Below are 72,089 nucleotides of genomic sequence, written 5' to 3'. Positions count from 1 at the left end.
CAAAGTGAAGTTCCCACTTTTTTGCGGGAGCATTTTCAAGTTTTATTATATTGCCGTTGGCAATCTTGAACTGATGCATCATCAGCAGGCTCCGGGGAGAGTAAACCGATAAAATAAACCGAAGACGGGCGAATAAAATAACAAAAAGACCAAAGGGTATTTCAATTTGCCTAGACCTCCTTTCCAAAAATATAAGCAGAAAACGGCTAATCAGCCAAAACAGGTGCGAGACTGGTAATGGGTGGACGTACGTACCATACACCGTTTTTACCATGACAAATCGTACAAATCCTTCTTTTACTGGCAAAGTTTTCCAAAACTAGTTGCAAAGACCGTATCTCACGCTGTGTTAGGTCTTTTAGTATCCATACCAGGTCATTGATTTTCTATGAATACCCCGTTCTGACCATTTACTTCGCTTTGGCAAGGTGAGAAGGTACTCTTTAACTTGGCTTCTCCAATCGTGGTTCATATGCTGCTGTACATTTTTCCGCAATTTTTAGGATGCTGGCAAGGTTGACGAAAAGTTTCCTGATGGCAGTGAATTGTAAGGTCTTTCTACCAAAAAATGGTTTGGGGTAATGGGTTCCTTACCAGATGCCCAAATCGAAATGCTCAAAGTTCAAAAATTTTTGCTGAAGTATTAGAAATCTTTGCAGGTTTCTCTGAAACATTTTGTTGACTTCAATAACAGCATTACTGATGTCTTTATACAAAAATTTTGACTGTTATGCATTTTCACGAAGAATGACTAGGAAAAACATTTATTGAATATTAATCGATACGTATTTTCTCTAATTTGGCCCTTCGGTGTATTTTGCGTTAAAAACAAATGTGCTATCATTGAAAAGCTCTTGAATAACGATTCAAGTGTTAAAGAAATTTTTTCAGCATTTTAAGAAAAATGGGGCTCAAAATTTTTACTATTGGCTTTTCACAATCAATACTCTTGAACTTGATGCCATGCTAATTAAATTTGTTTAATCTGCCGCTATTTTTGTGAAAGCGATAGCTCGCGGAGCTGTTAGTGTCCTTTGTTTTTTTTGAGACTCAGAGATGGAATTGCATTGAGGCGCTGATATTTCTTTAAGATCTGTTTACAGGTTCTCCGACTTTTTCTTGTCAGTGAGAAGTCAAAATAGAGTGGTGGTTATAGTAACTCTGGAGTAAAGAGGCAAAAATAGTTGGATTCTATTGGGGCGCTTTTTTGGAAAGATCTGTTGGTTCTTTTCTGAAGTCGAAGTGGAGTGATCAAAGTCTAACAGAATTGGCGATTCTAATCAAGCCGAAGTATTGAAGAAAGTGGGAAGGAGAGTAGTTTTACAGGCGTGATTTTCTTATCGGAGTCCAGAAAGTGTATTAGAGTTTTTTGGTTTTCAAGAGGTGGTTTCAATGAAACTGACTTTTTTTTCATTGGTTGTTAGAGAATTTTCAAATTTTGCCCGTTTTTGTTTTTTTTTAAATTGCTCTCAAAGTTTGTAGCAATTGTATTCGTCTTGTGGTCTTTTGTGTGCAAATTTTTTGCGTGAACCATTTGACTTTCCGTCCTCCTAAACGGGATAAACAGGTAGCGCCTAGTGGGCATTACGGTCTCTTAGAGCCTTTGAGCTCACTAGTCTCCAAGTATGCGATTCACAGAAATTATTTTGGAGACGTAAACTCATGGTGTGAAGAGGGGTTGTTAGATTTTGGCCCCCTGCTACTTCACCACTGCACATCGTTCAGGTCGTAAGGACGTGGCTGCGTGCAGCCAAATACCCCTCAGCGTTGAAATCAATCCCGGGGTGAATCTATGTTTTCGTAAAATATTGGTTGATTTTTCGAGTTTTGAGCATGTTTCTTCTGTTTGTTGTGTTAAGCATCTTCCACGACAGGTTAATGTAGTGCTCTAACCAGGCGTAAACCAAAATAATTAAATTTTTGACTAAACAGATTAAAGTTATTACTTTTTCACTATTTTCGTAAGTTGTCGGTTCGTTTTAGAGTTTTTTGTATTGTGGCTCTTCTTGCTGTCTTATTTCTTTGTGTCATTAATGATAGGCCCTGTTGGCTTTCGGTTGAGGAACCTATAACTCAAGTCCTAATTTCAAATAATAGTTGATGGTTTTCTATTTAATTTTTTGTTCTCGAAAGGATTTTAATGTTTGTTGGGGTTTTCTCAATTTTTTGCTAACTTGTCATTTGCTCTTATTAGTCACTGGTGCTTTCAGCGTTTTGATGAAATGTAAATGAACATGTTCTGTGGTTTCAAGCTTTATCGTTGATTCTGTGTCTCCGACACTATTTGCTTCCAAAAAATATCAGCTGTTATTTGAGTTCTACTGTATGTTTTGTTGTGCTGTATCCTAATCTCAATAGTAATACGACTCATCGGCCATCAAGTGAGGCGTCATAATATCTGTTCCATAGTTTCAGCTGGTAGCTAATTTGTTTTGCCAGCAATACTTTTTGAACAGTTTTAGTGAGCTTTTGAATCATGTTCGTTGTTAATTTTGTCACTTTTTTCCCTTAGTGGTTTCATTAATCGATGTTATCTAATTTTTTCATTTTTTAATGGAATGGTTTGATATATTAAAATCTTAACGTTTAATTACATGTTTTTTTGCCTGCCTTTGACGCAATTTTTGTTTCACTATAGATTACTATTCTATGAGTTAGTGATGTGATGCTCTAGGTGCTACAATCTGGCTACTTTGGCAATCTGGAGTCCCTTAGTCTGGCATTCACCAACATTACCTCCCAGAGTGGCCACCTCATCTCGAAGCTGCGCAGTCTGAAATACCTCAACCTCTGGGGAACCCATTTCGGAGACCAGGGACTACAACTAGTTGCTGACAACTTGCTCAACCTGCAGGTAATAAAGGCTAAAGGTGTTATTAATCAAAGGGCATTATTATGTTTTCATTCATTATACCGCGTAGCTGCGTATTTAAATCAGCAATCAACTGGGAACCTGCGATATTAATTTTCTTTTAGGGTTACTATTTTTCTACTTTTAGGATTTACTAATTTTCCTTGCGATTGTTATGACAAACTTTTAAATACGTCTTGGAACGCTAGATAAAGGGTGATCTACTTGTGGAAACTAAAACTGCTATCCTCAAAATTTATTTTTTTTAAAAATGACTTCAATTTTTTAGTCGTGTACTCTATGCAATATAATTTTGTTGCCTGATATCAGTAATACTATAGCCCCTCAGGTGTTCAATAAGTATTTTCGCTTTTATTAATTGCCCTCAAACGAAGTTTGTAGGAATTATATTAGTCCTCTCGGTCTTTTAGCGATTTTTATGCGCTTGACCGGTTTTCGTCTGACCTATTTGACTTTTCATCCTCAAAAACGGGATAAACAGGTAGCGCCCAGTGGACATTAAGTCCTCTTAGAGCCTTTCAGTTCACTAGTCTCCAAGTATGCGATTCACAGAAAGCCTTTTAGGAGACTTATACTTATCGTGTGAAGAGCGGTTCTTACAGGTTGAACCCCTTCAATTCACGCCCCTTCGATTAAGCTAAAGCTAGCCTCACTAAACCGTGGCTAGCTACTGGCGAAGCCAACCGCTCGCCGTTCGTTAGTCGGTTATGATATTTTCCTAACTTAAAAGTTATTAAACATCTTGAATTTTTATGTTCTCAGGGTGATGCAGTTTTCTGATTTACCCCATTGAGGAATAATTACAAAGCTCAGGCAACAATTGTTAGCAATGATAACAACTGTGTTCTTACTTCAGTAAGATCAGTGTTCCTTTTATTGAACAGGTTCTGAACTTGTGTGAGACTCCAGTGAGTGACAAAGGACTGGCCAGTCTAGTCCACATCAAGTCACTCCGTAGACTGAACCTGAACAGCACCAAACTCACTGCCCACACATTCGAGATACTTAAGAAGGAACTCCCACTGTTACAGGAAGTCGATATTCGATACACGGACGCCTGGTGAACACCTCTGATGTTATACAACTTCCATTGCACCCATGATTCCTATGTTTTTGTGTCTGTGTGAAATTTAGTTTAGAATAGTACAACTAAAACCCCACATTTTTGTTCGCGTGGTTCAGCAATGCCGAATATTGAAATGCCTAGATACCCACTAGATATAATTCAAGAAAACTCACAATATTGAAAGTTTGTTTTCTATCAATTGGACTACTTTTAACCGAACTCTTTTTACCCGTCTATAAAATTGACAAGGGAAAGAAAACTTGAACTTAGTCGAGTAGATGCTTTTGAGGTATTAAGTTTTGTGCAGTATATTCATGCGTGCAGTTTTGCATCAGCAAACAGTTTTTAACAAAATGTCAATTGTCATTGTGTGAGATTCTCAAATAGACCGCCACCCCCCCCCCCCATCCCCTCCTCCGCTTAAGTTAACCACAATAGTCTGGTTGGTGTCTCGAACCTTCCATACGAAAGAAAATTTGTGTAAATACGTTCAATGAAGACAAAAGAATAGCTGTTTGTAGAGGTTAGAAGTAACACATGAATGATGAATATCATTATTAGCGTTGTGTAGTGAAAACAGAATAAGCGATATAGAAATTTTTGACTAAACATTTTTACCGCTTCCGTTTCTCTGTGTTTAACAGATAATTGAATGAGGCTAATAAGTACACAAATTGTACTTCCATATCGTGTGGGGGTAGAAATATGGGACAGTATAGGGGATTGTGGTGGGCTTTTGACGGTCGCTATAAAGAAAAATATAGGTGAAAATCACCTACACGCAATTTTTATCCTTCAATTTTCCGTTTATCTTTCCATTTGGTTGCTTCATAGTTTATTTCCGATCATTTTTCAATTAGCTATGCATATTTATATTACTGTTGTGTTTTAAATTAGGCAGCGTAATTGTTTGAGTCTTTTCTATCCAATGTGCTAAATTGTTTTCGAAGCATCATAATTTTTATGCTTCCTTGATGTAAAATGTGACAAATTCTTTCTAAAACGAAAAGATGACAGTTGAACATTCTTTCAAGTAGTTTAGTTTTGTTTAAAACATTTTGTGTTCAATTCAATACAGGAATTTTTGGTGATAGCTTGTTGAAAACTCAGGTTCGGTTAAACATCCTTCAATCCGGAGGCCTGAAATCGACTCTGAGTAAACCTTCTCAGCTTTATCCGTAGTGTCTGTAATATTTCACTGAATGGCACAGTGCTCAGAAACATAATTATGGAACATAAATGTCATCAAAGGTTTCGCTTTTTTTAATGATTTTGAGGGTTTCCCAATAAAAAAACTGCATTGAAAACAATGGTACTCTATATGATTGGTTTTAGCAACAATAACAAGCTGTTTAGTTCAGTGTTACAAAACTGCAGCTAAGAAATACAGATAATCTTATGGTTGTTTTTAATTGAATTATGGAGGCCGATCAAAACTTTTCACAATTAGCCGTACCTAACATTGCCATAGACTCCAATAACTACCAAATTTGCCTCAGAGTGGTGCTAGTGATAGTTCCAGCCCAATTCACCCCAATTTATTGAATCCCTTTTAATTAAACACCGTATGTGTTTACCCCTCAGCCATTTTGAGCGAAGTTTGAAGCAATTTTTGAAAACGCGTATGTCTTTTTTAAGCAAAACTTTTGCTTGATCGTTTTCGCGCTTCTCTTCTAGAATATTCTGTGACTTCTTTAATGAATTTTTCACGCTTGCTCTTCATTTTTGAGTGATCCCAGTTGCTCTCATTCAGAAATTAAGTTTGTTGCTAATATAAAAGTGATTGTTAGCCCTTAAGTAACAACTGGATTGTAGCTTAGTTGTTAAGACGCTGACTGCTATCCTGGAGGTCGCCGTTTCAAACCACTATCGGGAGCGATATTTTTCACCCACATAAATGTCTTAGCTGCACTCATAAGTTATATGCCCCCACCTATACTTAGAGAGCGTTCGTCCGACGTTGGTCGGTTTGTGTATATCTATTTCGGCGTCGAAAGCTAAATTTGAAAGGACTTAGATAATACAAATACAAAACTACTGGCTTTCAATGTGGCCTCAAAACTGCTTGCTTTTCTTTGAAATGTCAATAATGATGAGACGGTTTTTCTTAACTTGATGCCTTTGATCCAAAAACAATATTTGACAAGTCTGACCTCTTTTATGTTGCTTTTTTTTCTGAATTGAAAAGGTTGAATGATCTCTTGGTCTTGAAGACGGAGAAACTGGTTGTTCCAAAATGAAACAATCTAAGCTAGTTTTAAGAAGCGACTTTACGTGTAAGCATAAATCGGCCGATCATAACTAAATTTGGCCATGTGTTTGACAGAAAATTTATTGAAATCCAGATTGAAGTGCTGCCAATTGGGATTAACGCTACGGAACGAATTTCTAAGAGTCGTGATAAAAGCTTCGACCTTCGGCAAGGAGGAGGGCACCTAGAAAGTAATGACAAACTAGCAACACCACTAAAATGAATATAAATTTCGTACTTGTAAACCTTCAACTTATGAACCCTTTCTATAAGGCTCTGATACAATTTGTTCTTGGGGTATTTTTGTTCAGCCGAAGCATTCAAGAGTTTCAATTTTTGTACGAAAAATTTTAGCAAATCTGTCAGAAGTTTTCAAACTCCGTGGTTGAGTTAACAAAGCTTGTATTCCGTAGCGCCATAGTGAGCAGCATTTGTTGTTCTGAAAATTCCTCTTTGGCTGCCTCTCTCTGTTTCCAGACACTCGGAAGTAATATAGGAGGATGGTTCAACAGCAGACATATGATTTGATTTAATTGATATTTTAGACAAAGCTCGTCTACTTTTTCAATAGAGCTATTTAATTGCTGCTGATCTTCTACATGAGTTCTCTTCGAATACAACATAAGATTTTTCTAGTTCCTCCGGTTTTTCGAAAGAGCTGCAATGTTTTAGGGGTCAGATCTTCACGGTTAACTTTGGTTACTGGTACGGCTACTGAATGCGCTAAATTTTCACTCAAATTTTTGATCTTCTTTGGCTTTTCGATTTGCAGGTTCTCTATTTAAAGCATGTGCTTGTGTTCACCAGTTACGCGGATAAGGTGGCTCATCTTTCAAAAATGCGGGTGCTTGTTACTTGTAGCTTTGAATTTTCGAGAATTTTCAGGCAGCAATGTTTTTATTAACTCTTGTTAATTTCATGACTCAGTCGGTTTTGATCATTGTGGTTTGCAGATGCAATAAAACAAGAATTGTTCTGGAATTCGTTTTCAGTTTTCAATTACCTTTGATTGACCTATTAAAGACAACATGAGACAGTTTATTCGCTAATGGTTTTAATGTTGGTTCAAGTAAATGAGTCATTTTCCTGAAAATAATGGGATAATTAGAATTGACCTAGACAGTTATCCTTAGTTATAGGAGGCTTAAAATGGGGATGAAACAATGTATAGGTTATCTTCTTGCTGGGTTAATTGATATAGGGGTTTAAAAATTGGGATTGTTACTGGGGATAATTAATTTAGTGAAAAGGGATGAAAAACGGGCCACCCTTGTAACTAGTGGTAGTTTCCTTTGGGACTCAATTTTTATCGCAATATACGCGGTATGAAGGAAGCAAGGCGGAATTTAGTTGAGAAACTTACGAAAGGAAAAATAGCACAATCTATTAAAGCCGTAGCTGAGAAAGGTTTAAAATCTTTATTATTAAAGCCATTGGGCTACAAAGGGCAGTTAAGAATAACTACAATTTTTGAACTATTGAACAATTATATCATTTATATTTCAACTAATAACAAGAGAAAATTAGCGGATGTTACACAAATAGTTGTCCATTGCAATAAAAAAGAGCTCCATAAAAGGTCTATTCATAGCCAAATAAGAAAAACATCATAATGAGTAAGTGGATGAATTATAGAGTCGTAGTTAGTGTTTTCGGGGTAGGCAAATCCTTCACTATTATACCTTGCATTAATTTTCTGCATTTTAAAATTTTTGGCATGTGGCCTGGATTTGGCAATCTCCACTAATGGCACATGCAGTGTATCAATTTTTGGTTGTTTTTAAAATTTTCTCGATTTTCCTGAAAGAGTAGAACATGAGGAATAGCTAATATCTGTCAATGAATCAGCTACAATTACTTATTTTGCAATGGTACTCTGGGATTTTGATCGCCAATTAGGACTGTGCGGACTGTGAATTTGTGATGAGCGACGATTCTTTAGACGGAAGTGTTTATGATTTCAGATTTTATTATTAAAGCCATTGGGCTACAAAGGGCAGTTAAGAATAACTACAATTTTTGAACTATTGAACAATTATATCATTTATATTTCAACTAATAACAAGAGAAAATTAGCGGATGTTACACAAATAGTTGTCCATTGCAATAAAAAAGAGCTCCATAAAAGGTCTATTCATAGCCAAATAAGAAAAACATCATAATGAGTAAGTGGATGAATTATAGAGTCGTAGTTAGTGTTTTCGGGGTAGGCAAATCCTTCACTATTATACCTTGCATTAATTTTCTGCATTTTAAAATTTTTGGCATGTGGCCTGGATTTGGCAATCTCCACTAATGGCACATGCAGTGTATCAATTTTTGGTTGTTTTTAAAATTTTCTCGATTTTCCTGAAAGAGTAGAACATGAGGAATAGCTAATATCTGTCAATGAATCAGCTACAAATACTTATTTTGCAATGGTACTCTTGGGATTGTGATCGCCAATTAGGACTGTGCGGACTGTGAATTTGTGATGAGCGACGATTCTTTAGACGGAACAGTGTTTATGATTTCAGATTTTAAAAGTTCTGTAAATTCATTGTTTTTTGTTTTTCCCCCAAGAAACTTTCTAGTCCAAGAGTGTAGGTGTCCCGTTCGTTGTTTAGGTCTGCTATGATAAAAACTGATAGGGCACGTTTAAATTTGTTTTTCGAACTCATTTCAATCTAGGATTTGTAGTACTGTATTTTTTAAACTTTTCCTTCAGTTGAATTCAGTACTGCAGTCCCCAATTATTATTCGGGCTTCCTCGATGCAGGTTGTTTGGGCGCTTTTTCCTGCGCAAATTTCTCGTCCAAAGCGTTGATTAATGGTTAAAGTTCTGACTTCAACTTGTTGGATCCTTGCTGTGTGCTCAAGATGTGTGGCTGTCGTTGAAGTTCTTTGGAGTAATTCACCTGGCGTTAGTCTGTTATGTTTTCTAGACTTGATATAAAAGGAACGTTCAGTGTATCAGTTATTGTTGCTTATAGAACTATAATATATAGTGCGTAATTATTGACAATTAGTTGGGCCTTCTTTTGATGCCTTTCATGCCTACTTTTTCTTTTATCATTTTACTATTTTCCTCAACACTCCACTGATTTAAAAAGAAAACGTCTGTCAGATTAAAAACATTCACTATTGTGCTGCGCGTAATTTGGTTTCAGTGGTTTACTTTGCTTCAAGTCGGAGACAACACTTCGGTATTATTTTTCTCCTTCTTTTTTAATCTTATCTGTTCTTTTTTTTCTCGTCAATCTTTTTTCAACATCGCAGCAGGATTATTTAAAAACAAAGCCAGCGATCTAAGCCCCAGCTACAATTGCATCAAACGGAGAGTTAATTTGAATGAAAGGCTGAATTTCTGAAGCATCGTATATGACACTTAGCGCGGTCCGCTAATACAACATCAGAACTGGGCGCTTCGGTTCGAAACCGTTCAAATCATTTTGTCGATCTCCATTTGAAATTAGCGACGACTTGAACATTGAAAGAAAAAAGCTGCAGCTACATAAGTCAACGTAGTGCAGTGAAGTATCACCTAGAAGAAAGTGAACATCAACACGAGTGTGTTCGAGTCCCACCCACGCCCATCAAACTTTTAATATTTTTCCATTCGATTTTTTTAAAAATTTTTTTATCGTACTTACCTGAAGGAATTATCACACGCCTGTCGCACAATTTCCACGACGCTAGCCAAGAAAACCATCCATTAGCATTTGCATGCGTCAAGTTCAGCCAGCAGAAGTCCTCCATGGTACTTGAAATGGCTGAGTACATCTGAGACAGAGGAAGTCTTTTATTAAAGTTAGAGGGAACATTTAGTCTTAACAAGAACTTCTCAAACTCAATTTTATAAACGCACTCTTCTTACTCTGTATATAACTTCTTTCACCTCTGGTTGTACATAAATTGTATTGTACATTTACGTAAACCTCCAGAGTGATAAAGTATATTATTTGCCGTATTATTGCTCCTGATTTATCGAAGTGCGCGTATAAGTCACAAGTTTTTTTTTCAGAAAATATGCTATGGACTAATTTGGTTTTAATAATATATTTAGTAATTGGTTTTAATTAAAACCTAAAACCAATTATCTTATACATAGGAAACCTCTTTCCTCAATGCATACTGGTTGTAGTAAATAGTAAGTATGAAGTACTGCATAAAAAGGCTCTTCGTTGTTAAAGCAACTGGGCTTACTGAAACTTGTGATCTGTGCACAATTTCACGAGTGGTAATCGGGACGAACGGAAAATGTATTAAAAAAATTTCAATAGTGACACTTCCAAGAAATTTTAATGGGTTTTTTGGTCTCACTGAATTTCAGCGTGATAAGTTTTAATTTTTCAACTCAGAGGGGTCTCTCCCTCCACTTCGTGTCGATAGATAAGCAGCTATGCCACTGTCAGGTTTGGGGTGCCTCATCTTTTGGTTACCGGAATGTGATGGTAGCGCGTGTAAAAATATCCGACGGATGCAGGATGAAACATTTGATCATTGAAATGTACATAGTGATTGGTGTTTCAGTATTTTTTCACCAAATTAAACAAATTAACAGTTGGTTCAGGACCCCTATGTTGTAAGATTCAAGGAACCAAATTTGTCAGCTATCAAACGTTTAACTCAACTCTTTGTGATCTTGAGATTTGTTAAGTGTTCCTAGAAAGTGAACTAGAAAGGTGTTCCTATGGTTACAATGTTCATATTCTTGGTCGCCTTATGGTACCTATCTTTTGTTTCGTGTTACTTTTGGCTTGTCTCCAAGATTATGGTTTTTTTGTTTTTCTAGGTGTTTAGGTTCGCAAGCGTCTGGCATTCTGAGAAGATGGGAAATTGTAAAGCTTCTGAAGACTTTGAATAGAACTAATTTGCCCAAAATTCAGTTTTACCATCAATGGATAATTCGTGCGATGCGTTTCATCTTCTTACTTTTTAATGTACATGGTTAACCAATCCTATTTGAGTTCATTCTAATAAGAGAGAGAGAGTGAGAGTATCTTTAAGTGGTTTTTCGTCTGAGTTTTCATGCTCGATCCTGAGCGAGCTATTTTTCCTATTTTTACTGTCTGGCCTTATTTTTATCAATCTACATCTCTGCTGTTTACCCTTACCCTATGTATTTGGCAATGGTTTAACAGAATTGTTTGTTAACTCTGGAATTAACAGCAATTAATTGAACGCTTCACGACTTTTTTCATCAACAGAGATCATCGGATCAGCCCGCAATGGGCAACGTAAAAACGCAAAATATGACTAGGTTGAAATATGAACGCAAAATGTGAATGAAAGTTACGAATACGTAAAATATAAGTTCAATGAAATGTTAAGTCATGTAATATAGCAACTGAACCTGAGGTTAGTTAAGTTACACCAATTTTTAGGCATTTTTATGTTCTTAATCGGCTTTAACTTTGCTACACCGTGAAGCATCTTTCAATATTTGGAACAACAAAATTGGAAATTATTTATTGACTCATGCACAAATCATTACTTAAATTCCCGATCGGGAACCAAGTGCAGAATATCTAATTGGTTTTAACAATAAAGTCGGTGCTAAATCGTCACAACAATTACAATTGAAAGCACAACATCGATCAATGTGTAATTTTTGTATATATTGCTGTACCTTGATTAATAGCAGATGTATTTTTGTGTACTGTATTTAGTCTATATATAGACACAGAATCTCTCCAGTTCACAAGGATTAACGCAGACAACGAACAGCTAATTCTCTATTTATAGAGGGGAAACTGTATTCCCGTGGGAACTGTATTATGTTGTTTGTTTGTTTGTTTGTCTTTTATCAGAATGCTCTTCTGCAACAGCCATACGACACTTTCCCCATTACCCACTTTTGCATGGACTTCAGGCAGGTTACTTCTGCAATTGGACGCGCTATATGCTTTTTCAGCCTGATTTCAGTGCAAACATTTAATGATGTTAATTTTTGTACAGAATTCGAATGTGTTTCAACAATATCGGCGTAAAAAGCATTGGAACCCAAAAAGGGCCTAGCAAATTCCGTTGTCAAGTTTAAATAAAACTAGTTCAATTTAGTTATGAGCGTTCATTCCTTTTAAATGGGTTGAGAAAATTTAAAGAGTGCAGTAAAGTTTAACTTGCCAAATAATAGAAGTGCAGCGTTTACTTTGTTTGTTTTGTGTTGATTTCATGCAGGAAAAGAACTGTCTACATTATAGTGGTTATTTTCCGTCTGGGAAGAAAAAACTGCTGCTAATTAAGCTGTCGCTTTGGTGTTTTTCATTGCGTCAAATCATGCAGCAATTTCAGCAATGATAATGGCTGATCAGTGCACATGCAATAATATGTAGAAAATTAGATGTCAAATAAGGTTCAATTGCGTAATGAGCTTACTTCAAAGTGTTTGTCGCCAAAATTTATAGAATGAATATTAAAAGATGTAAATTAATATAAATTAAATTCCGTTGCTTAGTTTAAATTGAATTTAAATTGTCATATCTCTTAAAGTTACATTTAATTTAAGTATTTTTCATACCCGTTTCTATTTAGGGATTTAGTCATTGCGGAGAGGGAGTATAAGTTGGGTGAGTGCACGTATCATATCTGCAATAAGGGCGTTGGATCTAGGTTTGTGAGGCGGTGGGCCAGGAAGGGGTAAAGTGAGCATATTTTTGGGCAAAGATTGCCTCATCGACACGAATGCAAATGAAAAGGAAAGAAAAGAAGAAGCGAAAGAGAGTCGTGCATCGAACGCATAAGTTGTTGTGCATCAGAACGATTAACCCTGCTTCAGTACAATAGCTCTCGTTTTTGTTATACAGTGGGTTCTTAATTGTTCTAAAACGAAGTTTGTAGCAATTATATTAGTCCTGTGGGCTTTTTTGCGATTTTTAGCTTGACCGATTTTTTGTCTGACCCATTTGACTTTTCGTCCTCAAAAACAGGATAAACTGTAAAGCCCGCAGGGCATCTTGTGACTGACCAGATCTTCTAGAGTCTTACGCCCTACTGGTCTCTAAGTATGCGATACAGCAGAACTGTTTTAAAGAGACAATTTCATGGTGTGTGAAGGGCGGTTCTTAATCTCAAAAGTTTGACCCCCTCAGTCAGCCCAACCCGCCTCGCCGCCATCAGACCCCCCACCCTCCCTCAACACTCGCATTGTCCACCCTCCTCCACCTATTGATTTGAACCCATCTCTCATCTAGCCTGCGCAACCCTGCCCACCATCGCTTGACCCCCCCCCCACACACACACACACACACACCTGTCACACTCCCCTAATTCTAGCACCCCTAGGCAATTTTGAGAGCAATTCGCGGGACGTTAGTCAATTGTTTTTCAAGTGCAATTGCAATTTTTTGTACTACCAACTTTTCGTCTGATCCTTTTTTTTCGACTGACCCTTTGAGTTATCGTTCGCAAAAATAATAAGCAGGTTTCTCTTGTAGTTTTTTGGTTTACTAGTCTGTAAGAACGCGATTCACCGAAACTGTTCATGAAACATAAATTCAGGGTATGAAGGGCGGTCCTTAATGTTTGATCGCTCCTCACTTCACCCCTCCCCACTTCATCCTCATTCCGCTCGTCTCCCCGCGCGCTCGGCCCACTCACTCCATCCCACGCACCTCAGTAAAGCTAAGGTAACCTCCTGAAGCCGCAGCCAGTTACCGACAAAGCCAACTGCTTCCAAGTTGTTTGAGAGAAATTCGCCCGAAGTTAGTCGGTTGTGTTTATTATCAGATCTAGTGGTAATATTCACGTTTTTTTTTGTTTTAGTACATAAAAGGTCTACGGAATTCTATCAGAGAAATAAATTAATAAATTTCCAACATAGCAATAGTGTTCGATGAAAATAGGTTGATTGAGTGGACGACTTTCAGCTAACATTCTGATTTGTCTAGTTTTTTAAGTATTACTGATTACTGGCTACAAATTGTTCTGCTAAAACTTTCTTTTAATTTTATAGAATCAAACATCCCAAATAACGACGCCGTATTCGTTCCTAGCAAATAAAAACTTTAAAATAAGAAAATTCAATTATAAAGCATTTTGTTGAAATTTTATTACAGTTCGGCCAGTTGCAAAATAAACATATATTTTATCAGTTAAAAGGCTGACAAAGATTATCTGAATGTAAATAGTGCCTAATTTTTCTGAGCTCTAGTTCTTCAACATGCACTAATCTATAGAGATGAAGACTTCGGGAAAAGAAAGAGATAATGTGTTGTCAATGACACCGAAATTCGAGAGCTTCAGACCAGGTGGTGTAATGGTTATTGCGCAAAGTTAAAATAGGTAGAAAGCGTTGAGTAATTCCTTGAATAGCAGGTCAGCCTCGGATAAATCTTGCTTGTGGAATGTAGGAAGCTAGCATTTAAGGAATGCGAACATGAAAGCTAGCAAAAGGAAGGAATGCGAACAGGAAGTATCGTTGAAACCGATGATGAAGCTCAGCTGCGAGGCATATGTGCTTTAATTTTTTTTCGCAAATTCGAGACCCTATTGAATTAAATTAGTTTTGTTTTTCCAGTTATGAAATTGATTTGTTAGCTTGTTGTAGTTTCATTGCTCCTGTAGACTGTTTTTTTAATTCCTAGGATCAAGTTTTCCATTGCATCATAGCATTTTTTTAGATTTACTCCTACTTTTTCGAACAGCTGATTGAATCTTAAAATTCTATAGCATGTTTTCGGTGGTCTTTGTTCAACTTCAGTGGATCGGAAGAAAAAGGTATAATCCTTAATTGATATAAATAATTTTGATGTTCTTGAACGAAGTTAACCAATTTTTGCATCCGTGTTTTTTATGCCAAATTGTTGCCTGACCGATTTGACCCTTTTTCGAACAGCTGATTGAATCTTAAAATTCTATAGCATGTTTTCGGTGGTCTTTGTTCAACTTCAGTGGATCGGAAGAAAAAGGTATAATCCTTAATTGATATAAATAATTTTGATGTTCTTGAACGAAGTTAACCAATTTTTGCATCCGTGTTTTTTATGCCAAATAGTTGCCTGACCGATTTGATTTTTGATGTTTTTTTTACTCTTGACTTTCTCTAGCTTTGCGAGATCTATATACCTCTGGCGCTCTCAATTTCAAAAAGCTGGTCTCGTTTGTGGGCAGTTTACTTGTAAAATTTAGATGAACAGTGTGCAGAATCTACTTTCGTTTTTAATTGCTCTCGATCGAATTTTGAAGCAATTATTGTAAACGAGTTTAATGCAAAATTTTCGCTTGGCCGTTTTTGCGCTTCTGTTATATAGGCTTTGGCTTTTCAAGTGTTCATTTTTTGAATGATCATAATTGATCTCACTCCGAAGTAACGTTTGTGGCTAAAATAAGAGCGATTGTTACATAGTTAATAACAAGGGCGTGAGCGACGAGCGGGTAATGATTCTGTCGATAAATCTTGATGTCGGGGTGTTGGAATCCCTCCCTAGTCAGATTTTGCGCCCATAAAGAAAATTTTTGCTAGGCTACAGCCCGTGAATTGAATTGCAACGCCTGTTGTCCTAGAGCAATTTGTCCGACGTTAGTTGCTTTGTTTTCATTTTAAATCATGTTGGAAACCCGACTTAAAACCCGGACCATTTTGGCCGTTTATGTCAGGCAATTGTTCCACATATAGTTAGTCACATAAAGGTATCTTTTCCGCTAGCGCCCCCATTCCTATATAGCCGAAATTTAGGCACCCCCCAAAAATATATTTGCTCCCTTCTGAAAAGGAATTTATTTTCATAATAAGGTAACGTTCCTGGTATAATACATCAACAAGAAAATTAGAGTAGTAGACCCCTTTACGAAGCTCGTACTTTGTAAAAATGTAATAAGAATACGTTTTTGATCGGTGTTTACATTATATGCAGTGACTTATTGCTATACACATTATTTTCAACCTCCGCTCTAGTATTTTTCTTCTAAATGCCTCTTCACACGTATGCATACGTTATGACTCAAATGCTTAAACATATTGAAATGGGGGAGTGCCTAATTTACTGGGCGAGTCAGATCCCCATAAATTACACCCCTATCGATCGTTTCAGAGGTCAAAGTTCAAAACCGTTGACTCAAAACAGTTCCAGTTGAGGAATAATTTATAATGTGGTGTCATTTTCAGACTGAGGGATGAAAGTATCGCGGGAACCAGTTGTGGTAATCCTGAACACACCCTCTCTCCTCCCGAACAATCTCTCGTGCAGATCTGGAAACAATACGACAGACGGCAAGGTGTTCTTTTCAGTAGTCCACAGCATCAAGGTTAGTCTTGTTCGTGGTAAAAGGTTGTTAAATGGAGTGTCAAATAGATTTGCATACGAAATGCAATATCAAGTTTGGTATAATTTATGCTCTTATTTAAGTGCAGTTATAACTTCAGTAGCTATAACTTGCTGTTCAGAAATCTGCCCAGAGTAGCAGAATTGTGCTATATAAGTCGGCCCAGAATATCGGTCAACCATTATTTATTAGACATGAATCATTACTTTATTAAAACTAATTCCAATCAGAAAATTTGGAAGCGATCGACCGGATATTTCAAACATGTAAAGCTGTCAAAGTAAAACTAGCACTTCAAACAATTTGAACAAGGTTTCATACAAATGAAGTCTTGAGCTGGACCTCGCGCAGACAGGCTTATTTGCTTGAATCAAATTATAGTGGTTCTCAAAGTACCTAAAAGGCTGTTTCTCGAAAATAAATTTTGTTAGTTCATAATTATTGAATAAATAGCTCTCCATTTTATGACAGAAATTGGGTAGCTCTTTTTAAAGCAGTCCTCTAATTGTGGCTTAATGGCTCCAATTGATTTGTTTTTGATGTAGGTTAGCACCTCAATATCTAATTGGCTTTTTTCAATCTTTTACTTAAAAGATTTTTAAATAATTTCAGATCAGAGCTTCTCTATGCCCTTACTTTTAGATGCTTTACGTTGCGCAAATATTTGCTCGACTTATAAAAACAGAAAATTGCCGAGCAGTTCAAAGAAACACAGTTTTCCAGCAACCGATTGAATGGTAAGTGTATAAACATATAAATTCAACGCATGCAAACTCAACGCATGTAATGACTTTTGATGATACTCGCTATGGCTGATTTTTGTTCAATTGTGTAAACACACGCAAAATTTCCCGCTTAAAGTTCACTCGCTTTGTTTAGCTACTAATTTCTCTCTATTCACAAGCCATTCAATTCAATATTTAATTCAATCCTTTATTTACATAGTAAACAGCCATCGCGAACGTACATTATTCTGGTCCGCCGACAAAATGAGCCAAGCAGCGTCTACATAGACAAGTTCCAGAAGGAGGCGTGCCAAATCACGACAGCTCAACAAGATCTTTGGTGAATTGGATAGACTTAGCCAGCCATTTAACGAAGACGAGCTCAGATTGGCCCTCTCCGAAGCTACTGAATGCTTCGAAATTCAACAGCAACTAGACGAATCCTATTTGAAAACAGTCCAGTATGATCAGTACGATACAGAATTCGATCTGGTTCAAGACAAGCACACACTAGTCCGCAAGAAGCTATTTCAAATGGGAAAAGCCATAGACAAAATTGAGCTGGAAAAGGTGGACGAAAACGTGACTAGGAATACGTCTTTCGGAGATGCAACACAGCACCAGCCGCATGTTGCAAAGCTACCACAGATACAACTACCCAAATTCGATGGCAAATTCACTGACTGGATGGCCTTTTTCGATCAATTCTATACAGCCGTGCACCTCAACACAAAATTGTCAAACAACCAGCGACTTGTCTATCTAAAAAGTTGCTTATCAGGTCCCCGTGAAAAACTAAAAAGCCTATCATCAACTGACAGCAACTACGAGACTGCAAGAAATCTCGAGCAGCGATACAAAAACGATCGCATAATTCTACGCACATTGCAAGCTAGGGCTGTTGATTTCAAGCCTGTGAGAGGAGAAAGCAAGTACCAACTCCGTCTGCTACAACTTTCAATGAAGTAACTCAGTCGATTCTCTCACTTGGCCGACAAGTTGATAACGACATTTAGCACTATCTTCTTTTCGTAAAATTGGATGTCGACTCTCAGAAAGCATGGGAACTCAAAAATGAAGGCCCTGAATGTCTTAAATTTGACGAAATGATGACATTTCTTGACAACAGAGTAAGATCGATGGAAATGCTAAACGATCCCATTCCCCCCAAACAACTGCACATCACTGGACGGGATGAGCGATCGAAGCAAGGTTTCAAACATCCGTGTGTCGTGACTCAATGCAAGGAATGCCATGCTCCGTGGGCTTGCTCAAAATTCAAGGACCTTTCAGCGAAAGATAAGCAGTCTGCAATAGCCGCCAGTAAGTGCTGTCAAAATTGCTTGAGATTCATCACGAAAGTGACCAATGTTCGTCACAATCTAGATGCCAGGCATGTCAGGGTAAGCATCATACATTTTTATATGAGGGTTTCATTGCTACGCCAGGCACACAAGCTTGTAATTTGACTCAAAACTCTTCCCAAATGACTATCTCACCAACTGCTCGTGTTCAAGTAATTGTTAGAAACAAACAAATACACAATCTAAGAGCATTGTTAGACACAGGAGCCCATATCAATGGAATTACAGCGAAAGCCTGCAAGACACTGGGATTAGAACCAAAACTTTCCAATGAAAGAATCATAGGGGTCAATCAGAAAGACTCAATGCCGGTTGACGGTTCTCTCAAACTTGAAATTATTCCCAAAACAGGGGAAAATATTACTCTCAACTGCGTAGTGCTGAAGACAATTGCAGCCAGTGAAAATCCAAATCAGCCCCTTTCATAGACTGACTACGCAGACTTGATCAATTACAATTTGGCTGATGATCAATTTTGGCAACCAGGCGAAATAGACATACTACTCGGTATTTCTGCATACACACTGATAATAAAAGGACGATTACTGAAACAAGGTTCCTTATGCCTCACAGAAACTACAAACACGCTAGGCTGGACAGTTTCAGGATTAGCTAACCTAGAATCAACAAATAAATCTAGTGTAAAGTCGAATGCAATATGCCTCCTTGACAACGAAATCAAGTCCTTTGGCAAATTTTGGGAAATCAAAGATGTTCCAGCACTTCCTCCAGCCATGTTCACTACCAAAGAAATGGCTTGCATTAATCACTATGACACGACAGCAACATATCGCCGAAATGGAAGGCCTCAAGTTTGACTACCAATTGACCAACATGAAGCCATTTTGGATCCAGATAGTAAGGAATGGTTGCCCGACATTGGAGAATCATCTCGAAAAGCCCTCAGACAATTTTTGGGAAACGAAAATAAGCTTTCACGAGACGCAGATGCCCAAACTCAATACACGGAATTCTTTCAAGAGATGATTGAGACAGGACATTCAGAACCAGTGCCTGAAAGCAACCCTAATCTGCCACCCGAGAAACACTTTGTGATGCCACATCACGCAGTATGGAAATCAAGCTCTACGACTACAAAATGTAGAGCAGTTTTCAACGCATCAGCAAAAACAAAGAACGGAGGAAGTCTCAACGATTGTCTCCTGGTTGGTACGAAACAGCAGCCCGACCTTTTGATATACCGATTCAATTTCTTCTCCATCGCATTGCTTTATCAGCTGATATCACAAAAATGTACCGCCAAATCGAACTAAACGAAAAGGACCGTAACTTTCATCAGATGTATTGGCGAAGTAGTCAAAAGCAACCAATAAAGAAGTCCCGTATGACACGAGTCATATACGGCGTTTCTTCTAGTTCATACCACGCCATCAGGGATACAGCAAAAGATGCTCCATCAATTCATTGCAAAAATTCATTACTCAACTCGTTTTATGTTGTTGACCTTCTTGGTGGCGGTGACACACAGGAGCAAGTCATTGATCTCTTCAAAGACATTACAACTACTCTAGATTTCATTGGGATGTCTATTCGCAAGTGGGCAAGCAACTCACATGAGGTTATGGAAGCCATTTCCCCGGAGCTACAAGAAAACAAAGATCTTTTCATCGGTGAACATGAGCACACCATCAAAACCCTTGGTCTCATTTGGCAGCCTAAAACAGACACTTTCTACTTCAATAGACCCCAAAATCAGTGCAGCGTCGTTACTATGAGTCTGCCCGAACACGAAGAAACAGTGTCGATCAATCGAACTTGACGAGTTTCAAAAATCAGATTTTCCACAATTAGTGGTCAACTTTGACTGTAAAAACTAACGAAAATCCATTTAATGGACTCCGACGCTTCTAACCATGCAACTCCCCATGTTTGCCCGATTAATTCAATGCAATTTTTAACAGGGTTTAATCAAGAAAAAACCTCAAAAACCCCGCAAAAAGGCGAAAAAACGGTCAAAACTGATGTCGACAAAAATCTGCAAAAATTGCCCATTGGCGACTTCCGAGATGTTGACTCAGACACTGATAGCTGCCCGAGGTCATCCGAGCTTTCAGAACCTGAAAATAACTACTAAAAGACAGAAAATCAAAAAACCGAAAAACAAAAATTAGCGGTCACGTTTGAGGACAAAATTTTCGCAAAAAATGAAAAATTTGGTAGCGAAAAACAATACCATTCAGAAACTGAACCATGCCCGATACTTTTCGATCAAAAAGATCCCAGGTCCAACAAACGTATGTTCGACACAAGAACGCCGAAGCCGCAGCCGAACCAAAAAGCTGGTCAAAATAAAGAAGCTAAAAAATCAACGTTTACTTCATCTAACAAAAAAAATGTTGATAGATTCAGTTATGAACTTGCCCCATCCTGAAAATGTACATATAACCACCAGAAATGCAATATCTAGCAATATGGGTAAAATATTTGACCCTATCGGTCTCCTAACACCAGTAACGCTGCAATGCAAAATTCTTTTCCAAATGACTTGGGAACGTGAAATTGGATGGGATGATGACGTTGGGGCAACCATAACTGACCAATTTAAAGCTTGGATGATCGGATTACATCATCTATCTGAGCTACGTATACCACGCTTTGTGGCCAACTTCGCTATTGAAAAAATACAACTTCACCTATTTTGCGACGCTTCTGAAAAAAGCGTACGGAGCTGCTATATATGCCCGATCACTGGGAGCATCTCAAACCAAGTCTACCTTGCTATGTTCTAAGTCCAGATTGGCGCCCAAAAAAACACTTAGCATACCGAGACTTGAACTGTGCTCAATGGTTCTAGGAGCGCAGATGATACAAACAGTTCAGACAACGGTAAACCAAAATGGATTTACAACTGAAATATATGCTTGGAGCGATTCAACAGTTGCCTTAGCTTGGATTGATTCTACCCCTAGCAGATTCTCAACATTCATAGCCAGCCGTGTGGCCAAAATCCAACAAATAATACAACCAGAAAAATGGAAATACGTGCGAACAGAAGAAAATCCAGTCGATCTTACTACGCGCCCGGTGCCAGCAACAAAGCTTTCATCCCTTAAAATGTGGTGGGAAGGCCCACAATGGCTCTCTGATGGAAACCTGACTATCCCAAAACAACCAGAAATTCTTCAGTCAACAGAAGCAAAGAAGGAACTAGTGCGGAGCCAAATTTTAACAATAGATTCGGGCACTATTCCCGAACCTCTGGGGAGGAAAACTACCCGCTCAATGAAAACATAGAGCAATCGATTCACGAAATCGACCATTTATTCCCTAATGAACGTTATGGTAGTCTCGACAAAGCAATAAGAGTAGCAAAGTTTGCTTACATTTTGCTTAAAAAGCCAATCGAGAGAAAAGAATTCAAGCGAGATGTGCAGAAGCAAAACTATATTGATGAAATAGACAAATTGCAGAAAAGCCAAAGCATAAGCCGAAAATTGAGAATCCTTCAACTGTATCCCTTCATAGATGAGGAAAGAGTTTTAAAGGTTGGTGGACGTCTAGTAGCAGCAGATTGCTTGAATGAATCTGCCAAATTTCAATCATTTTTGCCTTACAAAAATCATTTTTCGAGGTTAATCGTGCTTGACAGTCATCAACGAGTGTTACGTTCCGGCGTAAACGCAACAGTTGTTCATACGCGTCAGAAGTTCTGGATAATTCGAGTGAAAACGCTGACAAGGTCTATAGTTGGAAACTGCATCACATGTTTTCGGTTTAATGGCCGTAACCTTTCTCAACTCTTAGGCGACCTACCACAAGAACGAGTCAACCCAGCTCCACCATTCAGTAACGTAGGCATAGACTTCGCCGGTCCAATGCCTTACAGATGCGGCAAGACTGAAGCCAAATGTTATTTGGTAGTCTTCGTATGCTTCGTTACAAAAGCCTTTCATTTGGATGTCACGAAAGCATTGGATACACAAGAATGCATGAGAGCTATCAGACGGTTCATTTCTCGACGAGGATGCCCAGCTCACATATTTTCGGACAATGGTACAAACTTTATAGGATCATTGAATGATCTCATAAAACTCAAAAGGATACTGAAAGAGAAATACGGAACTGATTGTTTACCTCAAGTTCTTCTAGATTTAGGCATCAACTGGTCAACAATTCCAGCCAAAGTTTCACATTTTGGTGGACTATGGGAAGCAGGAGTCAAATTGACGAAGCTACTGCTGTTCAAAACAATCGGAACAACAGCTAACCTCTATTTGGATGAAGTATATACAATGCTATGCCAAGTCGCAGCTGTACTTAACTCGAGACCGCTCACAGTTGTCTCAGATGATGCGAAAGACAGTTATCCCTTGAACCCTGCTATGCTATTAACCGGCTTTCATAATAATCAATTGCCTTTGGTTGTTTGCCCAATCCCGAAAACAAAAGATGAGGAAAATCCAAAAAAGCGCTTTCAATACTTGCAGAAACTCATAGCAGAATTTTGGAAGAAATGGACAACTGAATATTTATCCGTTGCAGACCAGGTCAAAGAACATGGCCGAAAAGCAGAACCTGACAAAAGGAGATTTAGTGTACATCGCAGATGACAACAGTCCTCCCTTATCATCCTTATCATGGACTCTGGGAATTGTGCATGAAACATATACAGGAAATGACAATTTGGTCAGAGTAGCCAAAATAAAAACAGGAAATGGCAAATTCTCAAACAGACCCATAGTAAAACTCAGAAAGATACCAATCAACACAAGCTAACCTCAATCCAAAAGCTCTGGAAAATGGTCCTGCAGAAAGGAGCCAACTCGATCCCGCCTGCCGTCCTTCCCACGAGCACACTTCCGGTACCTGTGTACCCGGACACGAGAAGCCTTGACCACTGCAAATTGGATTCTCACAAGCCGCACTTCGCAAGGACTAAACTTGGTCCAAATATGATTCTTCTTGTAATATAAGGTTGAATAGCGGTTGATGCTATCAAAAACTGACATATGATCTGAAGTACTTTTTCATTTATATATTTTTTATGCCATACATCAACGGGGCGGCAATGTATACACATATAATTTACTCAACGCATGTAATGACTTTTGATGTTACTCGCTATGGCTGATTTTCGTTCAATTGTGTAAACACACGCAAAATTTCCCGCTTAAAATTCACACGCTTTGTTTAGCTACTAATTTCTCTTGATTCACAAGCCATTCATTTCAATATTTAATTCAATCCTTTATTTACATAGTAAACGGCTATCGCGAACGTTCAGTAAGCGTGTTCGTGAATAAAAGGCTACCTTCTTGAAAGTATGTTGAAATTGTACGTGAAACAGGAAAATTTTGACTGCCTCTCGAAAATAAGCAGCTGTATCAGTAGTTTCTACTGATATAGTGATCCTACTGTTGAAACTGGCGAAAGGAAACTGGTTGTAGCAATTAATGCCAATTTCTATTACCTTTTTGATCCAATTGTCAAAGTTGAAAAATCCAGCAAGGAGCAGCTGAAAGCTAACGAGTATCCTTAACCATCCTTTTAAGCAAACACTTGCCTCTGTGAAAAGTCATTAATAGAACGTGAAAAAGATGTTTGCAAATCTTTCTCCTAATGAAATGAAACATTTCAATGAAAGCGTTATTGGTTTCAACTGAAAGATTGAATACTAATGAGCCTTTTGCTTGGAAAAAATGTTTTTCTGAAATTCTCAAGGGTAGTGTAATTTTATCCCCCTTAAACCCAGCATATAACCATCCGTGCTTTACTAAGCTGCAAGTTTCTATTATAATAATCTTGCGTTTTGTCATTGTTTGATTTAATTTCTCCCGACTTGAATAAAGGCTTTTTTCTTTGCCATTGGTTTGAAGTCTTGAGGAAATAGTGGGTAGCTCATACAGATTTTGTGTTAAAATTATGGGAGAACGTTTTCACGATTGGACACTCGGTTTGTACTTTTCATATTCCACAATAGTATATCTCATTACTGTAATTTGAGTTTCTTTTTGTAGTCTTTCAAAAGTTGTTCTTTTGAATGCCTTACCTCTGCTCCTTTTCTTGCTTTCTTTTTGTTTAAATTTTGGTCTTGAAATAAAGTTTTAAAAATTGAAAAACTGAGTGTTTTAAAGATCAGTAGGACATAGCTGATTGTAAATGAATAAGAGAACATACGCCTAGAAGTCATTGTTGGTGTTGTTGTTGTTTTTGTAGCTGTCGCACAGAGCTACAATCCGGAGGTAACTTTCGCGGTATACCGGGGCTTGTGGCCCTTTTTAATTGGTACCTCAGTTGCCTTAGTGTCATAGTAAAAATAGATAAATTAGTAGTGTGACTGCCTATCCACAGTTTGCTTGTAGTGCGGGGAACTTTTTGCATCAGCCATGGTAAATGACATGCGGTTCACTGGTAATGGGGACAGGAGGGGGCATCGTCAACATCGAGGGAAGGGTGCAAGTAAGGTGGATTATTGTTTTCAGAGTGGTCGTGTTGGACTGATGGTATTAAATCCAGCCAGTTAGCTACCTCTACTAATCTTTCCTGCAGGTCAATCACTCTCAGGTGCGTGGTGTTTTTACTGAAACTGAAAATGCGGTTTATGTCATGTGGTGCTACTTCACATTTGGGACAGCAGTTATCAGCATTGTTACAGATCCTGCTGAAGTAAGATTTTTGCAGGAGTAGTATCTATTTCTCAGTTGTGCTAATCGGAGACGTTGAATTTGTGGCAGCGTTTGTTCTGAAATGGACAACTGAATATTTATCCCAGTTGCAGACCAGGTCAAAGAACATGACCGAAAAGCAGAACCTGACAAAAGGAGATTTAGTGTACATCACAGATGACAACAGTCCTCCCTTATCATCCTTATCATGGACTCTGTGAATTGTGTATGAAACATATACAGGAAATGACAATTTGGTCTGAGTACCCAAAATAAAAACAGGAAATGGCAAATTCTCAAACAGACCCATAGTAAAACTCAGAAAGATACCAATCAACACAAGCTAACCTCAATCCAGAAGCTCTGGAAAATGGTCCTACAGAAAGGAGCCAACTCGATCCCGCCTGCCGTCCTTCCAACGAGCACACTTCCGGTACCTGTGTACCCGGACACGAGAAGCCTTGACCACTGCAAAATGGATTCTCACAAGCCGCACTTCGCAAGGACTAAACTTGGTCCAAATATGATTCTTCTTGTAAAATAAGGTTGAATAGCGGTTGATGCTATCAAAAACTGACATATGATCTGAAGTACTTTTTCATTTATATTTTTTCTGCTATACATGAACGGGGCGGCAATGTATACACATATAAATTACTCAACGCATGTAATGACTTTTGATGTTACTCGCTATGGCTGATTTTTGTTCAATTGTGTAAACACACGCAAAATTTCCCGCCTAAAATTCACACGCTTTGTTTAGCTACTAATTTCTCTTGATTCACAAGCCATTCATTTCAATATTTAATTCAATCCTTTATTTACATAGTAAACGGCTATCGCGAACGTTCAGTAAGCGTGTTCGTGAATAAAAGGCTACCTTCTTGAAAGTATGTTGAAATTGTACGTGAAACAGGAAAATTTTGACTGCCTCTCGAAAATAAGCAGCTGTATCAGTAGTTTCTACTGATATAGTGATCCTACTGTTGAAACTGGTGAAAGGAAACTGGTTGTAGCAATTAATGCCAATTTCTATTACCTTTTTGATCCAATTGTCAAAGTTGAAAAATCCAGCAAGGAGCAGCTGAAAGCTAACGAGTATCCTTAACCATCCTTTTAAGCAAACACTTGCCTCTGTGAAAATTCATTAATAGAACGTGAAAAAGATGTTTGCAAATCTTTCTCCTAATGAAATGAAACATTTCAATGAAAGCGTTATTGGTTTCAACTGAAAGATTGAATACTAATGAGCCTTTCGCGTGGAAAAAATGTTTTTCTGAAATTCTCAATGGTAGTGTATTTTGATATCCCCCTTAAACCCAGCATATAACCATCCGTGCTTTATTAAGCTGCATGTTTTATTATAATAATCTTGCGTTTTGTCATTGTTTGATTTAATTTCTCCCGACTTGAATAAAGGCTTTTTTCTTTGCCATTGGTTTGAAGTCTTGAGGAAATAGTGGGTAGCTCATATAGATTTTGTGTTAAAATTATAGCAGAACGTTTTCACGATTGGACACTCGGTTTGTACTTTTTCTTCATATTCCACAATAGTATATCTCATTACTGTAATTTAAGTTTCTTTTTGTAGTCTTTCAAAAGTTGTTCTTTTGACTGCCTTACCTCTGCTCCTTTTCTTGCTTTCTTTTTGTCTAAATTTTGGTCTTGAAATAAAGTTTTAAAAATTGAAATACTGAGTGTTTTAAAGATCAGTAGGACATAGCTGATTGTAAATGAATAAGAGAACATACGCCTAGAAGTCATTGTTGGTGTTGTTGTTGTTTTTGTAGCTGTCGCACAGAGCTACAATCCGGAGGTAACTTTCGCGATATACCGGGGCTTGTGGCCCTTTTTAATTGGTACTTCAGTTGCCTTAGTGTCATAGTAAAAATAGATATATTAGTAGTAGTGTGACTGCCTATCCACAGTTTGCTTGTAGTGCGGGGACCTTTTTGCATCTAAGCCATGGTAAATGACTTGCGGTTCACTGGTAATGGGGGCAGGAGGGGGCATCGTCAACATCGAGGGAAGGGTGCAAGTAAGGTGGATTATTCTTTTCAGAGTGGTCGTGTTGGACTGATGGTATTAAATCCGGCCAGTTAGCTACCTCTACTAATCTTTCCTGCAGGTCAATCACTCTCAGGTCCGTGGTGTTTTTACTGAAACTGAAAATGTGGTTTATGTCATGTGGTGCTACTTCACATTTGGGACAGCAGTTATCAGCATTGTTACAGATCCTGCTGAAGTAAGATTTTTGCAGGGAGTAGTATCTATTTCTCAGTTGTGCTAATCGGAGACGTTGAATTTGTGGCAGCGTTTGTTGTTCTGCTGTCTTTGGTGAAGATGTACCTAGTTGCTTGCTGTCTTTATTCAAATGAGTATGGACCGTCTGCCGGTGGATGCTTTCGCATTTTTGTATTCTTTGCAATTTAAAAGTTCTTTATTGTTCGTGTTTCTTTCACGCGATCCCTTTAAGTATCATTTAGTGTCGGTCGCTTGTGACAAAAACTGGCTGAGGACTTTGTTTTGTGATCAGCACTGTCGCTCTGACTGATAACTGCCGGCCAGAAATTTCTATTATTGTGAGCTTTAGTAGGCAGCATTTCGCCCTCATTGTCTAAGTGATGCAGTCTGACATTTTTACCAAGTTAGTAATTTTGCGAAGAGCACTGTTTTGTTTTGCAGGTGGTTCAAGATTGTTTTTGTTTCTCAGAGAACAAAAATTTACCCATACTGATTTGTATAGCTGAATAGGTTGCATGTTGAAAGTTTGAGTTCAGGAAAATCAAAATAGCTGAATGTGAATATCAAAATCGCTGACTGAGAATTGCCTATCTGGTAAACGCACAAATGTCAAACTCCAATTAGAACAACTTTGAAAACAAAGGTTATTTTTTGTGTGAGAAAAGAGTAAAAGAAATCGTTTTGTGTTTGTTTTTTTTTGCAGTGACAAAAAACGCTTTGCATCACAATCATAAATGCTATACTGCAGATTGCCTTCTCAATGGGAAAAGATTGTGATGATTTATCAAAATTAAAAATCAAATGTTTTGGCTCGGACCAACAATTTTTGAAAACAACATCCAACCTAGCTTTTGTAGCGAATTGAAACAACAAATTGTTACACGTAATTGGAAAGATAAATTGAAGGGATGAGTGGCCCTAATGTTTTTGAGGGTAATTTCATTAAAATTAGGAAGTCATTCTTATGGAAAACTTTTAAAAATCGCCTATTATAGAAAATCCAAATTTTGATGTGCGTAGGGATATTTTGAGTTTTGTCAGAAAACCGAACGTTGTTATTTTTTGTGGAGAAAGTTTTTTGAAGTTGGAAGGAGAACAGATATAAGACTGTTGCAGTAGTGGAAAAAATTTTCTCGAATTTTTCCACTGGATATCAATTGGGATCCGTTCAATAAAAGCCGATATGCGAATGAAATACCTGCTACTTGAAGTGGCATTTGAAGCGCCTGAAAACCATATCATAGAGGTTCGTAACAGATTCTACCCATAAAGTGATAAATATAATGAAAACTGATAGCACACGTAAAGATGCAAGCGCAAAAAATCAAAGTTGTATATGAAATTACGTCTACAAAAAGGTTGAGACAGATAGAAAAGTTTTGAGCGAAGTGTTTTGGTTAAATGCAGAATTTCTCAGGCAAATTTTTTCAAAAGCGTTTTTGAAAAATCGAAAAGGCAATGATTTCAACGGAGTGAAGATTCAATCATTGAAGTAGAAGAATTGATTAAGTTTTTTTGGAATAGGACCATGCCTGGCGAAAATCTGAGTTATAGCGAAGTTTAAGCAGTGAACCATTTGGAAACATGTATTCTGTGGTGTGACACTTTCTTTGATTTTTAATCGGTGCTTCGAAAAAATTTTGTCAAAATGTTTGATAACGTCTAGAGTGATAACTGTTGTACACAAAAACTATTTGTGAGGTCTCTAATTATGGACAAATTCAATCTCAATATTAACTTTACCTGGAAAGCTATATAAAAGGATATTATACAGAAGGCTGATAGACTGTCTCTTTAAGATCTTGTCTTCGAAAGACATCAACTTCATCAGCCACAGATTCGCAGTGGATGCAATAGTTGCAACTCAGGGGAATCTTTTTGTTAATGAAACTAAAAACGTTGAGGCACCTTCAAAACCATTAGATCTATCAAAAGCTTTCGATACCGCTGACTATATAAGATTGAAAAATGTGGAGCTCGATGAAAAACTTTCAGTTGGATTAAAAGTTATTTACACAAAAATGGCTGTTCAACTGAAAAAGCTATACTTTGTATAGTCTCGTCAAGTTTAGTTATAGTGCCACTGTTGTTCTTCATCTTTATCATTGCTCTTCATGCCGTGCCTGAAAGAAGCTGTGCTAATTGCAATGCTAATTGAAAATTATCTTTCTTAAAATGAAATGTGAAGAAAATAGAAGCTTACTAAGTGAAATCTAAGTAGCGTAAGTTAATGAACTACATGTTTGCCAACTATTAAAATTCTTAGCGCCAGTGCTTTGGCAGAACCATCTCAATAAAATGTTAATTGTTTTATCACACAAAATGAATTGGAAAAATATTTCTTTGAACCAAGGTGTGATGGAGCTCTCTTCAACGAGTAAGCTTACGAGAAACTTTAAAAGAAGGTTTTCTATAAAAATCCGAATATTACATAGTATATTTATTAAACTAGATAAAAGAAAATTTTATTAAGAATGGCAGAACTGATTCGCAAATAAATAGTGTTTTGTATAATTTAAGATGCAATTGCATCATAGACTCTAATATTTTTCAAAGTTGTTTTGGTAGGAATTCCAGTTTGTTCTTTTCTGGATTAATGGTGGTGTCTGGGGGCATCTCTCTTATAAAATAAAGTCGAATGACGAAAAAAATCTTGCGACAACTAAACAGGTTGTATAGCCTTATCATGTTCGCTCACATTTGCTCAGGATTTATTAAATAATAAATATAAAAACAATTTTGAGTCAATTTGAAAACAATTATTTTATTTTATATGAAATTGATTCGAAAATTGTATAGCCCGAAGTTTATTCCGAACTGTGAAATTCTGATATCTGGAGAATTTGATGTCAGATTCACTTGAACTGCCCTTTTAAATTATATTCCAGGACCAATATGAAGAAAAATTTTGGCTTGCTTGCCTTATGGAAGTTTCTTACTCTTAAATTCTTTGTTTTTTAGTAGAGCTTCGATATCGAAACACCATGAGAGGCGCAGATTCGTGAGCCATGTGTATTAAGCTGTTAAAGCTGATTATCTGTTTTAGGCAGGTATATTTGCAACCAAATTGCTCTCTGATGGATCCAACAGTTCCTCGGCTGCCCTGAGAAGTCAAATGGGTAACCTGCTGGACTTCCGCGAGTTCCTCTGTCGGGGCACAGGAGATCAACCTCTTGTCTCTCAGTTGACACAAGTAAGTTAAGATCTTTGATTGCAAAACTTCATCTACAGGTATCCCCAATTTTTAGTAGTTAAAGACGTTGAACTAATAATTCGGCAATCTGTGCCTTGTTTCTCGAAATTTTCGACTTTTCCTGTTGCTGTCTAGGGAACTTTTGAGGAATAAAAAGCCCCATAGCGATATCAATTGTTATCAAATGTGATCTGTTTTAGCTTATAGTTGAGACAGAATGTCCTTTTGTTATCAATAGTTTTGAAAAATTTAACTGTTTTTGCAATCTTTTTTTCATTTTGCCCTTCGTTCTGCTGTTCTGTTTGCTGCTGGAGGATGTAGCAATCGTGATATATGCTTTCTAAGAACGCCTAGTTTGAATAGTTCGTTCTCTAGAAAGGGGCAATGTTTTGACTTGTTGAACGTCTTAGGGTCCGGACGCTAAACTCTGACAGTCAGTTCTTTGGTGAATTCACTTCTTTGAACTGTAGGTCTGGACTTGTCCTTTCTTTTTGTATCGTTTCTTCTTTCGATCTTTACATCCAGCTTCGGAAGTTCTAATTGCTTCACAGCTGTATTACACTCATGAGATCATTTACTGAAGTGAGTTTTTGGAAAGCAAAGCAGGCTGTTGGCTTCTATCTTATCTTTACGATCCTAGAATTTGAACTTCATTGAACTTGATTTTTTTTGCATTTTGATTATGCTAATACGTGGTTGTGTATTGTACAAATTGCCCGATTTTATAGCATTCATTGTCGTTTTTTTATTACTGCGAAGAAGTGGATGACGACTCTGCGAAGAAGTGGACGCGTTTTTCGGATGTTGTCTGCACCAATTTTTTTTATTACTGCGAAGTCGTCCTGTTTTTCGGTTGTCTGAGCCGATTTTGGATTACTGCGAAGAAGTGGACGCGTTGTTTGGTTGTTGTCTGCGTCGATTTTGCTTGTAATTATTTTTGGCAACTTATATGGTTTCATAAGCAATAAATCTGATCATTTACAACGCTTAGGTATATTTATACCATCTTTATAAAGAAGGTTTTGGGTGATGGCAGTGAAGCGGTGACACGTAAGGCTGGAAATCTTGGGGAGAGTCGATGAAGTTGGAACCCGATGAAGTTTTTCCCATTAGGTTAACCTTTTTTTATGTAATTGGATTTTTTCACCAATTTTTGAAGCGCTTTTCATGGAAATCACTATTTGTCTTCACAAACGGTATCGATTTCTCCTCACAGGTTTCTTGAAAAATTAGCCTAAGCTGGAATTGTTATTCTCAATTTTATTTATGTTTTGTGTTCTTCTGTTTTCAATCGATTGGCGGGATTGATTAGTGTTTGGTGAACAGACAAAACAGTACCGGTCAAAGCCCTCTTTAGATGATGAAAAAGAAAGTGCAGCTTTAACCCTAAAAGAATGCTTAAAAGTCGGGAAACCAAAGTCAACCGGAGCGCAGTGGTTAGTTCTATTGACGCACGTTCGCAGTTCGCTGGTTCTAGCGCAAGCGGGCAGAAAAATTTTTTGCTGCAATCGAAAAATGATGGTTAATCAGATCGGAATGTTGGGAAAACTAGGAAAAGTATTAAAATACAGAGAACGAGGCTGCCAGTTGTCGTGAGAGGCCGGAAATTGAAAACCAATTTTATGGTCGGCTTTTTCCAGTAATCAGATTGCTTCTAGCATTATTTTATCTTAACAAAATTTTTGACAGAAAGTGAAAGAATTGATTTACAGAAACTAATGTATCACAAAAACCACAACACATCGTAAAGTTTAATACTATAGCTGCAGCCTCTCAGGAACTCAGTCATATTCTGATGATGGTTCTTTTAAACAGGTTCTTGTAAGTTTGCATCAATTTTGCGTAATTTGCCTGTTTGGCCTCTCTACTTGCTGACCACCTGTTATCCTCTCCACCATTATTTCAAGTTTTTTGTTCTTCCTTGAATTTCTCAATCAGTTTTGGTAGCAATTTTTAATTTTTTTTAAACCAGTTTCACGAAATTACTGTTCGACAGAGTTGTTTGTTCTTGCATAGTCCTTCTTTATGCACTCCCAGCAGCTCCCACCTTCCATTGCACATCTCATTTTCTGCCTCTGACCAGTAGAGTTATTTCGACTGATGTAATTGTCAAAGTAGTTTTAATATTGGCCCACAGTCCTGTAGCAAGATGACTGCAGTTTTTTTAACTACACTAATGACATCTTTCACTGGCAAAAAAGCAGTGCAGAGCATCGTTATGATATATTCTCGGAACTCCATGTAATTGTATTCCGACGATCTGCAGGCTGACTGCTCATGTCTCAACATGTTATGATGGAGGTGGAATAAGCAAACTTGTGGTTAAAATTTCTCTTTCCACTGACGGAATGGGTTCCGAACTGCAACTTCAAAATCGATAATTACTTGTGGTGTTGATGTTTTTGGAAGCGAACTGAGTAGTTATGCGATACATCCCTTCTTTTTATCATGAAGAAGAGCATAAAATTGAGGCGAATTGACGCCGTCAACTGAAGCATAAATTGTGTAGACTTGATAAGAGATGTTTGGGGCTATTGCGAAGGTCGCACTGCAGAGCCAATCAGTTGGTTGCTCGAGCAAATTAATGGTTTTTAGAGTAGCAAAAGCAACGATTCTCTTCTCAACCTTGGGGCCCTGAATCATAATAAATGAATTTCTTATCACTATATGCCGTTTGTAAGATCTCTGATATCTCAATTCCAGAGATCTTTCATTTACGACGGCTCTATTTGTGGCTGTCTGGCAGCGTTCTGATTTGCTGTCTTTTTGTCTGAGTTGTATATTGGCCCATATTTCTCTATTGATGTGTTTTTGAGCAGCAAATATTGTTTTGCGTGGAGTTTCATCAGCCATTGCTACTGTCTCTCAACGCTGTGCGGAGTTTTTTTTTCCAATATCTGCTTGATCTGGTAAATGGCTTTGAGCTGTGATAGCTTCGATTTTTTGATTGCGTAGCCTCACTCTGCCATTGCAATTTGGAATACAGCAGCGCGAAGATGATGCGCCGTAAGTTATCGGTGCCTAATTTAGCAATAGCGTTAAAAGAAAAGCAATTCTCGTTTTTGTTTGTCTGACTAAATTCCATGGTAGCATTTTGGGTCAAATTTATGACGCCAAACAGCTTGAGGCACTCTTTTATATGCTTGTCAAGTAAAACAAAACTTTAACAACTAGTTTTGTGTACACTTTTAATGCTTTGATAATTCAATTTGGTTTAGCTGAAATAAATATTAATTAATGCGCTGAGTCAATATCTTTTATACTATTTTGTCTGGTACTCTTTTGTCTGTTGGCCATTTTTTTTCTGGGACTATAGTTCAGTTTATGACTACGCTGTCTGGGAGTCTTTTCTTTGTTTGATGGCCTCTATTATCTGGGGCTAACGGCAGTTTAGGACTATTTTGTCTGGGACTTTTTTGTCCGAAGATAACGATGGATTGTTTAGTTTGTATTTTATTTTACTGAAAATTAATGTAACTATTTTACTTCACAAAATTTTATTTTAATGTAATTGATACTCCTATAGGCTCAAATTTTGGAGATCTGCAGTTCATTTCATGTGTTCGGCTATTGACTTCTGAAGACAAGCAAATCGTATTAGTTTGCCTTAAACTTGTTGATACAAATATTTGAAAGGTAACCTTTTTCGTTAAATAGTCTGAAGACAGGCTCAGCCTTCGTCGAAAAATGAAAACTGTCCTTAGTGGTATGAACACGTACTGTTTGAGATTGATAGGCGTATCCGCTTTTTTCATTTTTATAGGCTGAGCCTTTATGACTATTCAAGGAAAGAATTTATTCAGGGATTTAAAGTTTTGGATTAACGGGTACAGGACGACTCTTTTCTTAGCATTTCCAGTAGAATGGAGTTAACAGCATAAAGTTGGAGAGAACCCTTGTCTAGTAGTCAGTTCTGAGAGTAGTTTGTTAAATGCGTAGTAATTGGATTTACTGTTCCAGGCACATTATGTGGAACTGCAAAACGAGACGTTCCTGGTGTTGACGTCGTTCCAAGGCATTCAAGTTAGTAGTAGCCCATGTTTATGTTGCCTTGGCGCCTGAAGTTAGTTGCCTAAAATTAAATCAGATAATGCTAATTTTCGGGGGTTGAATGATTTTTTGCTCTCAAAATGTTTGTAGTAGTTATATTAGTCCTGTGGTCTTTTTGATGCAATTTTTCGCTTGACCGATTGTTTATCTGACCCTTTTAGCTTTTCGTCCTCCAAAACAGGTAAAGCCCGGATGGCCTTAAGTGGCTGAGCAGCTCTCTTATTGCCCAAGGCTCTATTATACTCTGAGTGTTTAGTAACTAGTTTTTGATCGTTTGGCATTAATTAATATTTAGTAAACGCTAAATTCAATGACCCAGGTTGATAATTCCAGTCATATACGGATTATATGAGATGTCTAAGAATCATAACTCATGGTCTTTACTAAAAGGCTTCCTGAATGTCATGCCACAATCAATTGCGCATTTCTCCCTACTACTTTTTAAATCACTTGGTTCCATTGCATTCATATCGTGAGCTTGAACTCGGCGCATTCATGTCCGGTTTTTTAACTTTTTTTTTTTAGTTCCAAAAATTTTTATCATTTCGTGATTCTAATTGAGAATCTCATTTTATTAGGCAATGCGTTTCTCGCATAACAGGGCGACAATTCTGTAGTTATACACGGAGCATATGACATGTCAGCGAATCATAACTTGTTTCCTATTGAGGCCTTTACCAGAAGGATTCCGAATGACATGCAACAATCAATTGCGCATGTTACGCTTCGTTAAATTGAGATCATTATTGAGCTCGAATATAGGCGTCTATCTATTTCCTACCACTAGCAAGTCTATTTCTCCGCTGAAGGCTATGTTCTGTGTTTAAAGGGTTTTACGAATTATCATTGCGGAAGTGGTACCACTTTTTTGTCAAGGTACCACAATATGACACCGGAAACATAATTTTTGTTTTGTTGAAATTTATCTTCCGTAAGAATTGATTTTTTTGAGGTTGACTTGTTGGCTTCGTTTTGTTCACATTCATGCCTCTAAAACGATTGAATGCTTTATTGTTGAAATTAGGTACATTTATGGAGACAATTAACCAATGAAATTTCCCTAAATTAGTATCAGTTTTCGTCTTCAAGCCTCAGTTCTCAATTTAAATTAATTTTTTAGCAAAATGATAGTATTCCTTACTTCATTTTTTTTATTCAGTAGTTTTTTCAATAGCCGCCGTCAGCCTCTCAAACGGCTATTATTTAGGCGCTCTCCTTTTTTACAATTCAAAAAATTTGAACTGTATTGGGGCTCTGTCTTTTTTTAAGATCTGTTTCATTTTCATGATTTTTGAAGTCAAATTGGAGTAGTGATTTTGGTCACACCGAAACAGGAAGTGGAGCAAAAAGCGAGTTGTTTTGTGGCCTGAATTTTTTTTCGCTCTAAATTTAAAGTAAAGTGAGAAAACGGTGTTTGAACAAAAATTCGGTTTCTCGCTAGTGGTTTTTCGTTCACATGCGGCAATTTCATATTGATTTTTACTGTTTTTTCGATTTTTTCGATTGGATTTTTTCGAAATGTTTTTCTTAATCCATTCATAGTTCAATCTAGGCCCAGTGTTTTTGTTTGAACCAAATTTCCCTTTCTCGCTAGTGGTTTTTTTTGTTAACATGCGGCATTTTGACATTGTGTTTCTGTTTTTTTTAAAATTTTTTTTATCTGATTTTCTTAGAAATGGTTTTCCCAATTCACTGCTAGTCCCTTCTATTGGTCCCTTCTAGTTTTTTATTGGTCAATGAAAATTCTTTGAATTGTACTCCAGGACTTGTCTTGCTATGTTTTTTTTTAATTCGCTTTACCTTTTGATCACGTTTTTCGTTTTACCTAAGTTACGATTTTCACGTTTGACTTCTGACTTACTTCTTTCACTGTTTCAACTGAAGAGATTTTAAAGTCTTTGCAGCATTGAATTACGTAATTAAGTGAATACGGTCAATGGCAACAGAGCAAAATCAAAACAAACGGGATAAACCGATAAAGCCCGGTCATTAAGTCTTTTGGAATTAGGTTATCAAAGTTCATTGGAGCGATTGCTAGCTGATATTAGTATTAAGCTTAATACCCTTCAGTTTAGAAGCTGATTATGTATAGGTTTTGAATCTAACTGAAACTGCACACTGAATTAGAACAATTTTTGAAACTTTAGGAACACTTTTTCTGTTTCAATCCCGGTGTGCGTCTAGCGCGTCAACGGCTATTTTTTGCGGCAATCTGCCGGCTATGTTTTGACTGCTTAACATTTAAGTGTCCATATTTGTAATTTTTGAGAGCGATGAACCAAAAAAGCAACGTGGCAACACTGGATGTGTTTAATCTTCAAAATTGAGTCAAGAAAATGTTTTAGCTCGTCGCTAAAAACCTGTTAGCAGATGAGCTTCTGAACATAGTAAACTCCCAAGTAGTTACGATTCTTTGAATTGAATCGGGAGACAGATGAGAGGACCATACGTTTCTTTTAATTGTTTTGATCCTCGTTCCGATAGGGGCATGAAAAAAGATAGACCTTCCCTCCAAGGTGGCAGAAAAAATTGAAGGAAATGCATCCATTGAGAGGAATTTAGTCGCGGTTGACCGTTTTACGAAATGCAGTATCAGGAGCTATTGTAGTCTATCATGTTTTCAATTGCTGTCGAACAAAGTTTGAAGCAATAATTGTAAATGTGTTGGTCTTTTTCATACAACATTTTGCCTGAATGTTTTTGCGCTTATGTTCTAGAACATTCTTTTGCTCGCTTCTCGAATGACTTTGCCACGCTTGACTTCTTTCACTTTCTTTATCTAAATTTTGCGCTTTCAGAAGTTATATGCAATCGAGGGTTGAAATTGTGCTTACGCACCCAATCGTTAGAAGATAGTATATCATCGTGGTAACCATCTCAAACTAGAGTCGGGAGACCAATGCGTTGAACCAGAGCTAAGTCGGAAAAACATTTTTCCTTGTTATTTCTGTTTTTTCCTTGATATTTCTGGAAAATTTTTGCAATCTGTGTGTGCGTGTGTGTATGGGTGCGTGTGTTTGTTTGTGTGTTGTCTATAAACCACCTGGCATGAAAACAACGATTTTTAAAACGTTAATGGAAGATTTAATAATACGGCTGTACGAACATGACGAAAAACATTGGTTGGCAACTTTTAACATCGACACCTTATCATCAATCAATCATGAGTAGAAAAACTGGTACCAAGAATTGTTACGCTCTCATCAGCTTTTACTTAAAAACAATGACGCAACTCGAGTAACTTCTCATACGGCAACTTGTATCGATCTTTTTGTTACAGGTGAAGACAATTTGGCATCTGTTCAAACTTTTTTGGTCTACGTGATCACGCTCATTTATTATGGGACGTTTATATTGAAAAATCAAATATGGAAGTTTTTAACTTGAAAAGTTTGAAAGTACAGAAAATTCCTTGAATGCTTTTTCATGCTTTATCAAGAGATGAAAGGTCGAATTTTTTTTGTATGAAGAAATTAATAAAATGATAAGTGTATTCAACTGATTTGCCCCTATACGTTGTGTTAATGCTCATCAACTTGGTTAAAAAATTATGGAGGAACAGGTATCTCAAGAGGACTAATTAAAAACGTGATATTTTGTTAGGAAAATGCAAACGCAACCCCTCTGAGCAGGGTCAAACTAATATACAAAGCAATGCTAAATCGAGTAACTGGGGAAATTTGCATGTCAAAGAAACACCTTTGCTATATGAAAATCTCCAATGTTTCTAGTTCAGGAACTATTCTCCCCTTATAACAATTTTTCCTCATTTTTCCTTATAACAAAAGAAAAGTCTGTCATCAGATTTTGACGTGAATGTTGACAAAAGTCCGGTGTAATAATTGAGGAGCAAGAGACACATCAGGAACCAAAAAAAACTTGTCGCTTGTTTTGTACCGCACTGATGAAAAACAAATTTAGAAACTCAGTTGGTCATGATGGTTTAACTATACAAATGTTGCAATTGAGTGCTCCAGTCACGTGTAGACATATTGCGGCATGCCTCAACGATAGCATAGATTTGTCAATTTCTCATTTTTTATTGTTTCGATCCAAACCATTATCTACCGATAAGTCTTTTCAAGGTGTTTGAGAAATGGATTTTTAAACGTATGCTCAATGTTTTGGGAAAACATTCTCTGTTGTCCGTTGAAAATTCTGGATTCGGAAGGAAAAGGTCTCGTACTCACAATGTAACGAAGCGACTGGATATTATGGCAGATAAAAACAATCAAAAAATTTTTGTATGTGATTGTGCCATGAACTTTACAAGTGCTTTTGATAGTATAAACCATTTGAAATTTTGAAAACGAACTACATGCGGTTTCGGAGGCCAAACAGAGGACAAAAAGTTATTTGCAGTCCAATTTGCTTATCATATTTATCGAGAATAAATACAGGTGTGCCTCAAGGTCAGTGCTTGAACCACCATTAATTTCACTCTTTTCAATGATAGCATTCATTAACTGATATCTAGTGGTTAAATTTTTTTGCAGATGATACTGCTTGTTGACATCAGGGCAAAACTGAGGAGGCGAAATTTTTTGAGGCTAACAAGTTTACCTTTTTTTTCCAAAATAGTGTAAGTTTCTTCATTTTGGGAGAACATCCAGTTCTTCAAAAATCTCCCTGACTGCAAAAGCTATTGATACTGTCGTTATATGGGGGTTACTATAGACAATAAAAATTCTCTGCGAACTCATGTTGATTCGGTCTGTGGAAAATTAAGAAAAATCATTGGAATCTTGTATCAATGTTGTAAATTTTTCTCTTTCAAACCTGATTAGGTTTCATAGTCTTTGCAAAACTGGTTTTTAAGTTTGGACTAATTGTGTATGGGACCTGCTCAAAGCTCCATTTGCTCCATTTTTAGTAATATCTTTTGTCGGCGCAAGTATGGAACTATTAGAGCTATGTTGGAAACTCACGATATTTTTAATCTGTGCAAAACTGTGTTCATTTTACAAATTTTCTTAGGGAAATAACAAATGTGTGAGTTGTTTCCCTCAGAACTTCCTTTAAACTTCTTATTTGCAGAAAACTAGAACAAGTTTCAGAAAACACGATCTTCTAAAATGGGATTAATACAATTGCTTCAGTACAATTAAAACAAACTTGATGAAATACTGTACAAAAGCCAAAATACTGAAAGCTTACATTTTTCTCACGGAAAATGGTCTAATTACCAAAGATTGAAGAAAACTAACCAAAAATGAACTTCATTGTTGTCTGTATCAATTTTGTTGCTTTATACTTTGTTGACAGAAACTGTGTTTAATGTCTTTTTGTAATTATAGGGATGATTGAACATCCATTTGCTGGTTCCCAAATTTTAACGACCTCTCAATGGGCTGCTTCGAAAGAATTTAAACAGCTCGTATGAAGTCCTCTTTTAGTGTCTTCTCTGTCCCGTGTTAGTGTCTTCTATTGTTTCTGCATTTATGTAGATATGGCACTTATTATCTGTGTAGAACGCAAGAATATTTTGTGGTTTTTATTTGCTACCAAAAATTAAAAGCCTGTTCGTGGCTGTGCAAATATTCTCCTGTTTCTTGAATTTTATGCTCAGCTAAAATTAAACACGTGTTAGAAATGTTTTTAGATGGGAAATCCTTTTTTGACTTGTATGCGTTTCCAGAGTCGCTAATATAAAATTATTTTTAGCTAGAAAATTAGACATCGGTCTTCAGTAGAGCGTGGATCTAGAAGAGCAGTTTTGGTTTTTGGAAGTTTCCAGATTAAATTTTTCACGACTCCTCTGCTTTTAATTGTGGGACATCATTTTTTTAGAATGCTTGTTTTTCTCATGGTGCTGTTTCTGCGATTTTTCTGTAGTTTCTTCTAACAGTCGCTTTTCGACTACCCTCAATGCACGGATGACCCATATGCATGTGATAGCCGATATGTATTTCCTCTAATTTGGCCCTTCGACATATTTTGCGGAGAGATAAAAAAAAGTGGTATCATTGAATGAAAATCCCTTGAAAATGATTCAAATGTCTGAAAAACTTCTTCAATTTTTAATAGCCGCCCTCAGCTTCTCAGCCGACTATTATTGCGCTCGTATTTTTTACAATTCAAAGAATTTGAATTGTATTGGTGCGCTGTGTTTTTTTTTTTTAAGATGTGTTCACACATTTTTCAATGACTTTGATCTTTCAAAACGGGATAAACAGGTAAAGCCCAGCGGGCATTAAGTTTCATTAGCGGCCCAAAATGGGTTTTAGTAGTCCTTCAAGTGCGTATAGTGGTGCAGCTGCTGGGATGGCCTTAATTTCAGGTTAAAAGGTCATTTTTAGGAGTTTTTCGGCTCAAAATGGTGCAATTTTTCATGTTTTTTGTGATTTTTTTGAGATTTTTGTTCGATTAGTCTTAAGTTGAAGTTTTTAAAAGCTCATGAAGGCTTTTTGCGTGACAAAACTGCTTGTTATGACCATTGTATGAGCTATTTGTCGTGGTACTACAAACACAAACACACAAAATGATCCTAATTTTTGCAATTTTTTTCAGGTTTTTTGAAAATTTTTGTCATTTTTTGAGTTTTTTAGCCCTGGGTGTCACGAAACCTCGTCTAAGTTTTGATGATAGATTACTGCACAGTTTATAGTGGTAATGGAACGGTTTTCAACTTTTTGACATCATGAATTTTAGCATTTTTTGACAAATGTTGCAAATTTTTCATGTTTTTTTACATTTTTATTGTCATCATTCAAATTGTTTGAGTCCCATGGGCAAGAGAACCTCATTAGGAGTTGGATAATAAGTTACTGAAAAATTTTTAGTTGCCATGGAATAGGTTTCAACTTTTAAATATCACTAATTTTAGCAATTTTTTTGAACAAATTTGCTTTTTTTTCAGGTTTTTGAAAATTTTCATTTTTTTTAGTTTTTCCAGTATCAGGGACCAGGTAATCTCCTCTGAGGTTTGTTAATAGGGCAGTGCATAGTTTCTAGTAACAATTGAATGCTTTTTAACTTTTTAATGTCTCGAATTTTAGCATTTTTTTGATAAGATCTGCAATTTTTTAATGTTTCCTAAAGTTTTTGTCAGTTTTTGATATTCGTTCAGTCTCAAGTGCAAAAAAACCTATTCCACGTTCTGATAAAAAGTTACTGCAGGGTTTTTAGTTTCAATGGATTTGTTTTCAACAATTTAAGCTTTCGACTTTTGAAAATTTTTGATAGAATTTGCGATTTTTTTCAAGTTTTTTTTAAAACATTTGTATTTTATTTATTATTTCTTGCCTTAGTAGCCAGGTAACCGCATCCAGGGTTTGACAGTATGTTATTAAATAGTTTCTAGGGGGCAATTGAATGGCTTTCAACATTTTAATAGAACGAAATTCTATTTTTTGAAGTTTGATTTTTTTTCTAAAAGTTATTGCCTATCGATCTATGAGCCAATGAGTTTTTAAAGCTTGGAATTGGGTTACTGGATAGCCTCTAGAGACAAAGAAATGATTCTTAAGATATTTATATCCAGATTTACAGCAACATTTCCTTATAATTTGCAATTGTTTTCTTTTTCTTAATATTTTGGGTCATTTTCGAGTTAATCGATCTTCAACTGTCAATATTTTTAAGGTCTTGCAGATATAATACTGGACCGATTTCAGAAATAAAAATAGGTTTTGAACAAACTTTTGTAATATGTGTTTTTAAGGGGGAAAAATTTTGCCTTAGGATTAAAAGCTTAAAGAGTTTTAGCAATGAGTTTGTTTTTGTTTAGTTTTGATTCTTTTAGTTTCTCAATTCTTTGATGATTTGTGTTCTGGCTGGCATTGTTCAATTGATCTGCTGGTCAGGTAGAGTACGTCTGAGTTTTTCATTCAATTCTTTGAATTGTGTTTCAGGACTTGTCCTGCTATGTTTTTTTTTTACTTCGTCAAACTTTTTTTCGCTTTACCATTTTGCCGCTTTTACGACATTTTGCGTGAAATCTTTTTGACTTCTCTAGGCTAGTTTCTCTCTTCTCTCATTCTGCTAAAAGTGAATTTGAACATCAGTTGCTAAGCAAAGCAATTCAAAATGAACAGAGTCGGTATAAAAAATTGAAGTCAGAAATAGAAACGGGATAAACCCATAAAGCCCAATTTTAGATGCCCGCTATTTCAACGTCGTTCCTATAAGTCTTAGTTACCACCTCTAATGCTTATTGGTGTTGATAGTAGCCCCTGTAGCCTCTCTCTAAGAAACAGAAGTATGTTCAACTACGAAATGCCATCAAAATAAATCGGACTTAAAAAATATTTTTGTACAAAAATCTTTTTTTTTTTCAATATATTCTATTCGTTCAATCCCAATCATGCTTATTGGAATCAACGGCAGCTATTTTCCGGCAATCTGCCGGGTATGTTTTGAATTCTCAAGAAAAACTGCTAGAAAGTTTGAAAATTTTTTTACTTTTTTTGGCTTTTCAGAATCAACACTTAAAATTGATGCCATGTTAATTAAAGTTGTTTATTTTGTCGCTATTTTTTAATAGCTGTGATAGCGATAGCTCTGTGGAGCTGTTATTTCCTTCTTTTGGTTTTTGCGACTCACAGAGGTTGAATTGCATTGAGGCGCTGATATTTCTTTAAGATCTATTCACACTTCGACTTTTTCTTGCCAGTGAGAAGTCAAATTTGAGTGGTGATTATACTCTCTGGAGTAGTAAAGAGGCGGAAACAATTCGATTGTGTTGGGGCGCTTTTAAAAGATCCGTGCGTACATTTCTGAAGCCGAAGTGGATTGATCAAAGTCTCAGAGAATTCGCGATTCTAATCAAGCCAAAGTATTGAAGAAAGCGGAAAAGCGAGTAATTTTTATTAAGGCGTGAACTTTTATGTTGGAGCCAGGCAATTGTATTTGAACGAGTTTTTTTTTTTAGTTTTTCAAGAGTTGGTTTTATGTCCAAGTGCAGTAATTTTATTTCTGTTTTCACTTCCTCTTCTGTTTACGTTTTCACGTTTTTTGAGCGCTGATAAATGTTATTCATGTGTTTTAACAGTGCATATTTTTAAATGTTTGAATTCTTCAATGGCCCACTAAATGTTTTTAATGACTTTGAAAATGACTGCTTTCTGCGAAATTTAGTGAATTTTCAAAATTTGCCCGTCTTATTTTTAATTGCTCTCAAACGAAGTTTGTGACAATTATATTAGTCCTGTCAGTCTTTTTTAAAGCGATCTTTCGCTTGACCGATTTTTCGTCTGACGCTTTTGACTTTTCCTCCTCAAAAACGGGATAAACTGTTAGCGCTCAGCGACCATTAAGTGCTCTTAGAGCCCTTTAGCTCTGTTTCAACTCAAACTGTTTTGGAGACTTATACTTACGGTGCTAAGGGCGGTTCTTAGAGGTTGAAGACCCCTCCACTGTCGACCCCCCTCACTTTTGCCCCAACCCCCCGCGCTGATACCCCCAACCCCACTCTTGACCCACCCCTCCCCCCCCATCCGCCCTCGGTGCACCCCCCGCGCTTCTTGCTACTGAGGAACAGCCACTCGCTAAAAACACGCAAATTTATACTATTTTGTAATTTTTTCAAGCTTTTTGAAAATTTTGACATTTTTTGATTTTTATCAGCCCTAGGTGTCAAGGAACCTCCTCTTGGTTTTAATAAAAAGTTACTGCATAGTTTCCAGTGGTGACGGAATGGTTTCAACATTTTAACATCACGAATTTTGGCATGTTTTTGACAAAACCTGCAAATTTTTTCAATTTTTTTTACATTTATTTTTCCTTATGCAGGTCTTTCCAGACGTAGGGGCCAGAAAACCTCCTAAAAAATTTACTGGAAAAGTTTTTTTGGCCATGGAATTGCTTTTCAACTATTTAATGTCGCAAATTTTAGCAATTTTTCGATTAAACTTGCTTTATTAAAGTTTTTTGAAAATTTTTGTCGTTTTTTTAAGCTTTTCAGTCTCAAGAGCGAAGAAACCTCATGTAGGGTTTGAAAGCACATTAATTCTATATATAACTTCTATGTGTATTGGAATGTCTTGCAGGATTTGAACATCACGAATTTTAGCATTTTTTGGCAATTTTTACCATTTTTTTTCCAATTTTTTTTTACATTTATAGGCATTATTCAGGTTTTTTTTGAGCCTCAAGCGGCAGAAAACCTCCGTTAAGGTTTGATAATAAATTGCTGGAAAATTTTTGCTGGTCATGGATTATCTTTCAGCTTTTTAGTATCACAAGTTTTAGCAATTTTTTAAAAAAAACTTGCAATTTTAATTTTTGAAATTTGTGTATTTTTTCAGGTTCCTCAAGAGCCACTGAACTTCGTCTAGGGTTTAATAATATGTTGCTGCATAGTTTATAGATGAAATGGAATGTTTTTGAAGATTTTAATATCACGAATGTAAACATTTTTTTAAATTATGCGCAATTTTTTCATGTTTCTGATTTTTTTCCGGCACAAGGTTTTTGATTTTCTATGACTCCAGTTTTAGTAATTAAACATTTAAATTTTTCAAATATGCGGAAATTTTTTAGAAGTGTTCCAAGTGTATGGATCTTTATGAGCCGGTGAATCTATTTCAGGCTTGAAGCAGGGATACTGGATAATCTCTTGAGACAATGAAATGGTTCTTAAGATATTAATATCTTGAATTTCAGCAAGATTTCGTTAAAATTTGCTATTTTTTCCAAAATGTTTCAATATTTTTTGTCCTTGTCTGAGTATGACGACCATTACTTGCCAACGAAAGTTTTTAAGTCTCGGAGATGAGTTGATTGTCAGAGCTTTGGAGACAGAAATTGTTTTTGAACTTTTTTACTGCAAAGTTGAAAACTTTTTGTTAATTTTGCCTTTTTAATTTTTTTTCTATATGATTTATTTACTAACAAGGCTAGAAAATATACGTTGCAGAGTCGAATCCCATCTTGCTAAATATTCCTATCTCTTTTTCTGTCTGTCTCTCTCTCTCTCTCTCTATCTCACTATCATATATATATATATATATATATATATATATATATATATATATATATATATATATATATATAATATTTTTGTTGATGCCGCACTTCAGCTGCTGTTATATGGCGTAGTGTCATCATCTCTGATCCTCATTAACAATGAGTTATAATGGAAATGTTTTTTATCATAAATGACTTGACAGGCACTTTTAAGGAAATCACTGTTAATTGCTCTCAAAAGTAAGTTTATGCAAATATATTAATCCTGTTTGACTCTTATGCAATTTTTCGCTAGGCCGGTTTTTCGTCTGACCCATTGACTTTTGTCTTCAGAAACGTGATAGAATGTAGCGCCCAGTTTGCATTAAATTCTCTTAGAACCGTTTAGCCCACCAGTCGTCAACTATGCGATTAACAGTAACTGTTTTGGAGACTTGTACTTATGGTTTGAAAGGTGTTTCTTAGAAGTTTTTCCCACACCCCAACCACCCACCGCCCCATCATCAGTCCCTCATTCCGCTTTTGCACCCCCCGCTGCGCTCACTTTACGCCCCTTAATTTAACATAAAGCTAGCCTCACTAAACCGTGGCTAGCTGCTGACGAAGCCAACCGCTCGAAGACAAGGGCAATCTTGGATTACCTCATTCTCGACATTGCTTATGAATATCTAGGTTGGGTTCCCTCTATTTGAGCTTTCATTCTCGTTTTAGATTTATAATTGAGCGCAGAGGTCATTTCTTTTCACTTCTGCCCTCACTTTACGCCTAAAATGAGATTTTAAAGTTTAATCAAAAATAATAAGTGATCAAGCATGCTGAATAATAGTGTAGTTGTAACTTAATAGGTTTTACAGTTTGAACTTCTAACGTTTCTAAGAATCTATCAAAGTTCAAATAACAGAATTTGAACTACTTCTTTATCCTTAGAGGCTGTTAATCTCTGTTCCAATTGGCAGACAATTGAGGCAATTAGGGAACAATGTGCCATCGCACATTGGCGAGCCTCTTGGTGAAAATTGTGATTAATCTTTTTAGTTTTACCGTTTGTTGTTATAATTGTGTTCTCATTTAGTCTGGGTATTGACAAGTCTCATCGTCTTTAGATGTATCAGAACTGAATCTGTCTTATGGTTTCCCTTTGCTGAAAGGGCTGATTTTGCAACTATTTGTATTTTTGTAATAAAAAGTTTTTGAATGTTGCCTGCCTCCTCTATTTGTACTATTACAATTTGTCTAATCTCTTATTTTTTGTACTTATACTTAGTATTCATTTGTTAGCTCAATGTGTGCTTGTTTTTGGTAGCATTAGTTTTTGAAATATTTTTTGAGGTTGCATTTTCAATTAATACAACATTTAATACCAAAAAATATTAAGATTTTTTTTCTGTTTTATCATATCTGGGTAATGAAATTTGATTAACTAAATTGGTAGAAGCGTGTACAGCACAAGGGCAATCTTGGATTACCTCATTTTCGACATAGCTTATGATTATCTAGGTTGGGTTCCCTCTATTTGAGCTTTCATTCTTGTTTTAGATTTATAATTGAGTGCAGAGGTCATTTCTTTTTACTTCTGCCCTCACTTTACGTCTAAAATGAGATTTTAAAGTTTAATCAAAAATAATAAGTGATCAAGCATGCTGAATAATAGTGTAGTTGTAACTTAATAGATTTTACAGTTTGAACTTCTAAGGTTTCTAAGAATCTATCAAAGTTCAAATAACAGAATTTGAACTACTTCTTTATCCTTAGAGGCTGTTAATCTCTGTTGCAATTGGCAGACAATTGAGGCAATGAGGGAACAATGTGCCATCGCACATTGGCGAGCCTCTTGGTGAAAATTGTAATTAATCTTTTTAGTTTTACCGTTTGTTGTTATAATTGTGTTCTCATTTAGTCTGGGTATTGACAAGTCTCATCGTCTTTAGATGTATCAGAACTGAATCTGTCTTATGGTTTCCTTTTGCTGAAAGGGCTGATTTTGCAACTATTTGTATTTTTGTAATAAAAAGTTTTTGAATGTTGCCTGCCTCCTCTATTTGTACTATTACAATTTGTCTAATCTCTTATTTTTTGTACTTATACTTAGTATTCATTTGTTAGCTCACTGTGTGCTTGTTTTTGGTAGCATTAGTTTTTGAAATTTTTTTTGAGGTTGTATTTTCAATTAATACAACATTTAATACCAAAAATATTAAGATTTTTTTCTGTTTTATCATATCTGGCTAATGAAATTTGCTAACTAAATTGGTAGAAGCGTGTACAGCACAAGGGCAATCTTGGATTACCTCATTCTCGACATAGTTTATGATTATCTAGGTTGAGTTCCCTCTATTTGAGTTTTCATTCTCGTTTTAGATTTATAATTGAGTGCAAAGGTCATTTCTTTTTACTTCTGCCCTCACTTTTACGTCTAAAATGAGATTTTAAAGTTTAAACAAAAATAATAAGTGATCAAGCATGCTGAATAATAGTGTAGTTGTAACTTGATAGATTTTACAGTTTGAACTTCTATGTATTCTAAGAATCTATCAAAGTTCAAATAACAGAATTTGAACTACTTCTTTATCCTTAGAGGCTGTTAATCTCTGTTCCAATTGGCAGTCAATTGAGGCAATGAGGGAACAATGTGCCATCGCACATTGGCGAGCCTCCTGGTGAAAATTGTAATTAATCTTTTAACTTCTACCGTTTGTTGTTGAAATTGTGTTCTCATTTAGTCTCGGTATTGACAAGTCTCATCGTCTTTAGATGTAACAGAACTGAATCTGTCTTATGGTTTCCTTTTGCTGAAATGGCTGATTTTGCAACTATTTGTATTTTTGTAATAAAAAGTTTTTGAATGTTGCCTGCCTCCTCTATTTGTACTATTACAATTTGTCTAATCTCTTATTTTTTGTACTTATACTTAGTATTCATTTGTTAGCTCAATGTGTGCTTGTTTTTGGTAGCCTTAGTTTTTGAAATATTTTTTGAGGTTGTATTTTCAATTAATACAACATTTAATACCAAAAAATATTAAGATTTTTTTTTCTGTTTTATCATATCTGGGTAATGAAGTTTGATAACTAAATTGGTAGAAGCGTGTGGTTCAGCACAAGGGCAATGTTGGATTACCTCATTCTCGACATAGCTTATGATTAGCTAGGTTGGGTTCCCTCTATTTGAGTTTTATTCTCGTTTTAGATTTATAATTGAGTGCAGAGGTCCTTTCTTTTTACTTCTGCCTTCACTTTTACGTCTAAAATAAGATTTTAAAGTTTAATCAAAAATAATAAGTGATCAAGCGTGCTGAATAATAGTGTAGTTGTAGCTTGATAGATTTTACAGTTTGAACTTCTAAGGTTTCTAAGAATCTATCAAAGTTCAAATAACAGAATTTGAACTACTTCTTTATCCTTAGAGGCTGTTAATCTCTGTTCCAATTGGCAGACAATTGAGGCAATGAGGGAACAATGTGCAATCGCACATTGGCGAGCCTCCTGGTGAAAATTGTGATAAATCTTTTAAGTTTTACCGTTTGTTGTTATAATTGTGTTCTCATTTAGTCTCGGTATTGACAAGTCTCATCGTCTTTAGATGTAACAGAACTGAATCTGTCTTATGGTTTCCTTTTGCTGAAATGGCTGATTTTGCAACTATTTGTATTTTTGTAATAAAAAGTTTTTGAATGTTGCCCGCCTCCTCTATTTGTACTATTACAATTTGTCTAATCTATTTTTTGTACTTATACTTAGTATTCATTTGTTAGCTCAAAATTTGGTGACTGCTTTTTAATGAACCTTATTGTAAACGGCTATGGAAGATGATGTTATTAGATTTAATGGCTGTTGAACCACTTATTTTTTATAAGTGTGCAGAAGTTTTTTTTAATTCTTGTGTTTTGTTTTGTTTTTATTTTTTGTGTTTTAATTTTTGCGTTTTTTGTAAATTGCTAAAGATATGCTATCAAGGGCTATTTTTGTAATGTAATTCAGGAATTGTCCCGCTTTTTTCAATTTTTAAACTCGTTGCGGAACCAATGTTCCACTCGTTTGCGGTTACCATTTTGTCCGACTAATTTGACATTTGTCAAGATGAGAGTAAGCTAATATTGCCCGAGGTTGGTTCATTTTTAGAGAGTCTCATCCCAGAATAAAATGCATGCTGCGCCAAAATTCTGTGACGCCATAAATTGGTGGACTAAATGGCAATTTTGTAGAGTTTTGAATCACACTAGAATGTATTTAACCTTTTTCAGTTTTTTAAAATTTTTGTTACTCAAGGGATTTTCTGTGTCTTCTCAATAAGTTTGGGTTGTTAATATGGTTTTAGTTGTATAATACCCATAATACGGAGGCGTTCTGGCAATCATTGAGCAAAACTCTATCTGGACCCAGTGGAGCCCAAGAGCAAGAGCAGCAGAGTATGAAGACTCTCTCTCACTTCGCCCGAGGCATCACAGTTGTCAATGGCAATCTTCTGTGCATTGGTAAGGGACTCCCCTGTTGCCAAACTGTGCTGAGTCTTTTTAGCTATGTTTTCAAGTTTCTGTGGTGAGTTGTTTATTATTCGGTGATATTATTGGCCTGCTATTTAATTTATCACAGAAAATAAAGGCTTTGTTTTTTGAGCAGGTTTGAACAAACTGTATTGTAGCTCAGAGCTGATGACATTAAAGAAGATTAAATAGGTAAAGCAGTTGATGCGAGGCATGACAAAAGTGTCAGAAATTAAGTGCTTGTGATTGGAAACGACCAATTAATCTCCTCATCTTCGACACGAACTTCGCATTTGTCAGATCTTTATTGACGGCGACACTTTACTGATGAATTAAATAAAAAGTGAACAGAACACGAGCCAGTCGTTGTTCAATTATCCCATAGCTTTTATGGGGCAATTTTAGTTGGTAAAATATATTCTTACAATTGAAACTGATCACGAAAAGATGTAACTTAAAGTGTGTACTACCGTAAATTATGAAGTATGGATGAATGGATTTAAGGATCTTGTCACTAGGAACTTCTTGGGGTGACATTCTGACGTTCTCACCCATATCAGAATCGGGCGCCGGTGATAATTCATCTGGGAAGAAGTTCAGGAATGGGAAACTCTCGGCGCCCCAGCACAAGAAATGCCCGATAACTGATCTATATTCTGCAAAGGAGGAGAAAGGGGAGGGGAGATTTGTATCAGCTGATGAAGAGGGAAACATTGTGGTATGGAAGAACGGGAATCTGCAAGTTGCGTGCAAAAAGAAATATTCAGAGTGAGTTTGAATTGATGGACATTTCATATAAATTTGATTAGAAGTGACTTTTGTTTAAAATTTCAGTACATTTTTATGATCTTCAGAATACGTTTTGCAACCTAAGTTCTCGACATTTTTTTTCTACCCGGGCTCTGGGAAGCTGAAATTGACCCCAAACATTTTGTCCTCTTTTGAATGTACTTAGTTGCTCTCGAATGAAGTTTGGAGCAATTTTGTATACCTGTGTGTCTTTTTATGCACATTGTTCTTTTGGCCGTTTTCTTCTATAACATTCTTTTGATTTCACTTCTAGTGTGATTTTTCAAGCATCACTTTTTGATTTTTTTGCTGAGTGAATTCAATTATGAGCATTCAGAAATTTAAGTCTGTTGCCAAAACAAAACCGATTGTGAGCGATGACCGCTCATAGCCCGTGTAGCCTAGCGGTCAATGTCCAGGATTCTTATCCCGGAGTAAGTTAAGTTTGACTTCAAGTCCTTTCCGGAGTCTTCCGGTGCTGTTTTTTAATCAGTGACTTCTATTTTTAGATGACGTGTTGTAGAAGAAGTCAAAAGCTTTAGGTGGAATGAAGTGCTTAGGTCGATCTGCTGAAGAAAATCTGAAGTAGAGATCGAATTTTGAGTGCATTTTAGTGTTTTAAGTGTTCTGAGAAGGAGCAAGGAAAGTAGGCGTAAAAAATGTTCGCTAAGCGAGCAAACTTTTTTGATCCAAAGCACTTGTTAGTTTGAACTCTAATTTACTGGATGCAGATGTTTGTCCCAATTATCTAAACTATGATATTGTTTTTGGAAGCATTTTTCACCATCTGACAAAATATTAGAATTTTGGTGCATTTACATTAAAAGCTAATTAATAGCCGCCCTCATCTTCTCAGCCGGCTATTATAGCGCTCCTATTTTTTTTTTTACTTCGTCGAATAAAAAAATGTTTCGCTTTACCTCATTTTGCCGCCTTTTCAACATTTTGCGTGAAATCTTTTTGACTTCTCTAGGCTAGTTGCTCTCTTCTCTCATTCTGCTAAAAGTGATTTTGAACATCAGTTGCTCAGCAAATCAATTCAAAATGAACAGAGTTAGTACAAAAATGGATGTCAGAAATAGAAACGGGATAAACCCATAAAGCCCAATTTTAGATGCCCGCTATTTGAACGTCGTTCCTATAAGTCTTATTTATCATCTCTTATGCTTATTGTTATTGATAGGAGCCCCTGTAGCCTCTCTCTAAGAAACAGAAGTATGTTCAACTACGAAATGCCATCAAAAATCGGACTTAAAAATTGTTTTTGTACAAAAATCTTTTTTTTTTCAATATCTGTTATTTCAATCCCAATCATGCTTATTGGAATCAACGGCGGCTATTTTCCGGCAATCTGCCGGGTATGTTTTGCCATTCTGCACTGTTCGCCAATTTTTTGCTGTTTTTAATTAGCATCTGTGAAATTCTTTTATTATAGCTGCGAAGCTGTAAGCTGAGCGTAGCTATATTGCGGTGCTCTTGGTTTTTAAAGAATTTGAATTGTATTGGGGCGCTGTCTTTTTTTAAGATCTGTTCACTTATTTTCATCATTTTTGAAGTCAAATTGGAGTAGTGATTTTGGTCACACCGAAGCAGGAAGTGTAGCGAAAAAGCGAGTGGTTTTGCAGCGTGAATTTTTTTGCGCTCTAAATTTAAAGTATAGTGAGAAAACGGTGTTTGAACAAAAATTCGCTTTCTCGTTAGTGGTTTTTTGTTCACGGCGATTTCGCTTTGATTTTTACTGTTTTTTTTTTTCGATTTTTTTGGATCGGATTTTTTTCTAAATGGTTTTTCCAATCCATTCATAGTCAGCTCTAGGTCTAGTTTTCTGTTTAGTCAATGAAAATTCTTTGAATTGTACGCCAGGACTTGTCCTGCTATGTTTTTTTCGTCGTCTGACGCTCTTTTGTTTTAAATTTGTTCACACATCAAAGCTGAAAAATTCAAATTTTCTGAATGACTTTTTCCTCTCACTAACGGCATTTGCGCGCGTGACGTCATTTCTCACTCGCTTTAGCGAAAGTTTTTAAGTTGTTTGCGTGATTAGATTTTGATCATACGTGACTTACCTCACTCAATAAAATGACTTTTGCACTTTAAAACAAGTATTGTTTGAATTTGTTTAAGGTCAAAGGAACTCCTATGTGCAGTAAAGGTCCCTAATAAGAGGCTTCTGTGGAATGAATTTTAACAAGCTTTATTAATTTATCGCTGAATGTTTTTAGCCTAGTTTTTTTGAGCAGCGTCGATTTTTTTTCAATTTAGATCTGTCTCTGTTTCTATCTCTATTATACGGCACGCGGGTCTATTCTTTCGCTGCTATTCCGGCAATCTGCCGGCTATTTTTGAATTTAGTTTGGGTAATCTTTTGATTTTATGGATGATAATTATGAGCTGTTCTGTTAAAGAAAGTGGTGTAATTTTTAATCTAGAGCTTTTAGATGAGTATCTCTATTAGGAGTTGACACTTCAAGGTTATACATTACAGTTTTTAATGAAGTAAAATATATAAGTTTGTAATTTCTTTTCCGATTTTTGTTATTATAGCTGCGATGCTGTAAGATGAGCGGAGCTATATTGCCGTGCTCTTGTTTTTTTTCGTTGTCTCACGCTTTTTTTCGTTTTACATTTTGTTCTAGGACATTCTGTCGCGTCATGTTTTCAGTCACTCTTTCACGCTTGATTTCTTGCTTTTCGCGTGACCTAAACTGAGCGTTGCGAATTTGTCTGTTGCTAAAATGAAGTTGGTTGTAATATAGCAGTTCATATGTATCTAGTAGCCGAGTGGTTAATGCAGCCGGTTCCTACGCCGGGGGTCGGTGGTTCGAACCTCTGCGTCGAGATTTTTTTTTTCCCAATCTGTTTCTATCTGTATTTTACGGCTAGCAAGTCTATTCTTTCGCAGCTATTCCGGCAATCTGCTGGCTATGTTTTGATTTTCGTATTGTTCATTAACTTTTTTGAGACTGGTTTTGGGTAGATCAGTAATCGAGAAGAAAAAACGTTTGAGGTTTCCCAGAATAATTGGTCCCGAGGTACCCTTTCAACTTTGATTTTTGTAAGTTTTTTTTATTTTTTCCTTTCCCTTTCATCTGTTTTCTGTGTGTACCGTTTCTGTTGTTTTTCAAATGGTAGACTTCTGTGCATTTTTTTGCCAGTAGTTCTTTCGGAGTGAAAACTTTTGAAGAAATTTTATCAGATATTTTTCCAGACGTCCTTTTTGGCTTATTCATGTATTTCCTCCGTTACTGTTGCAAAAAGATTCGTAAACTATTTTCTAGGCTCATTTCAAATTTTGAGTAATTGGCTGGGTCCTAATTGATGTCGACTTTGAGTCGGTTTTGGATTCTTTGGGCAATTTTTTAAGATTTTTTCCCTTCTTTCAACTTTTAATCTCAATGAGAATCAAATTAAAGTGATGATTTTATTCAGGCGGGAGTATTAACGTTAGTTGGTTCAGGTTCTTTCTCTTTACAGCTGGTAAAATGTAATACAGATCTATATGCAATTGCGTGAATCCGGGAACTGGCAGCTAATGCTTTTTGTGGCTATAAAACCATGCGCTGCTGTAAAATATTATTGTTTTTTGTTTGACCGTGTTTTTTATTATTCCTGCTTTTATCAATTAGTCTCATTAATGGCAATTCTCATCGGTTGTCCATGAAGCATAAGTGAATTTAATTTCAGCTCATAGCTAAGTGTTTCTTGTGACTTTAACTCTTTGTTTTAAAATAATGTTAGCGAATTTTTGGAATTTGACTTTATGTGTTGTTCATTTCATTTTTTTATCAGTTAGTCGCATTAAGGGCAGGCATCATATTTTACTAATAAGACATGGACGAGCCTAATTAATTGCTCTTGAACGTAGTTCATAGCAATTATCGTAAACGTGTGTGTCTTTTTTTATGCAAAATTTTCGCTTGACAATTTTGACTTTTCGAGTGACTTTTACGCCCTTGACTTTTTGCATTTCGCGTGATCTAAAATTCTCTCTCAATCATAATTTCAAGCAGCTGAACTCAATTGGCGGCAATTTAATACTAAAAGTCAAATGAAAAGTGCGCCGAAACTGGTGTCATTTTTTAATTAAAATCTTAATAGTGGTATATGTTAACCTCTAATGTGGTTATTTGAAGCCCACTATATAGAACTTCTTAGTCACATTTAGCCCCCCCCCCCGACTGAAGCAGGCTGCAATTTATTAGAGCTCCCACTAGTCGTGCAAGAGCAATTGTTCCGACGTTTAGTCGGTTATGTTTAATTGGTCAAATTTTGGCTGGTGGTTTTTATACTTGAAATTTTTTATTCTAAAATCTCTGTCAATTTTGAGTTTTCCTGTATTTGTTTTGCATTTTGTCTTATCAATTAATTCCGTTTACGATACGTCTTATTGGTTGCTAATAAGGTACAATTGAATCTAAGTATTCGCTTGAGTTCAAAACATTCTTTTTGATTAATTAAACACTATTCACTTGAAAAGAAATTCTGGTGGATTTTTGAGTTCTGCCCGTTTTTGTTGATTTTCTTATTGTCTTATTACTTAGTCTTACTAATATTTGGTTCTTATTTGCCTTCTAGTGCGGATGTTTTTTATTTATCGGCTTCAACTTTTTGAAGTTAAATTGTTTTCGTGAATTTTGCCTTTATTTGGTGTTCCGTTTGTCCTTTTTTTCACCTAATAGAATTACAAATCACCTTAATTTGTACGCTATGCTGTGGCTAATTTTTTGTTATATAGTTGTTTTTTAACTTTGAGGCCACTTATTTTCAAAAAAATTCTATTTTTTACCAACTTTATTGTTTGGAATCTAAGGATGCGTAGTGTTAATAGTTATATGGAGTGTTGTCATTATCGATGAGTTTCACGGCACTAGTTTTTGGAAGAATTATTTCTTTTCAAATTGTTATTGAATGTTTTTGTTTACTTTTGAGCAGTTAGAGTCATATTATTTGTTGACTGACCCAGTTTAATATTGCTGGAAAAATGTTCAGGTCATTAGTTAGTTCAATTCTTTGGATTGAAATTAAGTCCATGCTTTTAAATTCGTTTTATTCTGAGAGTATACTGCTTACTGGTATTGAGTATTGCTAATCATTGTATTGATATTGATAATCATCTCTATTTATTTAGAGGCTATATTTACCGTATATATCTAATCTAATGAAATTGCGAACAAAATTAAAACCTTTTTGGACACTTACAAATTTTAGGCCGTCGGCAATTTGTTTCTATGTTTCAATCCCAACATAAGTCAGTGGGATAAGTAAGTAACGGCAGTTTTCCGGCTGTTTCCGATATTAGCTTTGTGTTTTTACTACGATTAAACTTACTTGCTAATAAATCGTTCAGACTTGAGCCTAGACAATGTTGGTGGATTGGAACAGCATTTTGTTCACTTCATCTTAAGCAGGCATTTAGGCTATAATTTAGGCGCTATCGTTTTTTTACAGTTCAAAGAATTGAACTGTTTTGTTGTGCTGATCTGTTCACACATTTTCATGATTTTTGGAAGTCAAATTGAAGTGATGATTTTGGTCACGCCGAAACAAGAAGTGGGGCGAAAAAGCGAGTGGTTTTGCGGCGTGAAATTTTTCTCTCTAATTTTAGAGCAGAGAGAAAAGGGTGTTTGAACAGAAATTTGCTTTCTCGCTTGTGGTTTTTTGTTCATATGCGGCAAAGTTCACTTAGTGGGTTTTCAGTTTTATATCGGTTTTTTTTTTAAAATGCTTTTTCCAATCCATCATAGTCCATTCTAGGTCTAAAGTTTTAAGTCAATGAGAATTTTTTGAATTGTATCAGGACTTGTTTCGGGATCTGCGATGTTTTTTAAATTCGTTTTACCTTTTGATCACGTTCTTCGTTTTAGATAAGCAACTGTTTTCACGCTTGACCTCTGTGACTTGCCTCATTGTTTCAACTGAGTGGATTTCAAGTTCTTTCACGGATTGAATTACGCAATTTAGTGAATATGGTCAAAGTCAAAAGAGCAAAATCAAAGGAATCTGGATAAACCGATAAAGCCGTCATTAAGTCATAGTGCATTAGGCTTTGAAAATTCATTAGACATCGCTGGCTGAGATTAGGATTAAGCTTAATAGATTTCAGTTTAGAAGCTGAATTGGGTATAGTTTTAGAATCTAACTAAAACGGCACACCGAATTAGAACTTTTTAAAACATGGGAAAAAGTTCTTTCAATTTTGATCTCTTTTTGTTTCAAATCCGATGTGCGTCAACAGTAGCTGTTTCCGGCAATCTCTCGGCTATGTTTTAAGTTTAATCTGTTTTTGATCTATAGAACTTGCTTGCGCTAGACATCATTACTCAATAATTTTGAAAAAAATGAACAGACTTTTTGGGCGATGTTGCGTTAATCAAATTTTACTTGGCAGCGATCCTTGCAACTCTGTGCGACTGAGAGGACACGTGGTGGCTGGAGGATTCGCATTTGGCAAGATCCGGCTATTCTCAGCAGTGTCGGGTGCTATGTGGGCAGAAATTGACGCTCATTGCAAGGCTGTCACCGCCATGGACATGTCCCCAGATTTAACCGTGAGAAACTGTTTGTTTTGTACTTCGTAAAACTAGCCTGAGTGGTTACTAAAAGCCGTGAGAGTTATATTGATCTATAACCTAAATTTCAAGGCCATGGGAAATGCTCTGGTGTTGCAATTAGTTGCTAATGAGTACAAAAGGCGAGAAAATATTGAATTAGTAATGACTTGTGCTTTAGTTGTTTCATTGCTCTCGAAGGAAGTTCAGAGCAATAATTGTAGTCGCGTGTGTATATTTATGACTCAAAATTTTTGCATAACCCTTTTTGTTCTTCAATATTCTTTCGTGCGCTTGAGCGACGGCTTTTTCGCCCCTAACTTGTTGACTTTTGCCTAACCGTGCGCAAAAATTTGTTTTGTTTTTCACTCCAAATCTTGCTATTGTAAAATAAGCTCTAATGACAACGTAGTTGCCGCTCGAATTAAGTTGATATCCTGTTTGAATGAGAAATAATGTGTTGATTTTTTGGTGCTAAAACTATAGATCGAAAGATAACAGATCGAAAGCGAAAATTGGGACAATAGATCGAAAATTAAATTATTCAAGTTGCGTATTGGTCAATCAGATTTGAGAGCTCATTTATTACACAGCATATAACATATGTTCTGTTGTGATATTTTTTTTGGGTTCTGATTTGTCCCACGGGCCGCTAAGGCATAGGCCATGGCTCATGCTTAATTTCAAGGCTCGAGATTAATTTTCGATCTGTCCCGATTTTTCTGTTTTCCTTTCGATCTATTGTCCGGTCACCTGATTGTTTGTATAATTTTTGTCAGCGTATGCAAAAGTTACTGCATAGTTTTCCAATGGATTTGTTTTCAACAATTTAACCTTTCGACTTTTAGAAGTTTTTGGATGGAATTTGCAATTTTTTTTCAATTTTTTCAGAACAGTTATTTAATTTATTTTTTCTTGCCTCGGTAGCCAGGTAATCTCATCCAGGGTTTGATAGTATGTTATTAAATAGTTGCTAGGGGGCAATTGAATGGCTTTCAACATTTTAATAGAACGAATTTTGAAGTTTGAATTTTTTGTAAAAATTATTGCCTATCGTTCTATGAGACGATGAGTTTTTTAACGCTTGGAATTGGGTTACTGGATAGCCTCTAGAGACACAGAAATGAATCTGATTATATTTATATCACAATTTTTAGGAACATTTCCTTATAATTTGCGATTGATTTTCTAAATTTTTTGTTCATTTTCGAGATAATAGATCTTCAAGGGCCAATGAATATTTTCCAGGTCTTGCAGATATAATAAAGGACCGATTTCAGAAACAGAAATTGGTTTTGAAAATATTTTTGAAGTAGGTATTTGTAAAGGGAAAAATTTTGCTTAGGTTTAAAATTTCAAGAGTTTTAGCAATGAGTATATTTTTAGTTTTGATTCTTTTAGTTTCTCAATTTTTTGATTATTTAGTTTGTGTTCTGGCTGGCATTGTTCAATTGATCTGCTGGTCAGGTAGAGTATATCTGAGTTTTTCATTCAATTCTTTGAATTGTATTTCAGGACTTGTCCCGCTATGTTTTTAATTTGTCGTCTCCATCAATGATTCTTACGACCTGACTTGGAATTGACTTTTTCAATGACATCAGTGACTTATACTGCTTTGCAGTTAAAATTTGTGTACGTGACGTCATTTCTGCTTTTAGGTCAATTGTGTGACTTACCTCACTCAAAAAAATTACTTCTGAACTCACTTATGGAACTTTTGTGAATTTTATGAACATTTACTAGTTAATAGAGTGCATCTAAGTAGTGCCAAACTTACATGCCCTAATTCTTGATAATTAGTCTTGAGTTTTTGATTTCGCATATCAATTTTGAAAAAGCTCTTTTAGGGCTTTTTCCTTATAGACCGTATGTGTCATAAAATTGGCAGCCCGAAAAGGTCTAGTGGTCTATTAAAGGACCGGTGGTCGATCTGTCTATCTTATTTCTTTAGTTGTTTCCATTCATGGAAGGCCAAAATCGTCTGTCGCGGCTATTTTCGGCAATCTGAGGGCTATATTCTACAGCGCGCAAGTCAGTTTTGTAGCTTTTCCGGCTATCTTCCATCTGTGTTGATAAAGTTAATTGTCTGGGCTGCACCAATTGTTCTTGTGTAAATTGGTTTTGAAAGACAATCTGAAGACAATTTACAATTGTGTTTTTTTGGCGACTGAAAGGCTCGAAACATCTTTATTAATAGCCGCGAAGCGATAGCGGCTATTATTGGGGACATCGTGGTTTTTTTTTTTAATTCGTCGTCTCCATCGATGATTCTTACCACCTGACTTCTTGGAATTGACTTCTTGGAATTGACTTCAGTGACTTCTATTGCTTTGCAGTTAAAAATTATGTACGTGACGTCGTTTCTGCTTTTAGGTCAATTGCGTGACTTACTTCACTCAAAAAAATGACTTCTGAACTCACGGAACTTTAATTTTTTATGAAGATTTACTAGTTAATAGTGTGCATCTAAGTAGTGCCAATCTTGTATGCCCTAATTCGTGATTATTAGTCTTGAGTTTTTGATTTCGAATATCAATTTTGAAATAGCTATTTAAGGGCTTTTTCCTTATAGAACGTATGTGTCAAAAAATTGACAGTCCGAAGCTAACCCAAAAAGTCTTGTGGTCTATTAAAGGACTGGTGGTCGATCTGTCTATCTTATTTTTTTAGGTGTTTCAATTCATGGAAGGCCACGAGCGTCTATCGCGGCTATTTTCCGGCAATCTGCCGGCTATGTTTGAACATTGCTGTTCTCAAAACAGTTCAAAGGTGTGCCTAAATCATGATAGGCAAATTTTACCAATATTGTGGATATAATTTGCTTTTCCTGTGTTAATACCTGTAAAATTGTGTAGATTTTACTGGTTTTCAGCAATTTTGAATGGACAAACGCCGGTGTCACTATTAAAACTGTCTTTTCGAATTTTAGGGGGACAGAAACTTGTGAAATTATTTTCAAATTATGGTAAGTAATCTTTAATTAAACGGAACCCACAGATGATGATTCAGCAAAATTAGAATAAATAAAATTTAGATATCTTCGTGTTGTTCCGTTTAATTGCTCTGGAACGAAATTTGAAACAAATATTGTTAACGTCTTTGTCTTTACGACTCCACATATAGTATTGGTATTCTACACGGTTTTACGGCTCAACGAGTAGTATCGAGATTCTACAGGTTTTTACGACTCGAAGGGGATTATTGATATTCATCAGGTTTTTTAGCTGACGCAAGTTTCATTTTTGTTTTCAAACATTGAGTTCTGTTGTAAGCCATTTCAACAGTAGTTTATTTTCTAACACATTACTAACATAGAAATTTGGAACTGCTGATAACACTAAAGGTGAAAAGGTCGTGAAATTATTCGCAACAACCTACCCCCTCTAACTAGATAGCCCCCACCTCTTATCTACAGTTCCCCACTGACCACATTCTCAGCTAAAAATTGTTTAATTGCTCTTGAACAAAGTTCATAGCAATTATTGTAAACGTGTGTGTCTTTTTTAAACAAAATTTTCGCTTGACAATTTTGACTTTTCGAGTGACTTTTACGCCCTTGACTGCGTTTCGCGTGATCTAAAATTCTCTCTCAGTCACAATTTCAAGCAGCCTAACTCAATTGGCGGCAATTTAATACTAAAAGTCAAATGAAAAGTGCGCCGAAACTGGTGCCATTTTTTATTTTAAATTTTAATAGTGGTATATGTTAACCTCTAATGCGCTTATTTGAAGCCCAATATTGAACTTCTTAGTCCCATTTAGGCTCCCCTTCCACTCCCCCCCCCCGACTGAAGCAGGCTGCAATTGATTAGAGCTCTCACTAGTCGTTAGAGAGCAATTCTTCCGACGTTTATTTGGTTATTAATAGCCGCACAGCGATAGCTGGGGCTATTATTGGCCTTCTCTTGGTTTTTTTTTTATTTCGTCGTCATGATTTTTGTTACGACCATATGACGTCACAGCCACTTTTTGTTCATTCGTTCATGCAATTTCAACTGAATTGCATGTGTGACGTCATTTTTCGCTCTTAGTGGAGCGAGTTTTTTTGTTCATGTGCGTGATTAAAATTTTGGTCACACTTGACTTACCTCGCTCTCAAAAATGACTTCCTCACTTTGAAATTGAGTTTTATTTACTTTAATTCAAAGAGATAAGGTCAAATGGGTGTGTGTCACTCTAAATGAAGGTTATTAGAGAGCAGCTAATAGAGGCAGCAATAACTTATACAGATTTTCAATCAAAATATAACAGATCAGCCCTCAATGAAAAGACGAATTTTTTTGGTCTGTCTTTTTTACTGTTTTTTTAGACTGCCGATCTACGAATCAATTGCGGCTATTTTCTGGCAATCTGCCAGCTATTAATAGCCGCACAGCGATAGCTGGGGCTATTATTGGCCTTCTCTTGGTTTTTTTTTATTTCGTCGTCATGATTTTTTTTACGACCATATGACGTCACAGCCACTTTTTGTTCATTCGTTCATGCAATTTCAACTGAATTGCATGTGTGACGTCATTTTTTGCTCTTAGTGGAGCGAGTTTTTTTGTTCATGTGCGTGATTAAAATTTTGGTCACACTTGACTTACCTCACTCTCAAAAATGACTTCCTCACTTTGAAATTGACTTTTATTTACTTTAATTCAAAGAGATAAGGTCAAATGGGTGTGTGTCACTCTAAATGAAGGTTATTAGAGAGCAGCTAATAGAGGCAGCAATAACTTATACAGATTTTCAATCAAAATATAACAGATCAGCCCTCAATGAAAAGACGAATTTTTTTGGTCTGTCTTTTTTACTGTTTTTTTTAGACTGCCGATCTACGAATCAATTGCGGCTATTTTCTGGCAATCTGCCAGCTATGTTGATTTTTTTCTAACTATATATTGCTTTGTTTTTCTTTTTCGATATTTGTAAAATAGATATGCTTTTTTCGATATTTTTGATAGTTCCGGTTATGTTTTTACTGGCTATGTTATGCAAAGTTTTCGCTGGACCGATTTGACTTTTGCGCCCTTGACTTTTTGCGTGTGTTAAATTTCTCTGTCATTCACAAACAATTATCAGCGGCTGAGCTCAAGTGGCGGGAGTTCACTAATAAAATTCAAATGAAAGGTGCACCAAAATTAGTGTCATTTTTTACTTTAAATTTTATTAGTGATTAATAGCCGCGAAGCAGTAGCTGGGGCTGTTATTGGCATTCTCTTGGTTTTTTATTTTGTCGTCAAGATTTTTGTTACGACCATATGACGTCACAACCACTTCAAATCTGCTTTAATTCAGTCATGAAATTTCAACTGAAGTGTGTGCGTGACGTCATTTGTTACTCTTACTGGAGCAAATGAACATTAAACTATTACTAGTTTAATGTTCATTTGCGTGAAAAGGTTTTTTGGTCAGACGTGACTTACCTCTCTCAAAAATGACTTCCTCACTTTGAAATTGACTTTTATTTACTTTAATTCAAAGAGATAAGGTCAAATGGGTGTGTGTCACTCTAAATGAAGGTTATTAGAGAGCAGCTAATAGAGGCAGCAATAACTTATACAGATTTTCAATCAAAATATAACAGATCAGCCCTCAATGAAAAGACGAATTTTTTTGGTCTGTCTTTTTTACTGTTTTTTTTAGACTGCCGATCTACGAATCAATTGCGGCTATTTTCTGGCAATCTGCCAGCTATTAATAGCCGCACAGCGATAGCTGGGGCTATTATTGGCCTTCTCTTGGTTTTTTTTTATTTCGTCGTCATGATTTTTTTTTACGACCATATGACGTCACAGCCACTTTTTGTTCATTCGTTCATGCAATTTCAACTGAATTGCATGTGTGACGTCATTTTTTGCTCTTAGTGGAGCGAGTTTTTTTGTTCATGTGCGTGATTAAAATTTTGGTCACACTTGACTTACCTCACTCTCAAAAATGACTTCCTCACTTTGAAATTGACTTTTATTTACTTTAATTCAAAGAGATAAGGTCAAATGGGTGTGTGTCACTCTAAATGAAGGTTATTAGAGAGCAGCTAATAGAGGCAGCAATAACTTATACAGATTTTCAATCAAAATATAACAGATCAGCCCTCAATGAAAAGACGAATTTTTTTGGTCTGTCTTTTTTACTGTTTTTTTAGACTGCCGATCTACGAATCAATTGCGGCTATTTTCTGGCAATCTGCCAGCTATGTTGATTTTTTTCTAACTATATATTGCTTTGTTTTTCTTTTTCGATATTTGTAAAATAGATATGCTTTTTTCGATATTTTTGATAGTTCCGGTTATGTTTTTACTGGCTATGTTATGCAAAGTTTTCGCTGGACCGATTTGACTTTTGCGCCCTTGACTTTTTGCGTGTGTTAAATTTCTCTGTCATTCACAAACAATTATCAGCGGCTGAGCTCAAGTGGCGGGAGTTCACTAATAAAATTCAAATGAAAGGTGCACCAAAATTAGTGTCATTTTTTACTTTAAATTTTATTAGTGATTAATAGCCGCGAAGCAGTAGCTGGGGCTGTTATTGGCATTCTCTTGGTTTTTTATTTTGTCGTCAAGATTTTTGTTACGACCATATGACGTCACAACCACTTCAAATCTGCTTTAATTCAGTCATGAAATTTCAACTGAAGTGTGTGCGTGACGTCATTTGTTACTCTTACTGGAGCAAATGAACATTAAACTATTACTAGTTTAATGTTCATTTGCGTGGAAAGGTTTTTTGGTCAGACGTGACTTGCCTCACTCTCAAAAACAACTTCATCACTCTAAACTTGACTTTTCTTCATTTTAATTCGAAGAGATAAGGAAGCCCCTTTCGCGATTTTAGTCCCCCCTCCCCCCGACTGAAGCAGGCTGTAATAGATTAAGAGCTCCCACTAGATGTTGGAGAGCCATTCTTCCAACGTTAGTCGGTTATGATTATTTACCACTGATTATTTATAAACCACTGATTTGTTTCAGTTGATCTCAGCAAGTGAAGACACTTTCTTTCGTGTGTGGAAAATAGACGCCAGGAGTGAAGATGAATTTGATGTTAGTAAATCTCTGAAACTCTTTCGCGCAAACATTGGTGCAGCATCCTCTAACTATTTTTCTTAAGCTTTCTTGGTACGGTGTTGTCACGTGGTTATCAATAGTATGTATATATATTTGCGGTTGATCAACCCGCAATCTTTTTTATCAAAACTTTTCCCCATAAACCCTGCATAGTATCCTTTATCTTGCCTTTAGGTTGACTGTAAATACAGAAATTCCTTTCTATGCTCCAAAGTATTTCTTGTCTTGAATGTTCATAGTACCCGTTATATAAAAGATCAAAATTGGTGTGAATGAAGGGTGAAATAATTGGGTTGAAATAATGGGAGGTTTTAAACAAATATGGGTTAAAAAGCGGGACCCCACCTTCACATTTTAAGATTTTTAGACAGGAATGTTTCAAATAGTGAAGAATGGTATTTTACTTTTCCGCCACAATTGCTATCTTGAAACACTGTTTTTACTTACTGTACTATATAGGTGGACTTAGTGCACTCGGACTGTATGGAGAACATGACTCTGACTGGCTGTTGTTTCTTAGACAGAGCCACATTCGCAGTGTCAGCATACGACTACGCAGAGATACACGTGTTCTCCATCTCATAACAACAATCTACTCTTATCTTTATTACTTCAAGCAGTGGAATAGTTCGTGGGAAATATTTCCGTGCACCTTTGAACAAAAATTCTTGTTTCAACAGTCTGTATGCACAAACTAGAGCGTGTTTTTGCAATGATGGTGCTTGGTTTTTATAGGGTGAAATTAGAGCAATTTAACTTTAGCCCCGCTCTTCCCGGTTTTTGAGTCATTGGTAATAAAAGACAAGTTTTTCAATGTTCTACTGACAACCAAAATATCGTATCAATTCAGTGCACCTTATCAATTTTAATATTATAAGAGGTACGTTAATATCAGGGGTACCAGTTTGTATTGCAGCATTGAGAGGACGGGAATTGATAAAGCATTTATCAACATCAAAGATAAATCTCATACGACTGAGATATGGTCCTGAGACGTCATGCGTTTGAAGGTTTTTACAAAGTTGTGAATTTATAATATGGCTATAATTAAAGAATTAAAACCATTCAAATGTTGAGCGTCTAATTTTTCATAAAGGTTTGTTCCTCATAACCGATGTGCATATTTTTGACCTCTAATTCATCTGACTTAATGTGTTCAGGTTTGTAAATAGTGTGAATTTTTTGTAAATTTGTATTTAGCGTTTCAAAGTGTAAATCTTAATGAATTGATGTAAATATGAGTAGTAAAAAGAACTGACTAGAGGAACAACGGGGGGGGGGGGACGGACACTTTTTGCAAAAAGTGTCCGTCCCCCCCCCCCCCCTAGATGTTGGAGAGCCATTCTTCCAACGTTAGTCGGTTATGATTATTTACCACTGATTATTTATAAACCACTGATTTGTTTCAGTTGATCTCAGCAAGTGAAGACACTTTCTTTCGTGTGTGGAAAATAGACGCCAGGAGTGAAGATGAATTTGATGTTAGTAAATCTCTGAAACTCTTTCGCGCAAACATTGGTGCAGCATCCTCTAACTATTTTTCTTAAGCTTTCTTGGTACGGTGTTGTCACGTGGTTATCAATAGTATGTATATATATTTGCGGTTGATCAACCCGCAATCTTTTTTATCAAAACTTTTCCCCATAAACCCTGCATAGTATCCTTTATCTTGCCTTTAGGTTGACTGTAAATACAGAAATTCCTTTCTATGCTCCAAAGTATTTCTTGTCTTGAATGTTCATAGTACCCGTTATATAAAAGATCAAAATTGGTGTGAATGAAGGGTGAAATAATTGGGTTGAAATAATGGGAGGTTTTAAACAAATATGGGTTAAAAAGCGGGACCCCACCTTCACATTTTAAGATTTTTAGACAGGAATGTTTCAAATAGTGAAGAATGGTATTTTACTTTTCCGCCACAATTGCTATCTTGAAACACTGTTTTTACTTACTGTACTATATAGGTGGACTTAGTGCACTCGGACTGTATGGAGAACATGACTCTGACTGGCTGTTGTTTCTTAGACAGAGCCACATTCGCAGTGTCAGCATACGACTACGCAGAGATACACGTGTTCTCCATCTCATAACAACAATCTACTCTTATCTTTATTACTTCAAGCAGTGGAATAGTTCGTGGGAAATATTTCCGTGCACCTTTGAACAAAAATTCTTGTTTCAACAGTCTGTATGCACAAACTAGAGCGTGTTTTTGCAATGATGGTGCTTGGTTTTTATAGGGTGAAATTAGAGCAATTTAACTTTAGCCCCGCTCTTCCCGGTTTTTGAGTCATTGGTAATAAAAGACAAGTTTTTCAATGTTCTACTGACAACCAAAATATCGTATCAATTCAGTGCACCTTATCAATTTTAATATTATAAGAGGTACGTTAATATCAGGGGTACCAGTTTGTATTGCAGCATTGAGAGGACGGGAATTGATAAAGCATTTATCAACATCAAAGATAAATCTCATACGACTGAGATATGGTCCTGAGACGTCATGCGTTTGAAGGTTTTTACAAAGTTGTGAATTTATAATATGGCTATAATTAAAGAATTAAAACCATTCAAATGTTGAGCGTCTAATTTTTCATAAAGGTTTGTTCCCCATAACCGATGTGCATATTTTTGACCTCTAATTCATCTGACTTAATGTGTTCAGGTTTGTAAATAGTGTGAATTTTTTGTAAATTTGTATTTAGCGTTTCAAAGTGTAAATCTTAATGAATTGATGTAAATATGAGTAGTAAAAAGAACTGACTAGAGGAACAACAACGGGGGGGGGGGGGGGGGACGGACACTTTTTGCAAAAAGTGTCCGTCCCCCCCCCCCCCCGTTGTTCCTCTAGTCAGTTCTTTTTACTACTTAATGAATCTTAATGAATTGATGTAAATATGAGTAGTAAAAAGAACTGACTAGAGGAACAACGGGGGGGGGGACGGACACTTTTTGCAAAAAGTGTCCGTCCCCCCCCCCCCCCCCGTTGTTCCTCTAGTCGGTTCTTTTTACTACTAATATGTTTTCCGTTATCTCTTTCCATTCCGTGCAATAAGTGTGCTGTTTACTGTGCATATTTTGGCTTGCCATTCTGAAATAAATAATCTCAATTGTAAACTTTCCTTATGGGCGTTCTTTTTCAATCAATAGCCACCAGTTCTTAATTGCCTCTTGTGATTTGAGGTAAGAGTTCTGACGGAGGAAAATTGCGTGTCATTGGTAGTAAACATAGTGACGTCAAATTCGTCCTTTTCTAATTGGGACCAAATCACTGGTCAAAATTAGCATCAAAAGTACTCAAATTGCTCTTTGTTCAAGAAGCTCCCGTAAGATATTTCCAAAGCCTTTTTTAGTTTTCATGTGCGTGTGTCAGTGTAATCGTTAAAATAATATAAACGTTATTTTCACCTGATGGTCTTTCATGTGCCACAATTCCACGCTTACAAATGAGCTGTGCGGCACGATTTGTTATTCCATGATTTCAGTTGGATTGTAGGTGTTGGGGTTATAATTGCAAATTCTTCATGTCATGGCTGCATGCGTGGTTCGTTTTGCCATCTAATTTTCGCATATTTGATTAAAATCGAACAGCCAAAGTTGCATAATAATAGTTTCGGTTCATTTAAAGCCTTTATACCTCAATTGATTAAGCGCTGTAGTTATTGAGATCGTTTAAATTTTTCAAAGCAGTCAGACTATGGTTGCTTTTGATCACCACAGTTTAATAATGTCACGCGAGCCCACTTATCTTGTCATTGATTGAAGATGGGGTCATGAGTTCTAAATAGTGTCGTGTCGTTCAATAGCTCTAACCCCCCACCCACCCGCCGTACACCACCAAATACCGTAAATATACGAATAGGGAGGCGACCCGAATTTTTCGTGCACTCTATTTTGTAAAAAACCACTGCTCAGTAGGAGTTGAACAACATAACTGAACATACTATTTCAAAAATGCAGATGCAATTCCACGCAACAACCGTGATATTACATTTTTCGCTTGCACCAAAGTTAAATCAATTCTACAGCCAATTTTTCATGTTGCAAACATCTTTGTGCCTCATAAAACAGAAAACTTTTGGTGTGAAGTTAGAATATAATTCTAGGAATCATTCAGCAATTCCCTTAGGTTTTTTAGAACTTTTTTCTAACAAATACGTAGACGATCGGTTATGTTTTTCAACATTCTATCAAGTTCATCGCTATAATGGTACTCATGATGTGCAGTACTCAAAAAGAATTACCCTTAGAAGAGTACAAAAAAGTAAATTGTTTCTATTTTGACCTGAACACATTTTGGGACCTTGCCAACTTAATCTGTTTAATTTAAGTCCAGGAGAGGTGAATACTATCCCCTAGTAGGGGAGTTGACGTATACAAATCTGTGATCAACTTTTTCATAAGTTCCCCTTATTTCATAGAAAATTATAGAAACTGTGCCTTACTTTGTTAAATTTGGATATATATTGTGCTGCTTCAATTCAGCATAACAAGAACACATAATTTTTTCGAGAGTTGTAAAATTTTTGACAATACCTTCAGATTTTTATGGTATTGTGAAAAAAGCGACCTGGCAAATTTGTACTTCTGAAGATGTTCCTATTGTTGATTGCCGCAAAGGAACAGGAGCAAAGCACTTGCTGGCAGCATGCTGGAGTTTTTTCCATCCTCCTAGACTGTTTCCAAATTTACCCATTTTCAGAGGCAGGACAAATTTTTTAGTTGTCAAAATGTAGTGCTTAAAAAAGCATTCAGTGGTCCAAAAGGAAACTGCCTTTTTTCAAATCAGCGCCAAATTGCATGCAAGTCAGTAACCATCTCAAAACAGAACGGTCGGGCAAATTTGCTTCTCAAAGCGAAGATGATTTGAAACCCAGTTTTTTGAAGCAAAAAAAATTAAGGTATCACAAATCGTTTGAGAGATATCTTTGCAAATCGTGCCCTTACATAGAGCTAGCCAACTTAAAGGAGTGAATCAACTAACAACACTATCAGTTAATTTAACCAACTCGGCACAAATGAAAACGTCAATTTTTCACTTTTAAAAAAATTTTAGGCTTCATAAATGTGCCAAATTATTGCTTTTTTCAAATCAAAACGGATGTGATGTGAAGCATGGAATTTTCCAAAACATGATTTCAAATTCATTTTCAAGATGAGCATGTTAACTTTATATTACATTTTACTCTGGATATTTGGGGCGTAACAAATGCCAGAACTAATTTTTCCTTCATCAATTCTGTAAACTTTTCTCTAGCAAAAAAAGCAACGATCATAGTTGATCAAAGTTTTTGCGATGAAAATTGCAAAAAAAATTGCAATACTTGAAGGTAGGGGAGAAAATCTCATTTACAAGAACTTTGGTTGGGTGGAGGTGGGTTGATTGGGGAGTCACCTCTTAGAACCCCCTTCACATCATAAATATAAGTCCAAAACTGTTTCTGAATCGCATACTTGGACGCTAGTGAGCTGAAAGGCTCTAAGCAAACTTAATGCCCGCTGGGCGCTACCTGTTATCCCGTTTTTGAGGACGAAAATTCAAAAGCGTCAGACGAAAAATCGGTCAAGCGAAAAATCGCATAAAAAAGACCAACAGGTCTAATATAATTGCTACAAACTTCGTTTGAGAGCAATTAAAAACTAATCATTTGCATTTGAAAATCAATTTGCAAAAAAAACTGCAAAGTAGAACTGCAAAAATTATGCTTCCACAATAAATCAGGATCTGCAAATTGACTTCATTTTATTTTAATTGAAATGTTTTACTATTAAACAATTGTAGGATACTTGAAACAAAAACAACCTGAAGCAAAACATCTTGCGGGAGTCTTCAGTTTGAGTCATTTTGGTACTTTTATTTCTCAAATTTTCGTCTGAGCTTAATCTCTTTAATCAACTTTCACGCTTGAATTTTGAATTTTTGCTTTATCTAAATTAGACATGGTTCTGAACTTAAGCTGATAAATTAATTCGCCGCAGTTTACTTAGACTGAAAATCAATCAAACCCGCGCCAAGATTGGTAGTCTTTTAAATCTTTGTAGTTTTCTATATCAAATTCTTGCATAATTTTAAGAGCCTTAAACTGTACCCCTTCCCAACTGAAGCTAAGCATTATCTCCCCCGCCCCCGACCTGTTGCTTGATGTTTCAGAGTAATTCGACCGCTCTTAGGCGGGCACGTTATTTGATTTACTGATCATTTCATCTGTTTCTTTAAACAACGTTGATAAACTTCAGTTAATTTCAACAGAAGAAAAACTTTCGGATCTTTTCCGTTTGTGCCCCCCCCCCCCCCCCCAGTACGTTATGCTCCCCCAATTACAGAGCACGTGCCATTACATAGTAAATCACTTGGTAAAAATATGGCACGTGCATCTGGGGGGGGGGGCGCAAATTATATGCACCCACTAAGCTGGGGGGCACAAAGATCCAAAATTTCATATGGGCTAGTTGAAACGACAAAAAAGTCTTCACTGAGAGAAGAGAAACCTTAACTTCTCTCGATTCTCAATCAAATAATGAAGAACAGGTAATTCCTTTTTGTGCTCCCAAGAGAAAGCTACTCTAAAGAAGACGTTTCACAATAACTTCTTCACTGAGCCAGTTTTTCCCACTGGCGTAATCCTTGTTTCGGCATTTAATTTTCTCAATTGATTACACCTGCCGAGTTAAGTTGAAGTTTAACTTTAACGGACTGGCCGTTTCGTAGTTGAACTAAATGAAGCGAAAAATTTAGTATATCCTTTTTAGGTATGATAAGACCACGTCTTGTCAACAATTTAATTCAACTGAAATTGAATTTAGGTTTTCATTCATTTTTATGTTTCATGTCTAAACTTAAAAAAAATGTGCAATTTTTACTCAAAACACTGTTAAAACTATTTAAACAAAGTCTTGACTACCATCAAATCCACCAATCCGCATATTAATTGAGTCAATGATTAATTGCCCTCAAACGAAGTTCGTAGCAATTATATTAGTCCTGTCGGTCTTTTGTATGCAATTTTTCGATTGATCGATTTTTCGTCTGACCCATTTGACCTTCTCTTCCTCAAAAACGGGATAAACAGGTTTGCTCTCAAACGACCGGCGAGCCGTTGGCTTCGTCAGTAGCTAGCCATGGTTTATTGAAGCTAGCGCTAGCTTGATTCGACTCTTCGACTTTTAATTTTCTAGCTTTGTTAAACAAATCAAATAGAAAACTGGTATTTGCAAAATATTGCAAATTTAAAAGAAAAGCACCCAGATTTCGCAGTGAAAATGTTCAAAACTGTTTTTCTCTCCTGAGTTTTGTCAAGTAGCCCATCTGCAAAACTTGAAAAACTTCGTTGGCCAGTAATGTTGGTTCAACAAAATTTTTAAAACAATAGCAAATTTTAACAAAATCTTGCAAAAATTCAAGACATTAAAATCGTCAAAATCATTTCATTGTCTCAAGAGACTATCCAGTATCATTATTTCAAGCTTTAATTAGTTTTACTGGCTCAAAAACATCTAATCTTAGAACATGATAATAATTTTTCGAAAATTTAAAATTAAATTTTATCAAAAAAGTGCTAGAGCTGGAGTCATTAAAATATTGATAACAATTCCATGAATGTAGAATCTATGAGACAGCTCTTCATGAAGCCTTGGAGGTGGTCCTTAGGAACCTGGTGGTCCTTAGGAAAAATGAAAAAACA

The 72,089-nt window shown here is 36.2% G+C and overlaps 2 protein-coding genes across 2 annotated transcripts in view; both read left to right on the top strand.

The window, feature by feature from the left end:
- Positions 1–4,333, top strand: part of LOC142337781 (C-Maf-inducing protein-like) — an 18,275-nt gene extending 13,942 nt beyond the window's left edge. Inside the window, exons 4-5 of the mRNA XM_075387295.1 lie at positions 2,675–2,854; positions 3,757–4,333. Of these exons, the coding sequence (XP_075243410.1) occupies positions 2,675–2,854; positions 3,757–3,936 (360 nt within the window). The 3' untranslated portion in view covers positions 3,937–4,333. The remainder of the gene's footprint in view (positions 1–2,674; positions 2,855–3,756) is intronic.
- Positions 4,334–16,280: 11,947 nt separating this feature from the next.
- LOC142338549 (WD repeat domain 54-like) lies at positions 16,281–65,323 on the top strand. Its single transcript, XM_075388339.1, has 8 exons — positions 16,281–16,416; positions 30,440–30,586; positions 34,547–34,609; positions 49,859–50,015; positions 50,543–50,792; positions 57,202–57,361; positions 64,312–64,383; positions 64,867–65,323. The coding sequence occupies exons 1-8, from the start codon at positions 16,285–16,287 to the stop codon at positions 64,990–64,992; spliced, it is 1,107 nt and encodes a 368-aa protein (XP_075244454.1). The 5' UTR covers positions 16,281–16,284; the 3' UTR covers positions 64,993–65,323.
- The last annotated feature ends 6,766 nt before the right edge of the window (positions 65,324–72,089 follow it).

Source organism: Convolutriloba macropyga, chromosome 4, assembly GCF_964194025.1.
Source record: "Convolutriloba macropyga chromosome 4, txConMacr16.3, whole genome shotgun sequence".
Classification (NCBI taxonomy): domain Eukaryota; kingdom Metazoa; phylum Xenacoelomorpha; order Acoela; family Convolutidae; genus Convolutriloba; species Convolutriloba macropyga.
This window is presented reverse-complemented; position numbering and strand designations above follow the sequence as displayed.

Excerpts from the sequence above, each read along its gene's own strand:
- LOC142338549 (XM_075388339.1), top strand. The coding sequence starts at position 16,285 with ATGAAAGTATCGCGGGAACCAGTTGTGGTAATCCTGAACACACCCTCT. Across the intron at positions 30,587-34,546 it reads TTGTCTCTCAGTTGACACAA|GCACATTATGTGGAACTGCA; the intron begins GTAAGTTAAGAT and ends TTACTGTTCCAG. Across the intron at positions 50,016-50,542 it reads TGGCAATCTTCTGTGCATTG|GAACTTCTTGGGGTGACATT; the intron begins GTAAGGGACTCC and ends TCTTGTCACTAG.